Raw genomic sequence first — 72,089 nt, 5'->3', positions numbered from 1 at the left:
TTTTGTTGACTGTAATCTGTGAGAGGTCTGTGAATAATTGATATTTATGACCCTGGAAAATTAGGAGATCTTTATTTCTAGCTGTATTTAGCAGTAGTTCCTTAGTGCGGTAGAAATGCAATTTTGCGATAATGTCACGGGGAGGACCATCTATTTTCTTTGGTGCTAGGGCTCTATGAACCCGGTCCATTTCAAGACGCTCTAGTGGGATAGCTGGTTGTAATTCTTGAAAAAGTGCAGTAATAGCACCGTTTAAATCAGTCACAGATTCGGGTATTCCTCTAATACGTATATTGGAGCATCTTTCACGATTTTCGAAATCCTCCAATTTGGATTGTAATATGTAATTTTCCTCTTTAAGAAAATCAATTTCTGAGGCAATGTTAGATGTATAATTTTCCAGATCGTCTGCTCTAATTTCCAGTGCTGATGTACGCTGACCAAGTATTCTAATTTCTTTGGTAAGGTTTGTGGTGATGATATCTGCAGTGGTTTTTAGTGATTTTTGAAGCAGATTTTCTATTTGTTTCAGCGTTACAGAAGGGGATAAGTCTTTTTGTGTGGAAAGTTCTAAATTCTCCAGAACTGACATATTTTCCTCAGGTATTTGGTTAGAGAGACTATGTGCTTTTAATGAGAGAACATCTTTATGTAAAGCAGCAAAAGGGGCTGTCTGTTTGTTCTCCTCACTGTGTCTCCCCTCAGAGGGGGAGGGTTTCAGTGCCATACTGCTGTGTGTGTGAGGCGGCGCTTTCTTGTTAATTTTCTGCCTCATGAGTCTCCTCTGACCCCCCCAAATGTCACCAATGTAAGGTAGGGATATTTATCTACCGTTTGGTATGATATATATGCGGAGGGTCAAGTTACCTCCGCCGTTATATGGCTCTGTTGTCCTGCTGGGAATGGAGCTCTAAGCCAGCATTACCTCTCGGCTAGGCTCCACCTTCTCCCCCAGTGTTTCTCTCATTCTCCACTCCTTGTCAAGCACCTGGCTACAATTATGTGACATACATGTAACTGTCATAGGAATTTGGATACTTTCAACACATCAGATAATTGAGAGAGCCGAAAATAGGAGGATATAAAAAACAGCAGAGAAAATATCTCAACCATAAGCAGTGCTGGGTGCTGGTTTCCTATCCATGATTGTATATGGGAGGAGCCCAGGGAGTGTTGGGTGTTATTTATACCCCCACTGGGAGTTTTGTTCACATGCTGGCTTTTCTCTTCACACATGCACCTCATGTTTCAGAGAGTGTCTCTGTACAATATAACCAGGTAACTATTTCTGATTTCCTCTCCATCACATAGACTGCACATATTTTTGTTTCCTCTCACTCTTTTCTCTTTTGCATGGTTTTCATGCGATTTTTCACTTTTTTTTATTTCTTTTTATTTGGTTTATTTTCACACACCTTTTTCTATTCAGTGTATTTAATACTCATCACTCACCTTTATAATTCTATTTACTTTCTACAGCACCAATTTGGTTTTTGATCGAATCAAAATCGATTCGATTTCGAATAGATCATTTCATAGAAAGTTACTTAATGCCTTAGGACTGTTTAGATGTGTGACTAATAATGATAGCAGAGACAGACCTGTATATAAAAGAGGCGACCTGAAAATAGAGAGCAGGAGTCTGCCTGCTGAACAAAATAAATGTGACAACACGTAGGTGGGCCTTTTGAAATATAATAAGGTTTCTAAAACAGAGGGGTCTGTGGGACTTTATATGAGGAGATTATGTTGTCATCAGCCCCCATCCCTATTATTTTATACAAAAGAGAACAGGGAAGCAGAACTTTAAATTAAGTATGCAGATGGTCAAGTGTTGTGTGGCATTATAATTGACATATCCATAATATATGTAAAGGAGTGGGACATTTGTGTCATAATTCATATTCGATTGAAAATTGATATACTACACATATAATTAAATACCTGCATGGAGTAAGATATTAAATGAAAAACTGTATTTCATACAGCAATACATAAATACTCCAAAAAATAGATGACCCATGATACAAATAGAAAAGCCCAAAATTGGATAGCACATGATTAGAATATAGTCAAATACATAATGCATGAACAGAATCCACAATGGCGTGGTAGGATGAAGCATGCGATTTGAACAGGACATCTGTTGGCTCAACACGTTTCGCGACTTGATGTCACTCATCAGGAGAAAGCATATACACGTGCAAGATATCTCTATAATGATATATTGTGCATTTCTAGTTGGTCTATTATAGTCACAGGTGTGAAAAATATAAAAGGAAATGGGGGAGTAAAACACCCTAAATGATACTTACAGGGCATCCATGTGCAATTGGTATGGCATTGAGGGTCATGAATATCCCCACATGGGGAACATCTCCTCTGGGAGCTGAGATGGTATGTTAAGCAACAAATGATAACAAACAATGTAGCGCTATAATGTCAAAAAATGTAAAAAACCTAGATATAAATCACCAAATGATCTGGTAGTGAAATCAAACTTAAAAGGTCAGCGCACATATCACATGTTGTGCAGTCCAGTAAGGAATAAAGAAAATGTGCTACAGTGAACTAACAATATGAGCATAAAAAAGTCCAGCTATGACAAAATAATGTGAGACGTGAGTCCAGATATTCCGTTGGTATGAACTATGTATAGCCTTCCATTCACAGCCAGAAATTATTATAGAAAATGGTGGATACCCTTACCGAAAATGGTGGACACAAACTACTATATAGTAAATGTGTTATGCAGGCTTATGTGCGTCACACACCATTCGTATACATCAGGTCATGGATCACCATCCGAATAGTCGCTGCCCACTTCAGGATCGATACACCTCAGATCTCCAGGGTTTTCAACTCTCTCGAGAAGGTTTCCGGTCAGCTAGGAGCTCGGAGCGGGTTCACCATAAACATAAGGTAAGGACACAATGCCTCTCATAGTGAAATTCCACCATTAAAGGTTTTATTTGAAAAAAAATCCAAATGACATATAAAAAATGACATAAAAAATATCCAAAAAGAATCACGTGATCCAATAAAATGAACGATAAAAAAGAGCAATATGGGGAGCAGGAAACGCTATCCCGGCACGTTTCGACTAATAAGCCTTCTACTCGGGCATTACCTGTCCCCCCCCCCATATTGCTACCATATATATAAGTCTTTACAAATTAATCAATGTCTCCCACCTGTCAGAAAACACCTCCTCCAACACCTCTTCCATTAACCCCTGTGTGCACACAGCGCCGCACGCATTGACAGTACCAGCACCCAGCCAACATTATCTCACCTTACAATGAATGGTTAAACACTCCATCCCAAGAAAACAATTGAGGGCAGGTAACCATCGGATCCAAAATGGCGGCCGTGCGTGCATTCCACCGGGGTTAATACCAGAAACCGGAAATGATAATCAACTCCAATATATAAATAATCTATTATCAAAGATTATACCACAAAGCCAGATCTTGCCATCTATATGTAAGGGCAGCAAATCTAACCCTCCGAGTTTGCACAATACTGTCACATTTGTTTCCATGCAATCCACAAAGGAGGAAGCAAAACACTGTCTGCATTCCAAGCCTCTATCCGAAAACAGGAAGTGATCATACGTCACTTCCGGTTCCGGGTGATAGAGTACATTACATACATCGGAGAAGAGAAACCAATGTTTGCATTCCAAACCTCGTTGTGAAACCGGAAGTAGTCACACACCACTTCAGGTTCACACGTTCTCTACATACATTTCAATGGGGAGGAAGCAAACCTATTGTTTGCATTCCACACCTCAATGTGAAAATCAAAGGGTAAGAGGAATTGCGGCAGGAAGTGAGCCTAGACCACTTACCAAGCCTCATTCTCAAGCCAGAAAAGGTCAAAATGCCTGAATTAATTTAATAATGCAATCAGTAATCTACTAGTCAGATAAAAACAAATAAGGGTAAAAAGAATGTGTACCTGGTAGAGAAGGCTGCCCTCTTTCTAACCCAGTCATACTTATCTCACCTCTCTACATCTGATACAACAATTCCAGGAGTGGGGATCCATCCTAAGGCGGAACTCCAACTACCAGAATAATGTATACATTCTTAAGAGAGAAAAAATAGTAATAGAATAATCCTTCAATATTCCAGAGTCAAAAATAATCCAGAGTCAAAAATAATCGATAAATATAGCTAACATTATCAGCGAATGTAATCGTATGCTAGCAATAATAAAAAAACATTGCATGCGAACAACTTCAAGATATGAAATGATGTCATCATGCTAGAGCCATTATAGACAAAACTGTTGTATAACCTCGGAGTGAGTACACCCATCGGTCAAATAATCGAAAAAATAACCACTTAAAAAAAGGAAATTAGGAAAACTAAACCAAAGAAGAAAAAATAAAAAATAAAAATAAAAAATGAATAAATGAAAAAGGGGAAAAGAACAAAGGAATATGGGCCGAGGCGCCACTCACCCACGGTCTATGAAACAGTTGATGTCCCAATCAACATTCATGCCGTAGGGCGAGTAGCACCTCAGCTCATATATCCAATATGTTTCTAAGCACGAAATGCCCCTAATCTTAGGTTCACCCCGCCAGTGAGGGACAAATTTGTCTATCACTTGAAATAGGGTGCCATCAGGGTCTCTATCATGGCACTCTAAATAATGGCGGGGGACCGTATGCTTATCACAGCCTTTCTTAATTTTAGCAATATGTTCGTTGACATACACAGAGAAAGTCCGCTTCGTTTGGCCAACATATTGTTTATTACATGGGCATGTTATTAAATATACGACATACTTGGTCGCACACGTTGTGAGGTGTCTCATTTTGTATATCCGTGTTGTTACGCTGGATGCAAAGGTGTCAGTCTTGCGTCTCATAACGTTATGCGCACACACATTACACTTCTTACAAGGAAAAAAGCCTTTACAATTAAAGAAAAATGTTGGTTTAGTTGGAGGGTCCACTGTGTTGGGAGCAAACTCACCCCTCACTGAACGGGCGCCCCGAAAAATAATACCAGCCCTATCGGGCAACACAGGTCCCAGCACTCTGTCCTCGCTTAACACCTTCCAATGTCTATTCAGAATCTTTCCAACTTCCCTATGTTGAATAGAAAAGGTTGTGAAAAAAGACCATCTGAAGTGATCTCCATCCTTGGCTCGTGGTATATCAGCCAACAAAGAGCATCTGTCCATGCATTGTACTGCTCGAATATCATCATCCAATGTGTTAGATCTGTATCCCTTTTCCAAGAATCTTTGTTTCAAGACAGAAGCCTGAATAACAAAGTCCTCAGTACGCGAACAATTGCGTCTAAGACGCATAAATTGCCCCTTAGGGACAGATCATAACCATTGTTGATGATGACAGATATAGACCGGAATGGTTACATTCCGGTCGGTAGTCTTGAAGTAGGTCTGTAGAACTAATTGTTGATTAATGACTGAAATCTTCAGATCCAAAAAATGTATGGAACTAATACTTGCTTCAAAAGTGAGAATGATACCTCTATTGTTAGCATTTAATTCTGTCATAAATAACTGCAATGATGCATGGTCCCCTTTCCATAGGACTAATTCAGGTCGTTTGTAAGAATAAACGACATCCTCCTCCCATTGGGCCATAAACAAATTGGCTAGACTGGGGGCATATTTTGCCCCCATAGCCACTCCCTTGATTTGGGAATAAAACACGTTTTGAAACCAGAAGTAATTATGTTCTGTTGCAAATTTTAACAGATCCATAATATAATTCTTGTGTATGGGGGATAAAGAGGAACCCTTATTCAGGAAATACTCAACTGCAGCTAGACCCAAATCTAAAGGAATGGATGTATACAAAGCCGATACGTCAGCCGTTACTAAAAGCAAATCTTCTTGGTATTCCACACTCTCAAGTAACCTGATCGTATCACGAGTATCCTTAAAGTATGAGGGTACGGTCTTAACTAAGGGTTGTAGATAGAAATCAATATACCTCCCAATCCTTGCTGTGACGGAATCTATACCGCTTACTATCCGTCACCCTGGGGGATTGATTGGGTTTTTGTGTATCTTTGGAAGTTAGTATATCATGGGGATTCGTGGGGCCACCGGGATCAAAAAATCATGTTCTTTCTTATTCAAAATCTTTAACGAAAGGCCTTCATCAACTAAAGATTTAAGAGCTGTTTTATATTCAGTTGTGGGGTCACACAGAAGAACTTTGTAGGTAGTACGATCATCTAACAGATTTTTCATCTGGGTAATATAGTCAGTTTTGTCCAAAACAACTATACCCCCGCCTTTATCGGCTGGTCGAACAATAAGATCCTTTCTATCACACAAAGATTTTAAACCAGCTGCAATAGACAGATCATGATGAACTCGTTTTTTTGGTAATGCATTTAAATCACAAAATTTTTAAATACATTAATAGAATGACTGGAGGTGTTTTATAAAGTGACAGATTGGAGAGGCCTGAGTGTAAAATAGCTCCCTGTGGTCTCCCCTCCAATTCGTTTGATGGATTGGCAAGAAAATGTCTCTGTATGGTCAATTTACGTACATACTTCTGCACATCAATAAAATTGTGAAATTTATCTAATTGTCGAGGTGGGAGGAACTTAAGCCCTTTATCAAGGACAACCTTCTCATCATCAGAAAGTATGGCCTTGCTTAGGTTAAAGATCCCCTTCCCTACTGCGTTCTTTTTTGCTTTCCTCTATTGAAGGCGCCAGCCTCCTCTACTGCCTCTCTTGGGTTTGGACTTCGAGCGAAATTGGGACTGGGTTCGTGAAAACCCAAACGCTGGACGTGATCAGGGAATTCGTGATTATTGGGGGTCTGCATATACCTATCTTCTCTATTTGTGTAAGAACGATCGAATTGTATATTGCGGGGATCCTCGTCACGCAGGACCGCATAACGGTTCTGTGTATATATAGGCATATTATGTTGATAATTAACTTCCCTATTCATAGGTCTATCCATATAATTAGAGGCCAAATTATCGTTCCACACAGGCCCCTTTTTATGTAAATGAGGTGGGTTGTTCCCCTTCCTATTATGGTCCTGACCTCTATTTTTGAAGGGAGGTCCCTTTCTCTGTCTATCATCAGGGTACCGTCTAAAGGACCTATTTGCTTCCTGTTGGTAATTTTTCGGACGTGCCCCACGAGGGGAAGAAAAAGTAGTTGGAGGTGGGTAGGCGTTTTAGTTATTAACGCTATAGTTATAGGGAGCGCAGTGTTTTCTCCCTCTTTTTGATTTGTACACATTTTTTTGACTAATTATTCACTGAAGCACCTTATATCTGTCCAGATGGATATTTTTGAGTATAGAACCAATCAATTTAATCGATTTCGATCGAAGTAGATCAAACTACTACCCGGTGGCCCCACGAATCCCTGTGATATACTATCTTCCAAAGATACACAAAAACCCAATCAATCCCCCAGGGCGACGGATAGTAAGCGGTATAGATTCCGTCACAGCAAGGATTGGGAGGTATATTGATTTCTACCTACAACCCTTAGTTAAGACCGCACCCTCATACCTTAAGGATACTCGTGATACGATCAGGTTACTTAAGAGTGTGGAATACCAAGAAGATTTGCTTTTAGTAGCAGCTGACGTATCGGCTTTGTATAGATCCATTCCTCTAGATTTGGGTCTAGCTGCAGTTGAGTATTTCCTGAATAAGGGTTCCTCTTTATCCCCTATACACAAGAATTATATTATGGATCTGTTAAAATTTGCAACGGAACATAATTACTTCTGGTTTCAAAACGTGTTTTATTCCCAAATCAAGGGAGTGGCTATGGGGGCAAAATATGCCCCCAGTCTAGCCAATTTGTTTATGGCCCAATGGGTGGAGGATGTCATTTATGCTTACAAACGACCTGAATTAGTCCTATGGGCTAGGTACATAGACGACATCCTCCTCCTGTGGAAAGGGGACCATGCATCATTGCAGTTATGTATGACAGAATTAAATGTAACAATAGAGGTATCATTCTCACTTTTGAAGCAAGTGTTAGTTCCATTAATTTTTTGGATCTGAAGATTTCAGCCATTAATCAACAATTAGTTATACAGACCTACTTCAAGACTACCGACCGGAATGTAACCATTCCGGTCGATAGCTGTCATCATCAACAATGGTTACGATCTGTCCCTAAGGGGCAATTTATGCGTCTTAGATGCAATTGTTCGCGTACTGAGGACTTTGTTATTCAGGCTTCTGTCTTGAAACAAAGATTCTTGGAAAAGGGATACAGATCTAACACATTGGATGATGATATTCGAACAGTACAATGCATGGACAGATGCTCTTTGTTGGCTGATAAACCACGAGCCAAGGATGGAGATCACTTCAGATGGTCTTTTTTCACAACCTTTTCTATTCAACATAGGGAAGTTGTAAAGATTCTGAATAGACATTGGAAGGTGTTAAGCGAGGACAGAGTGCTGGGACCTGTGTTGCCCGATAGGGCTGGTATTATTTTTTGGGGCGCCTGTTCAGTGAGGGGTGAGATTGCTCCCAACACAGTGGACCCTCCAACTAAACCAACATTTTTCTTTAATTGTAAAGGCTTTTTTCCTTGTAAGAAGTGTAATGTGTGTGCGCATAACGTTATGAGACGCAAGACTGACACCTTTGCATCCAGCGTAACAACATGGATATACAAAATGAGACACTTCACAACGTGTGCGACCAAGTATGTCGTATATTTAATTACATGTCCATGTAATAAACAATATGTTGGCCAAACAAAGCAGACTTTCTCTGTGTGTGTCAACGAACATATTGCTAAAATTAAGCAAAGCTGTGATAAGCATACGGTCCCCCGCCATTATTTAGAGTGCCATGATAGAGACCCTAATGGCACCCTATTTCAAGTGATAGACAAATTTGTCCCTCACTGGCGGGGTGAACCTAAGATTAGGGGCGTTTCGTGCTTAGAAACATATTGGATATATGAGCTGAGGTGCTACTCGCCCTACGGCATGAATGTTGATTGGGACATCAACTGTTTCATAGACCGTGGGTGAGTGGCGCCTCAGCCCGTATTCCTTTGTTCTTTTCCCCTTTTTCATTTATTCATTTTTTTTTTTTTTCTTCTTTGGTTTAGTTTTCCTAATTTCCTTTTTTTGGATTTTTAAGTGGTTATTTTTTCGATTATTTGACCGATGGGTGTACTCACTCCGAGGTTATACGACAGTTTTGTCTATAATGGCTCTAGCATGATGACATCCTTTCATATCTTGAAGTTGTTCGCATGCAATGTTTTTTTATTATTGCTAGCATACGATTACATTCGCTGATAATGTTAGCTATATTTATCGATTGTTTTTGACTCTGGATTATTTTTGACTCTGGAATATTGAAGGATTATTCTATTACTATTTTTTCTCTCTTAAGAATGTATACATTATTCTGGTAGTTGGAGTTCCGCCTTAGGATGGATCCCCACTCCTGGAATTGTTGTATCAGATGTAGAGAGGTGAGATAAGTATGACTGGGTTAGAAAGAGGGCAGCCTTCTCTACCAGGTACACATTCTTTTAACCCTTATTTGTTTTTATCTGACTAGCAGATTACTGATTGCATTATTAAATTAATTCAGGCATTTTGACCTTTTCTGGCTTGAGAATGAGGCTTGGTAAGTGGTCCAGACTAACTTCATGCCGCAATTCCTCTTACCCTTTGATTTTCACATTGAGGTGTGGAATGCAAACAATAGGTTTGCTTCCTCCCCATTGAAATGTATGTAGAGAACGTGTGAACCTGAAGTGGTGTGTGACTACTTCCGGTTTCACAACGAGGTTTGGAATGCAAACATTGGTTCTCTTCTCTGATGTATGTAATGTACTCTATCACCCGGAACCGGAAGTGGTGTATGAACTCTTCCTGTTTTCGGATAGAGGCTTGGAATGCAGACAGTGTTTTGCTTCCTCCTTTGTGGATTGCATGGAAACAAATGTGACAGTATTGTGCAAACTTGGATGGTTAGATTTGCTGCCCTTACATATAGACTGCAAGATCTGGCTTTGTGGTATAATCTTTGATAATAGATTATTTATATATTGGAGTTGATTACCATTTTCGGTTTTCTGGTATTAACCCCGGAGGAATGCACGCGCGGCCGCCATTTTGGATCCGACGGTTACCTGCCCTCAATTATTTTCTTGCGATGGAGTGTTTAACCATTCATTGTAAGGTGAGATAATGTTGGCTGGGTGCTGGTACTGTCAATGCGTGCGGCGCTGTGTGCACACACATCAAGGGTTAATGGAAGAGGTGTTGAAGGAGGTGTTTTCTGACAGGTGGGAGACATTGATTAATTTGTAAAGACTTATATATATGGTAGCAATATGGGGGGACAGGTAATGCCCAAGTAGAAGGCTTATTAGTCGAAACGCGTCAGACTAGCGTTTCCTGCTCCTCATATTGCTCTTTTTATCGTTCATTTTTATTGGATCACGTGATTCTTTTTGGATATTTTTATGTCATTTTTTATATGTCATTTGGAATTTTTTTTTCAAATAAAACCTTTAATGGTGTAATTTCACTATGAGAGGCATTGTGTCCTTACCTCATGTTTATGGTGAACCCGCTCCGAGCTCCTAGCTGACCGGAACCTTCTCGAGAGAGTTGAAAACCCTGTAGATCTGAGGCGTATCGATCCTGAAGTGGGCAGCGACTATTCGGATGGTGATCCATGACCTGATGTATACGAATGGTGTGTGACGCACATAAGCCTGCATGACACATTTACTATATAGTAGTTTGTGTCCACCATTTTCGGTAAGGGTATCCACCATTTTTTATAATAATTTCTGGCTGTGAATGGAAGGCTCTACATAGTTCATACCTATGGAATATCTGGACTCACGTTTCACATTATTTTGTCATAGCTGGACTTTTTTATCCTCATATTGTTAGTTCACTGTAGCACATTTTCTGTATTCCTTACTGGACTGCACAACATGTGATATGTGCCTTGCCTTGATATGTACCTTTTAAGTTTGATTTCACTACCAGATCATTTGGTGATTTATATCTAGGTTTTTAAAAAATGTTGACATTATAGCGCTACATTGTTTGTTATCATTTGTTGCTTAACATACCATCTCAGCTCCCAGAGGAGATGTTCCCCATGTGGGGATATTCATGACCCTCAATGCCATACCAATTGCACATGGATGCCCTGTAAGTATCATTTAGGGTGTTTTACCCCCCCATTTCCTTTTATATTTTTCACACCTGTGACTATAATAGACCAACTAGAAATGCACAATATATCATTATAGAGATATCTTGCACGTGTATACGCTTTCTCCTGATGAGTGACATCAAGTCACGAAATGCGTTGAGCCAACAGATGTCCTGTTCAAATAGCATACTTCATCCTACCACGCCATTGTGGATTCTGTTCATGCATTATGTATTTGACTATATTCTAATCATGTGCTATCCAATTTTGGGCTTTTCTATTTGTATCATGTGTCATCTATTTTTTGGAGTATTTATGTATTATGTATTGCTGTATGAAATACAGTTTTTCATTTAATATCTTACTCCATGCAGGTATTTAATTATATGTGTAGTATATCAATTTTCAATCGAATATGAATTATGACACAAATGTCCCACTCCTTTACATATATTATGGATATGTCAATTATAATGCCACACAACACTTGACCATCTGCATACTTAATTTAAAGTCCTGCTACCCTGTTCTCTTTTGTATAAAATAATAGGGATGGGGGCTGATGACAACATAATCTCCTCATATAAAGTCCCACAGACCCCTCTGTTTTAGAAACCTTATTATATTTCATAAAAAGGCCCACCTACGTGTTGTCACATTTATTTTGTTCAGCAGGCAGACTCCTGCTCTCTATTTTCAGGTCGCCTCTTTTATATACAGGTCTGTCTCTGCTATCATTATTAGTCACACATCTAAACAGTCCTAAGGCACTAAGTAACTTTCTATGAAATGTGAAAAAGCAATTGAACCTCAACTGCGCAAACTCTGCGCCATGTGAAAATAAATAAAAGAAAAAAATATAATATAGAACAATATAATAAAGAAAAAAACATATAAAAGAGCTGCACCCTATACAAGTGAAGTGAAAGAAAAAACACTTTACTGAATAGTGACAATAATATTAATAATTAGGGGCGCTCTGGAGGTGTAAATAATTTAAAACATGTCAATACTCAACATCAGCAATAGAAAATGACATCAATAATAAATCTTCCAATCGTGACCTCATCACCATCAAAAAAAATAATAATATATAAATAACACCAAGGACTAGTTTAACGTTCAAAGAAAGTCCCAATAAAAGTGTCTTTGCAAATTCGTTAATGAGAATACTCAGATGACCCAAGTGCAAATAAAAGGAATATGAACTGTGGTATAACAGCAGATCCAAAGGGCTTGTGACTCCCTCCACCGAAAAAGCAGCACCACACCACTTATGAAGATAACAAGTCCAAACTGCTTACCAGATTTGTTTGACCACTTTCATTAAAAAGTAAGTCAACCAACGCCTTTACAGGTAAATGCCTGCTCATATAGATGTTGGTGGAAATAACACAGGATCGAACGTCCCCCTTCACAGACTCAGGCGGTGTGTATATAAAAGAGCACAGAAACATCCATAGCGTAATATTGATTTTAATAAAAAATGTAAAAAAAACAGACAGCCAAATGGCTCCTTACATCATCGTGTGCCTGACCCGACACTGGGGCTGCTCGCCTTGAGACCACTCTCCGATTGATCGGTGTATCCCTTTCACGATAGCGGGTATGGCGTGCGTTCCAGGCCGTCAGACCGACAACCAGAAAGCCGGAAATGGCGTCAGCAACGTGACCAAGGTACCACTCCGACGTACATTTAGTTGTTAACGTCTTCAGGAAGCGTACCTGGTCACTCAAGATCTAAGATTATATCGAATCTAGCACGGATTGAGCCAATAGAGGGGGCAGGTGATACGCAGCCTCAGTGCCGCTCAGACGGCAAAACAAGGAAATACACTCGCTGACAATTCTTTAAATAATACAAAAAATTAACAAATGTATTCTTGCAATTAATGTAAAATATAAAATTCATAAAAAATATATATATATATATATAAATAAATAACTAAAAAAAAGAACAACAGAGGTCCAGCAAACAACATTTGATGACGATGAAATTACTAAACAGTAGACATCAATTTCTAAATAAGGCATCATACATAAATGAGCTAAAAATACTCAAAAAAATTATGAATAAAAAAACCTCTCATTCAATTGATTGCATTAACCAACCATTGAATTCTAGAAATACTATATACCCCATACCTCTTAGTAAAAAAAAACAAGCGGTCAGCAAAAGGACAAAAGGGGAAAATTTATCAGTACCCCACCCCTAATGACCATCAAACAAAATACCAGAAAAAAATATATATATAGACCTCCATAAAGGAGCTAAATATAAAAAATATATATATCAAGAAGGAAAAAACTGGATAGTCCACCAGCAACTACTCCAGATCAAACCCTCTCAACAAATACATAAAAAAACGTTTTTTTCAAAATAATAAACATAAATATATATATATATATATATATATATATATATATATATATATATACCAAAAAGAGGGAGAAAGAGCATAAGGAGCTATGCATATATATCGTGCTGATGACGATGCACTGCGTCCACGACCAGCACTGTTGTCTCTAGACACAGAGCCTGCTTGCCCTCTTTTATTGGCTTGTGACTGTCTGCCTCTCCTTGTTGGCCTTCCAGACATGGTAATGGCCTGTAGGGAGATGGGAAAAACAGCAATTGGGTACTGTATATTGTGCTGGAGGCACACAACACCCACTAACTCCTGCAGATGGCTCTATTTGAGAACAGCAATAAAGGGTAGATACAGGTGTATACTGCGCTGGAGGCACACAACACCCACTAACTCCTGCAGATGGCTGTATTACAGAACACCAGCAATTAAGGGTAGATACAGGTGTATACTGTGCTGGAGGCACACAATACCCACTAATTTCTGCAGATGCTTGTATTAGAGCACACCAGCAAAAAAGGGAAGATACAAGTGGAGGCACACAACACTCACTTTAACTCCTGCAGATGTCTGTATTAGAGAATACATGCAAAAAAGGGTAGCTAAAGGTGTATACAGTGCTGGAGGCACACACCACCCACTTTAACTCCTGCAGATGCCTGTATTAGAGAACACCAGCAATAAAGTGTAGATACAGGTGTATACTGTGCTGGAGGCACACAACACCCACTAACTCATGCAGATGCCTGTATTAGAGAACACCTGCAATAAAGGGTAGATACAGGTGTATACTGTGCTGTAGGCACACAACACCCACTAACTCCTGCAGATGCCTGTATTAGAGAACACCAGCAATAAAGGGTAGATACAGGTGTATGCTGTGCTAGAGGCACACAACACCCCCTTTAACTCCTGCAAATGCCTGTATTAGAGAACACCAGCAATAAAGGGTAGATACAGGTGTATACTGTGCTAGAGGCACACAACACCCACTTTAACTCCTGCAAATGCCTGCATTAGAGACCACCAGCAATAAAGAGTAGATACGGGTGTATACTGTGCTGGAGGCACACAACACCCACTAACTCCTGCAGATGCCTGTATTAGAGAACACCAGAAATAAAGGGTAGATACAGGTGTATATTGTGCTGTAGGCACAAAACACCCACTAACTTCTGCAGATGCCTGTATTAGAGAACACCAGCAATAAAGCGTAGATACAGGTGTATACTGTGCTGTAGGCACACAACACCCACAAACTCCTGCAGATGCCCGTATTAGAGAACACCAGCAATAAAGGGTAGATACAGGTGTATACTGTGCTAGAGGCACACAACACCCACTTTAACTCCTGCAAATGTCTGTATTAGAGACCACCAGCAATAAAGGGTAGATACGGGTGTATACTGTGCTAGAGGCACACAACACCCACTTTAACTCCAGCAGATGCTTGTATTAGAGAATACCAGCAATAAAGGGTATATACAGGTGTATACTGTGCTGGAGGCACACTACACCCACTAACTCCTGCAGATGCCTGTATTAGAGAACACCAGCAATAAAGGATATCTACAGGTGTATACTGTGCTGGAGGCACAAAACACCCCCTAACTCCTGCAGATGCCTGTATTAGAGAACACCATCACTAAAGGGTAGATACAGGTTTATACTGTGCTGGAGGCACACAACACCCACTTTAACTCCTGCAGATGCCAGAGAAAAGAACACACTGTCCCTACCTATCTTGCTCTTTCCCTGCACACCGGAACACACTACACAAGGCCGCCTTGCTGGCAACTTTATATAGTGTGGGGCGTGTACTAAACCCCCTGAGCTATAATTGGCCACAGGCATCCTGCCTGTGGCCAATTATGGCTCTCCTCGTTGCCGGTGCTGTGATTGGCGGTGGCGATGGCAGTGCATTTTGGGCGAACGGCCCATAACATTCGGTATTCGCCGAACGTGCGAACAGCCAGTGTTTGAGTCGAAAATGCGTTCAACTCGAACACCAAGCTCATCCCTAATTTCAAACAGGTTTGAATTTGACTGGTGACTGTGAAAATAATTTAAGTTTTTAAAACAAATACTTCGGCACATAAGGCCCTGGTGGGTTTGTGATTTCACTACTGGCTAACATGTTTAATGGCTATAACCAAAAATACATTACAAATGACAATTTCTTTACTGAAAAACTTGCTAATGGCTTTAGTAAGTAAAGAAAAGGAAGGATGTCTTGCATAATTTTTATGACTTGTGGCCCCATTTAGCTTAGTCTATTTCCTGTATTTTTTTCCCATCATTTATTATGCGGGGTATGTGAACTAAGGTGCATTACAGTTTTACCCTGTAATAAAATATTTAATGTATTAAGCTTCATCTTTATAAAAGTAAACTGTAATACTTTTTCTCTTGGTGCATTAACTACTTCTTATCATTAGTCTACAATGGATCATAGTTGATGTTTTAAACATTTTATTAAAATAGCGTATCAGTATGGTACTGTCATAATCAACATATTTTACAATGCTGCAGTAACTGGTTATACTGAAAAATTAACATCAGTAACATTTAGTTACAAACAGGCATGAAAACCTGCATAAAAAGAAAGTTAGGTCATGTTTAATGATCAGATTCTTTATTCTGTAGTTATGAATCTTAAAGTGGACATTGCATTAAAAATCTAGGTCCACTTATCTTGTTGATTGTTGTGGAAACTTTAGATATGTATTGTCATAAGAGCCCCCCTGTGTTCCTTCTCCCCTAGCCCGCTCTGAAAGAGCTGACTGGGGCAGACTGACGCTGGATGAGATCCGTTAGGTACTGGATAACTTCCTGGGATTGGAAAGAGGTGTTTGCGGAGTGGGGGTATGTCAGCCAGCGAAAGGGCCCCTGTACATTGTACAGACGATCGTCTGGGGGTATATGTTTGCGCTGCAAGGATTGGTTGTGTGCGGATGTGCGCTCATTGTCTCTGCTGTGTCTGATCACCACATGGAGATAGGCAGTGCTCATCTGTGGATAACCTTCCATCCACAAGGGGGTGTAGAATAATCCAGATATACATTGTTCTCTGGAACAAAGTATATTAAGGATTTCTATCAACAGAATTGTAGTCATCGTTCATTGGCTTTTGTATGGTTTCCATCATTGAAAGTATTTAGTCAGTTTGCGTCACTGACTATTTGAATGTATACATGTCTGTGATTGGTTCTTTTGAAGGAATACAAATGTCTGGTTGTCTGCGAAAACACCACTTTCTTCTGTATTGTATTGCATTGTATTGTCCTTATATGGGCATTCACATCCTGTGTTGCTGCTGTGAGGTCACAAGCTTTGTAGGAGGTATTTAGCTGGTTGGAGGCAAACCCTCCAGGGCGTGGTTTCCTGTTGATATGTAAATAAAAGCAGATTGCTCAGGTCAGAGCACAGCGATGCTGACCGATTGGAGAATGTAAGAATGCTGGTGATGTCTCTTTAATGGGGAACCAGAGGGGCCTGGCTGAGAAGCAGCCAGGCTGAGCTGAGGATGTAGGAATGCGGGTGATGTCTGAATACTTGGATGAGTGGTTTGGAAGGTAAGCTAAAGTATTATATCACTAAGACGGAAATGTTATTATTATTGGAAACGAGATTTGGCTGTGTGCTTTGCGTACGGCCAAAATTTCCAGAACATGACCCCCCATCACCCATTTAAAAGGCACAGTTAAATTAAAGGAAAAAAATATTAGCATTCAAAATATTACCAACGTTACACCTTGGCTGTGTGTGTGTGTTTTTTAAAATTTTATTTAACTGTGCTTTTTACATGGTGTTAGAGATCTACCAGATAAGCAGACCCTACATTTCAATGCAAGCTCTGTTTCTAAGCTACTCTGTCACTAAATCAAAGTGCCCATAAAGCGGTCTCTGTAAAAGAAGACAGTATATACTTCTTGGCTGGGTCCCCAAATACCACTCTTATGCAGAGAAATCACCTGCTAATGTCTTTTCAAAAATTAACACTCACAAGAGTGTCAAATTCCTGGTTCCCTGCTGCACTCAGCAGTTCTTCTAACCAACCCCTACATCACTATTGTGCCCTGCATCAGAGCAGTGTTTAGTAATGTGAGAAGCAAGAGTGGTGAAATGTATTATCTTCTTTTCTAGAGACAGTTTTTTAGGCACTTTGATTTTAGCAAAATGTTCCATTTACCATTATAAAGCAAGCTGCAACCCATTCTTTTGCACATATGATGTGTTTATGTTTACCCTAATATGTACACAGCAAATGGATAAGAAGGGTTTTTCAATAGGGTAATAGCATAGGTATGGGCAGGCATGGACATGAATAGAATTAATCCATGGGTTGGTTATTGTTCCTAGTTCTCTATACCTGTTTTTTACAGATTTTGGTCTTTCTCTGAGCAATGGGAACCAATTAACCACTTGCCGACCAGCGCACAACGATGTACGTCGACAGAATGGCACGGGCAGGCAAATGGGCGTACATGTACGTCCCTTTAAATTTGCCGCCCTGCCATCGGGAGCGCGCCGCCGGCGGCACGCTCCCACGCTGGTCGGGACCCCTGTGAGTCCGGTCGCGGGACCCGCGGACTCGATCGTCGCGGGCATACCCGCGATCGTCTCACGGAGCGGCCAAATGAAGAAATGCCATGGTAAACAGCATTTCTCCATTCTGCCTAGCAACTAGTGACGCTGATCTCTGCTCCATATGATTGGAGCAGAGATCAGTGTTCACTAAATGAAAGCCCAACCCCCCCACAGTTAGTAACACACCCCTAGGAACACTTAACCCCTACACTGCCACCCACTGGTTAACCCCTTCACTGCCAGTGTCATTTACACAGGAATCACTGCATTTATATAGCAATTACTGTATAAATGACAATGGTCCCAAAAATGTGTCAAAAATGTCCGATGGGTCCCTCACAATGTCGCAGTCACAATAAAAATCGCTGATCGCTGCCATTACTAGTAAAAAAAATAATAGAAAATTATTAATAAAAATGCTATAAAACTATCCCTATTTTGTAAACGCTATAACTTTTGCGCAAACCAATCAATAATCGCTTATTGTGATTATTTTTACCAAAAATATGTAGAAGAATATGTATCGGCCTAAATTGAGGGAAAAAAATGTTTTTTTATATATTTTTGGGGGATATTTATTATAATAAAAAGTAAAAAATAATGCGTTTTTTTCAAAATTGTCGCTCTATTTTTGTTTATAGCGCAAAAAATAAAAACCGCAGGGGTGATCAAATACCACCAAAAGAAAGCTCTATTTGTGGGAAAAAAAGGACGTCAATTTTGTTTGGGAGCCACGTCGCATGACCGCGCAATTGTCAGTTAAAGCGACGCAGTGCCGAATCGCAAAAAGTGGTCTGGTCTTTGACCAGCAAATTGGTCCGGTCTGAAAGTGGTTAATGTGGTTGTTTTTTTTGTTAATCAGAAAAAAATAATTTTATTGTTGTTATAAGAAAGTAAACACATACACAGATATTTGGGTTACATACAACACAAGTAAAAACCTTGCCAACATAGTACAGTTTACAGTACATAACAGATGTCCCCAAACCTGTGTATTATATCATCAAATATAACTCCAGTACTCTAATGGAGAACTGGTATACAAAAACAAGCAAAAGAAAACAGACAACCATCAACCCAGAGAGCACCATACCTGGTGTGCTCTCTTCTTCCAAACAAGAGCAAATGTTCCACATATATGTCCCACCCCATGCAACACCTTTCTGATGAATAGTTTCATTATGTTACCAATAATCTGTTAATTACAAGCTGTGAGGGGGCCACCCGCGGTGACTGCAACCATTACTGACATATTTTTGTAAACTTGTTTGGCACCTTCCTCTGCTGATATGTGTGTTTCTCCCTAATAAGTATCTTATTAACCTCCTGAATCCATTGTTGGGATGTGGGGGCATAACAGGAAATCCAGAATTTTGTGATCAGTTTCCTGGCCAAATATAGCAGCCTCAGTATCACTTTGTATGTATGGGGGGTGTAGCGCCGGCTCCTGAAGAGCACGCGCTATGTGTATTTTTTCTATTTAAAATTCCTAAAACCACAGTTGGGTTTTAGAGTCAATTATACCAAATTATGGTTTCAGTACCAGTCTAGCTGGATTGCACTGGGTTCTGCTTGGCCACAAGTACCATTCTTTCATGGAACCAGCCCAGTGGGAGTGTCATCTTGCTGTGCATTCTGGGAGAGGGTACTTAAAGTGGTTGTAAACTCAATTTTTTAACTTTTACCTACAGGAAAGCCTATAATAAGGCTTACCTGTAGGTAAAAAAAATATCTCCTAAACCTGTATGGTTTAGGAGATATTCCCCTCGGTATGCACCGCTGACTGCAGCGGCGCATGCGCACAAGGGGATTCTCGGCCTGAAAATCCGGCAGTGGCCGACCGGCCAGAATGAAATCTCCCGCGCGCATGCGCGGGAGTGTTGATATCGCGGCTCCGGCCACTCACAGCGCCGGAGCCGCGATACCCGGAAGAAACGCAGAGGGAGCATGTCAGCTCCCTCGGCGTGGATCGGGCCAGATGTCGGGGCCTCGTTAGAAGGTAAGTATTTCATAATGAGCTAGTATGCGGTACATACTAGCTCATTATGCGTTTTGCTTTGCAGGTTTAAAAAATAAATAATAATTTGCGGGTTTACTACCGCTTTAAGGTACTGACATCATGTGCTTCTGGGTTCCAGTCCAGAAGATCTTTCTGTCTGTTTGGTTCTGGTCTTCCTGACCAGCCCCCATGGCCCTCATGGCCTGCGTGCGGATCCATCCAATTCTGAGTCTTGGGGCTGGCTAGCCTGAGGCAAAGTAGCTGGAAGGAGGATTCAAAGGTGGTCCGATGCTGCCTCAGCTGTGGAGAGGCCCAGCAACTGGAGAAGCAACCAGGGGTGGACTCTTCGGGAGAAGGCCACGCTGAAGGCTGGCTTCTCAGAAAGAGCCTGGAGTCTCAGTTGAAAGACACCAAGCGAATCTACACTACCGTATGATAGCTCTCTAAATTTGTCTACATCTTTCAGTTACATCCAAGTCTGTGGCAGAGACTACTTTGTTCACAAGTGTTCTACATCCAAGTCTGTGGCAGAGACTTTGTTCAAGTGTTCTACATCCAAGTCTGTGGCAGAGACTTTGTTCAAGTGTTCTATATGCAAGTCTGTGACAGAGGCTTCGCTTTACTCAAACACTCTATCGGTTGCTAGGCCTAGTGAGAGGAGGTCTTTTCAGTAGCTGTGAGAATACAGTTGTGAGCAGTAATTCTCTGGATTTCTATAGTGAGAGACTTCCTATCTTTTGCAGTTCCAAGAGTACCCGAACTTCCTACCTAACCCTCTACCCTTCATTGAGAGACTGTTCCGTCTACTTGTTGTCAAATAAATATACCAAAAGTAGATCCAGTGTCAGTTTCTGCAGTTCTTTGGGCCATCTACCTCGGGAAACCCCTAAACGTACACAAGGTCAAGAAGGTAACGGTAAGCCCAACAAAACCAGCCACTCCTTCAGGGGTCAGTGCTACAGGGGTATAGAGGTCCTCCTCCAGTCTGCTCAGTAGGCAAGTGACTGGATCAAGTTGCAATCACATGTTATAGGTAGGATTAATGACGGCTAGTACTGCCTGCCAATATCTAACCAGTCTGGGACATCTCCAAGGCATATGGATTAGTGTTCCTTGGTGTAACTGACATTTTGGACATAAAGGGGATTCTCTTCTACGCCCATCTGTGTAGTTACAGCGGTGTCCTATAGGAGTGATGCAAAATAAACATATGTGTCAACTTGTGGGCAGCTGATACAGAGACCAGTGGACTGGCTGTCAGTATTTGATCCCATCTATTTCCATCTATTGGGCCTATATCAGCTTCTCATTTTTCTCTACAGGGCAATATATCAGGAGCTTGGATATAGGTAAGTAAATAAGCATAGATGTGGAAAATAATACCTTTCTTGTCTGTAGCATCAAATATGGACGTAAGAAAATCCGAGTCATCCAGTCCTCGGTTTGAACCCCTATCCTGTGCCCAAATAGCATGCAGTAGTTGTAGGCACATCAAGTTTCGGCCAGCCTGGGAGGGATACTCTCCCCGTAGCTGATCAAAAGACTTCAGTGACACTCCATCATACACTTGTACAAGGTATTTGAGGTAAGAGCGTGCGGGATTGCTAGTCCTCCCTGGTTTTTAGGGTATTGAAGAGTGGTCAGTTTGACCCTAGCCACTCCATTTTTCCACAACAATGCTCTGTATAATGAATCCACCCGTTGAAACCAGTAGCGTTGTATCCACACATGAGCATTCAGGGGAGGGCTGGCAGCCTTAAGGCTGGGGGGCAAGTCCAGTTGAGTGGCCCATGGTACCACCGAATCAGCCCACCATCCATGCCCACCGGGTTTTATAACATGTATTGATGTTATGAAGCAAGACAAATATGACACAGCAATGACAGCATGACCCCGGTCTTGGTAAAGAGCCGATGACGCGGCTCTTTACCCATGTGATTGGCTGTGTCCAATAACAGTCAATCACATGTAAATGACAACATGTTAAGAGAGCCGATCAGCGGCAACTCCTCGCAGGGGAGACTCTAAAGACAATTAGGGCACTGATTACAGTGCTGCCCTAGTATTGCCCAGCAAGTGACGCCAGTCTGTGCCCATCAGTGACACCAATCAGTGCGGCCTTTCAGTGCCACCCATTAATACCCATCATTGCCACCCATCAGTGCCAAATTATACCACCCATAAGTTCCACCTATCGGTGCCGCCCATCAGTGCCACCACCTATCGGTGAACTTCATGAAGGAGAAAAATTACTTACAGTGCCTTGAAAAAGTATTCACACCCCTTCAAATGTTCCACATTTTGTCATGTTACAACCAAAAACATAAATGTATTTTATTGGGATTTTATGTGATAGACCAACACAAAGTGGCACATAATTGTGAAGTGGAAGGAAAATGATAAAGGATACAAATAAATCTGTGAAAAATGTGGGGGGAATTTGTATGCCCCCCCCCCCCCTTTCTCTACAAGTCTTTTGGGTATGTCTCTACCAGCTTTGCACATCTAGAGAGGGACATTTCTGCCCATTCTTCTTTGTAAAATATCTCAAGCTCTGTCAGATTGGGTGGAGAGCATCTGTGAACAGAAATTTTGTCTTGCCACAGATTCTCAATGGGATTTGGGTCTGGACTGTGACTGGGTCATTCTAACACATGAATATGCTTTGATCTAAACCATTCTATTGTAGTTCTGGCTGTATGTTTAGGGTGGTTGTCCTGCTGGAAGGTGAACCTCCGTCCCAGTCTCAAGTCTTTTGCCGACTCTAACAGGTTTTCTTCTAAGATTGCCCTGTATTTGTCCCCATCCATCTACCCATCAACTCTGACCAGCTTTCCTGTCCCTGCTGAAGAAAACCATCCCCACCACATGATGCTTGCACCACCATGTTTCACAGTGGGTATGGTGTGTTCAGGGTGATGTGCAGTGTTAGTTTTCCCCCCACACATAACGTTTTGCTTTTAGGCCAAAAAATAAAATTTTGGTCTCATCTGACCAGATCACCTTCTTCCACATGTTTGCTGTGTCCCCCACATGGCTTCTCACAAACTACAAACAGGACTATGGCCAATGTATTTCTTCTTGTCACTCTTCCATAAAGGGCAGATTTGTGGAGAGCACAACTAATAGTTGTCCTGTGGACAGATTCTCCTACCTGAGCTGCGGATCTCTGCAGCTCCTCCAGAGTTACCATGGACCTCTTGGCTGCTTCCCTAATGAATGCTCTCCTTGCCCGGGCCGGTCAGTTAAGGGGGGCGGCCATGTCTTGGTAGGTTTTCAGTTGTGCCATACTCTTTCCATTTTCTGATGATGGATTAAACAGAACTCTGTGAGATCTTCAAAGCTTGGGAGATTTTTTTTTATAACCTAACCCTGCTTTATACTTCTCCACAACTTTATCCCTGACCTGTCTGGTGTGTTCCTTGGGCTTCATGATGCTGTTTGTTCACTAAGGTTCTCTAAGGGCTTCACAGAACAGCTGTATTTATACTGAGATTACATTACACATAGGTGGACTCTATTTATTAGATGTAATATGTAATATGGGTACAGTGTTGCTTGACTGCGCTATTGTCATTCAGAGCCCAGATTCACACTAACATCGGGAATTAAATCAAGCGAGTACAGATAGATGAACTATTGAACAATTTCATCCTCGCCTGTCAGTCCCGACTTTGGGGTGTGATTTCAGAGACATCTGTGCGTGTTCCTGTACAAATGTCTATTGAAATCGCACTCCGAAGTTGCCAAAAGTAGTACAGAAACGACTTTTGGGAATCGGTTTGACACTGCAAGTGGAATTGTTGCGGCGTTGCACCGATTGCATACCAAATCACTCCAATGAGAACCTGGGTTTAATGTGAGAGCACTGAAAGCTGTGAATTGTCCTGAGCAGGAAGGGGGTGAAAGTGCCTGGCAGGCAAGAGGCTAAATAATAAGGCAGAGGGAGAGACAGAGTAGGATAGAAGAGAGGGAGGTCACAGCTCACTCAATTGCACAATGCACAGTCCCAGCAGGAGGCTCACTGGCTCAGGCAGTGGCTTCATGTTTAGGATGGGACTTTGTGGCTGCTGCTGACTTTAAAGTTTCCCGTCCGCATATCCCTTTTACACAGCAGACGGCTGCATTGAGTGTGGGCAGGCACAGGGAGAGAGGGGTGGGAAGAGGCAGAGCTGATCGTTCTCCCATTAGTGTAGACTAGAGGAGGGCTGTACTGTGTACTCTGCAAGACGGAACACACACACACACTCTCAGCCCTGTGACAGGTGCAGCCAACATCCCTGCCACAGGACACATCGCAGCTGCAGCATGGGATGGAGATCATGGAGGGATTGCTAATTCAGGATCCAGCCCTGTTCGCCCCCCGCTGGAGCTGCCCAAGCAGTAGCACTTGGCCGGGTCTAGAAACTGCACATGCGCATTTCTGAGCTGGTCCCATAGCGGCCCTTTTAAAGGGGATCAGAGCAGCCTGGGGGAAATTGCAACTCTGCCCCCCGGCCAGTAGTGTCCCCCAGGTATATCAGGGTGTAGTTGGCATAGAGGGAGAGCTTATCCTCCCTCCAACCCTGCCGAAACCCAACATCAGGGGATGCCCTCACCCTGGCTGCTAGAGGTGCCAGGGCGAACAGTAATGGTGACAGGGAGCATCCCTGTCTCCCCCCCATGTAGAGGGAAGGAGCCAGACAGGACTCCATTAATTTGAATCCATGCTTTAGGAGCAGAATACAGCAGCTGAGTCCATTTAATAAAGGTCTCTCTCAACTGAAATTCCTGCATGACAGCCCACAGGTATTTCCACTCAATGCTGTCAAAAACTTTGACAGCATCAAGGCAGAATACTGCCCCATTACCTTGTAGCTGTATGTTCAAGAATAGTCACCTGATGTTCAATGCAGTTGATCTAGCCGGTATAAATCCCAAATGATCAAGTGTACTGAGCCGAACACTACCTTTGCTAACTGGGTAGCCAGTACCCTAGCTAGCAATTTGATGGCTGTATTTATTGAAGATATAGGTCAATACAAGTCAGGCAATACTGGGTCTTTTCTGAGTTTGGGGATCACCACAATAACAGCTTCGTTCATAGAAGTTGGTAAGTGGCCCATTTTAACAGCATCATTTAGGTTCTCTAGTAGAGCAAGCAACAGAGGCTCACTATAACGCTTATAGATTTCTACTGGAAGCCCGTCCATGCCAGGGGATTTGTTATTGGCCATTCCCGCCACCGATGTGGCTAGTTCCTCGATTTTCAGAGGGGCATTGAGAAGTTTGCGAATGTCAGCAGTCAGTGACGGAAGAGGACAACAATCCAAGAATTGCATCAGCGCCACCTCTGTTTGGTCCACCTTAGAGGAGTAAACTTTGCAAAAATAGTCAGTGAATACCACCAGTATTTGTGTCAGGTCATGCACTCTGTCCCATGTTGGGCTCTGCATAGTGTCTCTGTGGGATAGTCCCTGTTGTGAATGGGAAATAACCGCCAGAAGATGGCCTCTACTTTTCCCCCTCCTCAAAGTACCGCTGCTGCAAGAAAAAATGTTTTTTCTCCACTGCAGTTAAGGCAACCTGTTGATACAGTTTTTGCTCTGCCACCCAGCTACGTTGAGTAGAAGGTGTGGGATCTGCAATATAGCTGTCCTCTGCCCTCTGTACCCCACTAGACACAAATGTCTCCTATTCTTTAGTTGTAGTTTTAATGTGAGATATTTACACAATAATGAGGCCATTTTCCTGTTGAGTTCAAGAAAACACTTTAGAGCCTTGGGAATAGGGTCATCTGCTGGAAAAGACTGGTGCTAAAAGGGGTTGGCTTTCCACAGTCTCACACCCCTCACCACAGGGACCGAAACCTATACCCAGAGGAGTGAGTTGCAATCTAGTGAAGGGGGTATGGCCACTAGGGCCAATAGAACAGCCAACAGGCGGGGTAAATTTGTCCATAGTCCAGCCAAGGAGATTATTAAAATCCCAGAGGACCCATAGGGGTAAATTAGAGTATGGGCCTATAAATTGAACTAGGCATTTCCAGGCTATCAGAAGAGAAGGGTGGAGGGACATACATGCTCACTCCAATACACAGTATCGCAGTCAATTTGCTATTTTTGCAATCAGTAAAAATATATATCTTCCCCGTTCATCTATTTGAGACTGTAATAGGTGAAAGGGAATGTCTTTGGAAATGAAAATACTGAGTCCCCTGGAGTAGGCTGTGTGTGGAGTGAAACTGAGTCTGATAGACTCTGGACCTTAACAATGGGACTGTGCCTTTTTGAAGGAGCATTTCCTATAAACACACTATAGCAGATTTGTAAGGTTTCAACGCTAAGAATAGTGCAGTATATTTCACTCCATCACTCCTAACATTCCACGAGATAATGGTAAAATCAGTTGCTATAGATATAATCCTGTCAAAGGTATGTGTGGAGCCTGGGCCCCAGAAGAGAAAAACATAGATAAACAATCCATATAGGTAACAATATAAGCTATAGATATGTTAGGAGAATCAGGAAGGTCCCAAAATATCAGTACAGAGGATATGTTTCTTGGAGGTGTTGCAAAGGGCCAACAGCAGGTTCTGAAAGGGAAGGAGTATACAGTTAGTGGAAAGGACTGACATGTACATTGTACAAGGTGTTCACTGGTGTTTCCATGACATTTGCTCTGGGTTGTCAAGGGTTAATTCCCTGAGGTATCCTGAGGGGAATTAGAAGGGTGTTCACACGGGACAGGTGCACTAAAAGAGGGCTCCTTCGTCACAAGATGAACAGGTTATACGATAAGATTTACAGATTTCACAGCAAGAAGGAGACTAACATGGATAAAAGAATACTCTCCATCTAGGGGTTCAAACAAATAGGAAAAGGTTACATGGAAGTAGTAGGTAAATTCCACTTAAGAGACACACAACCTGAGTTTATGCAAAGAATAGTGGTAAAGATCATCATATCCCAGTCCTCTGGTTGCCGCTGATTTTTGCAGGGTTCCACACGATCAAGTCACTCCAAGGCCACAATAGGATTCTCAAAGAAGTTAGTCTCTCCGTTGGCAGCCACTCTCAGCCGTGCAGGATAGAGCATTGCATAGTTGATATCAAGACGTCTCCTGTGCATTTTTACCTCCGTAAGCTTTGCTCCTTTGCGTTGCAGATCAGCAGAGAAGTCAGGGTAGCATCTCCCCTGGTGCGGGCTTGGTATAGGGTAGTATCAGTTCAGGAATTTGAAAAGGAAAGGCCTTGGTGGTACTCCTGGGTGTGACTGAAGGACAGAGACTGCACTTGTCGCAGTTCATGTTGTAATGGCGCCACCTCATCCTCCACTATGTTCATTCGGCCTTCCAGCTCTGATGTATGGTCCCTATGTTTCTGCATGTCCTGGTGGATCAGCGCTAGTTTAATTTTCACCCCCTTAAATTCAGAGGTTAAGGTTGCCAGAGTGGTATTGCAGGTGGTGGCTGCAGCAAAGATTTGTCCTAGGGTGGGCTCAGGATCCTGCGATTCAGTGCCAGAAGGGTCAGTGTTTGATACAGGGATGGAAGGGTTACTCGCTGTGTCCCACATGGGGGCATCCACCGGGTCTTCTGGCCAGTCCGGCCTGCTGTTCTCATTGGCTGGGTAGCTAAAAGCAGTATCTACAGGCAGTGGAGTCAGTTTAGCCGGAGTGTCTTAGAGAAGATGCTTGTTGAATAGCTTATGTGCGGCCATCTTCGCCGAGCGGGGCGCTCAGCTGCCATCTTGAGCCACATAGTCGGGTCTCGGGTAAAGATCTTTGCCTTTTTTAGACATGATGGCATTCGAGTAGCGCTGCTGGAAAGAGAGAGAGAGGAGATAGCAGGATTTCTTGCAGGAGTCTCGACGGAGATAGTCTTCAACGCATCTTACTCCATGTGCCGAAAAGCAACGCCCCCCGTTAATGTGGTTCTTGATCATGTGGCCACCACAATAGCCAATCATGGTGATCACATGCAGGCTGAAAGTTTTTACAAACAAACCCCTCTAGCCTGTAGATGTCGCTTTAGTCTGAGGATAGTAGCTTCCCTTTGTATGATTGGTTAATAATGTAATTTTGATGTTCATATACAGGGTATAAGAAAAAAACATACTTTTTATGCATTTTTTCAATATATTACAGAGTATACAAGTTGTAGAAAACAGGAATAGAAATAAAAAGCAAAAAAAGCATAGAAAACACAAATTATCTAAGAATGTTCCATTGTATAAATTAAAGATAACGAGAATAATCATCACAATTGTTTCAGAAAATAGCTATTAACATAATTTAATGGGTAGAATGAGCCAGTGTGAACAAACCCATAGATTCAGAAGGAAACAATGTAAAGAATACCTAAAACAGAAGGAGTCTCATGTAAAGTCCCTAAAAAGTTCATTCAGCAGGGAAAATGCAGAAACCTGGGACACTGATATCTATACAGATAGTCATTCATGAATCTCTAAAAAAAATGTTTCTATATTCCAACTAAGTTTACTGTCCCATATTAAGTGCTAGTTTGAATCAAATTGAAACTTCATGAATGGGACAAATATATCCACAGAGCTGAAGAGACTGCAGCTTATTAGCCTGTCAGTCTGTACACAATCTATTTTGAGACATAGAAAAGGGTGAAACAGATGTATGCATAGGGCCGCTAACACTATAGATTTTAACAGAGTTGGGCTAATGCAGTTTGAATAGATACACCAATGTAAAGTGTTCCAATAAAGTCCACAGATAATGTAGAGATGAATATTTTTAGTCCATAACCTCCTTCCACCACCTTGAAGTGTGAAATCTATAGAAAGACCCACCACCACTATGGATGAATTGCTTGCTTGCCAGCTCCCATAGACCTACTATCACAGAAGATCAAAAGCGCTTTTGGCTATAAACCCAGGCAGGGCCTCGCAGCATCGTCCGTCAATCCTCTTGTGGCATTCCAATCCGTCATCCAAGTACAGTTGTGCTCATAAGTTTACATACCTGAATTTATGATTTTTTTGGCCATTTTTTAAAGACTATGAATGATAACACAAATACTTTTTCTTTCACTCATTGTTTGTATTTGGCTGAAGCCATGTATTATCAATCAACTGTGTTTACTCTTTTTAAATCATAATGACAACAGAAAAAACCCAAATGACCCTGATCAAAAGTTTACATACCCCAGTTCTTAATACCATGTATTCCCCTCTTTAACATCAATGACATCTTGAAGACATTTGTGGTATTTGTGGATGAGGCTCTTTATCTTCTCAGATAGTAAAGCTGCCCATTCCTCTTGGCAAAAATCCTGTAAATTCTTTGGCTGTCTTGCATGAACTGCATGTTTGAGATCTCCCCAGAGTGGCTCAATGATATTGAGGTCAGGAGACTGAGATGGCCACTCTGAAATCTTCACTTTATTCTGCTGTAGCTTATGACAGGTCGACTTACCCTTGTGTCATTGCCATGTTTCAATGTCCAAGTACGTCCCATGCGCATCTTCCTGGCTGATGAATGCAAATGTTTCTCCAGTATCTTTTGATAGAATACTGCACTTATCTTTCCATCAATTTTGACCAAATTTCCTGTGCCCTGACCATTTTGGCTCCCTGCTAATTATTTTGAAGAACCAAATATAAACTAACCATGGTGACAAATTAAAACATATTTTTTTCACAATAACAGTACTTAACATAACAAAGAGAAAAAAAGGAACAATGGACCACACAGGGTCTCATAAAGCGTACAACATTGATACACACAAATCCAAAATAATGACTTCAGTTAGTTCACACTGGGGCGGCTTCAAAGTTGCATGACTCTGAAGCCACCCCATACAGCACGGCTTGCAAATTACTTATGTAATAGAAGTCAATGCAAGCCGATCCGCAGTCACATCCAAGTAGTACAGGAACCTTAAGTCACTCTGATTAAAACGGTTCCATTGCACTGCATGGATCGCGACTGGACTTGTCCGGCAACTATGTCGCCTGACAGGTTGCCTTAGTGTGAACCAGGACTAATAGGACAGTTCACCTTAGTACAAGAGAAAAGGAAAAAGTATTCTAATTACACATGCAGAATAAAAGAAGAAAAATCACTTTTTTTTTCCTTTCAAGAACCCTGATCCAGATAAGTGGGAGGACTAGAGAACCATCTACCCCACAATTTGTAAAATAATTTTGGGTACTTTTACAGTTCAAAAGTAAGCCTGTATTAAGGATCGGAGTCATTAGTAATCTCAAACCATTGGGACAATGCTGGTCAAATTTTATATTTTAAAATAATCTTTGCTAAAAGAAAATTGCCAAGTACTGTACATTGAAGAAAATGGGAGCATAAAACTCATATAGTAGGAAAAAAAACTCTGGAGGAAATTTTCCTAAAAAATTTTTGTGGGAATAGTAGGGACTATTGCGGTATCAGATAATATTCAAGATATAAGAGTTAGAATTAAAATGCAAAAATATTTTATTATAAATAGCTACACAGAGGTAGTAAAAAGAAAACAAATAAACATAGATCAAGACATACAACAATAAAGTCAATCCATTAGAAAGACAATATTAAACAAAGGGTGGTTGAAAAACCCCCAAATACAAAGGGGTTTTATTTCACGCAGACGTAGATTTGACGTATGGTTCGACCGGTTTCGCAGCACTGAGAACACCGCTTCTTCAGGAAACGTCACCTACAAGTCTACTGTATACAAAGAGAATTTTTTTTATTTTATATACCGTATATACTCGAGTATAGGCCGACCCGAGTATAAGCCGAGGCCCCCAATTTACCCCCAAAAAACTGGAAAACTTATTGACTCGTGTATAAGCCGAGGGTGAGACATGGCTGTCCATCCCTGTGTGTCCGTCCATCCCTGTGTGTGTGTCCGTCCATCCATCCCTGTGTGTGTGTCCATCCATCCATCCATCCCTGTGTGTGTATCCATCCATCCATCTATCCCTGTGTGTGTGTGTGTGTGTGTGTGTGTGTGTATCCATCCATCCATCCATCCATCCCTGTGTGTGTGTGTGTGTGTGTGTGTGTGTATCCATCCATCCATCCATCCATCCATCCCTGTGTGTGTGTGTGTGTGTGTGTGTGTGTGTGTGTGTATCCATCCATCCATCCATCCATCCCTGTGTGTGTGTGTGTGTGTGTGTGTGTGTGTGTGTGTGTGTGTGTCCGTGCAGCCTTGTGTGTGTGTCCAGCCTACCTGTGTCCCAAGCCTCCGTCCCGAGCCGCCGTCGTCCCGAGCCTCCTCCGTCCCGTGCCGTGCCTCCTCCGTCCCGTGCCTCCTCCGTCCCGTGCCGTGCCTCCTCCGTCCCGTGTCTCCTCCGTCCCGTGCCGTGCCTCCTCCGTCCCGTGCCTCCTCCGTCCCGTGCCGATGGATCGCCGCTCTTCTCGGCGGCCATTCTACAATTCAAAATTCCGCCTCCGCCTGTGATAGGCGGAACACTCAATTTCCCAGCAGCCTGTGTTCCGCCTATCACGGACATCCTCTCATACTCGTCCGTAGTATGAGAATGAGCGGATGTCCGTGATAGGCGGAACACTGACTGCTGGGAAATTCAGTGTTCCGCCTATCACAGGCGGAGGCGGAGAAGGAGGCGCGGCTTTTGAAAATTAATGTCCGCCGTCTGTCTGCTCGATACGCTGATCGAGCAGTCAGACAGCGGCGACTCGAGTATAAGCCGAGGGGGCACTTTCAGCCTCAAAAAAGAGGCTGAAAATCTCGGCTTATACTCGAGTATATACGGTAATATTCAAATAAGTATAATTTAATATAATAATCAAAGAGTTTGTTTTAAAAAAGAAAAAAAACATAAACACATACAGTGGTGTGAAAAAGTGTTTGCCCCCTTCCTCATTTCCTGTTCCTTTGCATGTTTGTCACACTTAAGTGTTTTGGAACATCAAACCAATTTAAACAATAGTCAAGGACAACACAAGTAAACACAAAATGCAATTTGTAAATGAAGGTGTTTATTATTAAAGGTGAAAAAAAATCCAAACCATCATGGCCCTGTGTGAAAAAGTGATTGCCCCCCCTTGTTAAAACATACTATAACTGTGGTTGTCCACACCTGAGTTCAATTTCTCTAGCCACACCCAGGCCTGATTATTGCCACACCTGTTCACAATCAAGGCATCACTTAAATAGGAGCTGCTTGACACAGTAAGGTCCACCAGAAGATCCTTAAAAGCTACACATCATGCCGAGACCCAAAGAAATTCAGGAACAATTGAGAAAGAAAGTAATTGAGATCTATCAGTCTGGAAAGGGTTATAAAGCCATTTCCAAAGCTTTGGGAATCCAGCGAACCACAGTGAGAGCCATTATCCACAAATGGCGAAGACATGGAACAGTGGTGAACCTTCCCAGGAGTGGCCGGCCGCCCAAAATTACCCCAAGAGCGCAGCGACGACTCATCCAAGAGGTCACAAAAGACCCCACAACAACGTCCAAGGAACTGCAGGCCTCACTTGCCTCAGTTAAGGTCAGCGTTCATGCCTCCACCATCAGGAAAAGACTGGGCAAAAATGGCCTGCATGGCAGAGTTCCAAGGAGAAAACCACTGCTGAGCAAAAAGAACATCAAAGCTCGTCTCAATTTCTCCACAACACATCTTGATGATCCCCAAGACTTTTGGGACAACATTCTGTGGACCGATGAGACAAAAGTGGAACTCTTTGGAAGGTGTGTGTCCAAGTATATCTGGCGTAGAAGGAACACTGCATTTCATAAAAAGAACATTATACCAACAGTAAAATATGGTGGTGGTAGTGTGATGGTCTGGGGCTGTTTTGCTGCTTCAGGACCTGGAAGACTTGCCGTGATAAAAGGAACTATGAATTCGGCTGTCTACCAAGAGATCCTGAAGGAGAATGTCCGACCATCTGTTCGTGTACTCAAGCTGAAACGAACTTGGGTTCTGCAGCAGGACAATGATCCTAAACACACCAGCAAGTCCACCACCGAATGGCTGAAGAAAAACAAAATTAAGACTTTGGAGTGGCCTAGCCAAAGTCCTGACCTGAATCCTATTGAGATGTTGTGGTATGACCTTAAAAAGGCCGTTCATGCTCGAAAACCCTCTAATGTAACTGAATTAGGACAATTCTGCAAAGATGAGTGGGCCAAAATTCCTCCAGGACGCTGTAAAAACCTCATTGCATGTTATCGCAAATGCTTGGTTGCAGTTGTTGCTGCTAAGGGTGGCCCAACCAGTTATTAGGTTTAGGGGGCAATCACTTTTTCACACAGGGCCATGATGGTTTGGATTTTTTTTCACCTTTAATAATAAACACCTTCATTTACAAATTGCATTTTGTGTTTACTTGTGTTGTCCTTGACTATTGTTTAAATTGGTTTGATGTTCCGAAACACTTAAGTGTGACAAACATGCAAAGGAACAGGAAATGAGGAAGGGGGCAAACACTTTTTCACACCACTGTAGATATAATACAACCAGAGATGATATTGATAAAGAAGTCATGACTCACCCTGGGACTTTTTATACCCCTCAACACAGGAGCGACCAACTTTGAGACACCCAAAATTTGGGTGCCCCCCCGGGGGCGGACACGGGGGATGAATGAAATGTGTGGAGAGACACACTTTACACTATGAATGGAGAAAATGAATAAAAAATATATAATAAGATGATCCATTTAAGATAATTTATCAGAAAGATTTTTATATATATATATATATATATATATATATATATATATATAGAGCCCATGGACAGAGTTGTTTAGTGTCCAAAGATTAGGATGTTAGAAAGTGACTGGGAATAGACAGATGGAATCAGTCATGCCAAGCAGAGCACCCAGTGGTCCATGGTCCATATAATTAGGTGATGAGTACTAAGGGCAGGAGGAGTGAGCTAATAAATATAACCTACCCCAACTTTGCCAAAGTAGCTGTAACGTTTGGTATAGATTATCACACTTTACTGCGTTTTATACAGTCAATATATCTTCAATACAGAGCCCCAGAAAGCTTCAAATGAGTTATTCTAATAGTAAGGTAAAAAGGTAATGAAGTGAGGTCATAAATATAACCAAAACAAGAGTTGGTATAGCAGGGGTTGAGAAAAAAGGGAGGGAAGACTTCAACAGCAGTCTTACCTTCAAACAATAGCCGGGTATGTGTATATCCTCCACCATAGATGCCGCTCTGAGAATAAAATTCAAACAGCGGCGCCTTATACACCCCCAACCCGGAAGTGATCAGAGCGTCATTGTGCGCTCCCCTTCGTCAGCCCCGGGTACTGCGCAGGCGCGAAGTCCGCGCGTGTGCAGGGATACGTTCCCCATAAGAAGATGACGAGAAGGGGGAACTAAAAGACACGGCAGGGCGGGCGCCTAGACACTCAGTCAGCGTTCGTCAGCCGTCACTTAGACCCGGGGTGAGATACTTCCGGGTCAGGTGACCAGCGCAACACACATCTTGGTGTGCGCTCCTCCTCCCTACCAGACTGGATATCCGGAGTGGAGTGAGGGGGGCGCAGCTTATGCAATTAGCCAAGCGAACGCCTTACCTATGGTCGCCATATGTCCACCCACAGCCCAAGTACTGTACATTAATGAATCTGTATGTTATGAGAAAAACATGGCACACGAGTACTTTCCTTAAATAATTGCCCTTACTGTTGTATTGTAAAGGTATTTGTCCTATAAATGCAATGGTCAAATTATTACAATTTCAGAAACACTTAGGCTCTAAGTGTTTACAGCGTGACTTTGCAAGGCAATTTGGAGGCGACTTCAGTGCGACTTTAAGCAACTTACAATGCAATTTTACTGTTGCCGACTTATGCTGTGGCCAATCACAGAATAATCAGCTCTCTGGGAGGGAGGGGTTTGCCTGAGTAAACTAATTTCTTTTCCTGTAAAGTCGCTTCAATATAGATGGAGATCTGACTTGGAGGTGACTTCCATTGAATTTGATTTGATGGGTACAAGTCACCTAGAACTCGGCTTGAAGTAGTACAGGAACCTTTTCTGAAGTCGGAGCAACTTCAGTAGTGCACATTAAGACGGCTCTCATTGATTATAATGTAATTCCCAATCTCAAACGACTTGGGGCAACTTGAGGGCTGACAAGTCGGATCCCAAGTCGCAGCAGTGTTAACCTACACTTAGAATTATTCTGTTTTCATTGCTCCTCTACATTGTAAGGTGAGATTCAGATTCCAAGTGCTAGAATACACTTGTGGTGGATCTATTCATTGGAATAGGTTTGTGGTATAATGAATGACGTGTATTCTACTTGTATTAGATTGAAAAAGGATGTATAACTTTCATCTATTGTATATTTTGCTATAAATGTCTTTTGGTTTTCCTTTTAGAGCCAGAGTTCTGTAATACTCAGATTGGTTGTACTCAAACCGTAAATACAAAAGCAAGAACAAAAGCAATGCACTTCTAACTGCGCAGAACAATGTAAATCAATAAGCAACTTCATTCACTGCAGTAACTGAGACAAATGTTTATTTTATTAGTATCATGTCACTCTTTCTTTTTCTAAAAAAACTGATAGTAGCAGAGTTCCAAACTGGCTGTCTGTAAAGATATTTTCCAGTTCCCAATATTTCTACTTTGCAGTTTAGGAAATCTAATACTCTAATTTCCTTTTTCGCTTAAAGTGTTTGTAAAGTAATTTTTTATTTTTATTTTTCAAATAACAAGCATGTTATACTTACCTGCTCTTTGCAATGATATTGCATAGACTGGCCCCAATCCTCTTCTTCTCAGGTCCCCCCGCTGGCGCTCCTGGCTCTTCCTCGTCATGGTGTGCCAGCATTGAAAGCCACTTCCTATGTTGGCAGAACTCCGGCCTTGATCCTGATCTGCACTGCTTGCATCTATAGACAGGCAGCGAGGCTCTGCCCCATCCCCTGCTCCCTTGTCACAGAATTTGACTCACAGTGGCAGGAGCCATTAGCTCCTGGAGGTAAGCACTGGAGGCAAGTATAAGTCCCCTTTCACACTGGGGTGTTTCTCAGGCATTTTTTAAGGGGCTTTAGCGTTAAAAAAGCACCTGTAAAGCGCTTGAAAGAAGCCTCATCTGCAATCCCAATGTGAAAACCTTAGTGCTTTCACACTGAGATCTCTATCACACTGGGGCATTTTTCAGGCGCTTTAGCTTTAAAAAAAGTGCCTGTAAAGCACCTGGAAGAAGCCGCAACTGCAATCCCAATGTGAAAGCCTGAGTGCTTTTAAACTGAGGCTCTGCACTGGCAGGGCATCAAAAAAAGTCCTGAAAGCAGCTTCTTTGCAGCGCTTTTGGAGCGGTGAATACACTGCACTTAAAGCGTCCTTTCCCATTGAAATCAATGGAAAGCGCCCGCAAAACTCCTGAAAAGTGCCAGAAAAGCTCCTGCAAAGCATGTTTTGGCAGCTGCACTTTGTGGGCACTTTTAACCCTTTATTTGGCCACTAGCAGGAGTTAAAAGCGCCCCACTAGTGCTCGGAAAATGCTGGTAAAGTGCCGCTAGTTTAAGCAGGGCTTTACGGGCGTTTTTCGGACGCTGGCAGTGTGAAAGGGCTCTTAAAGCACTTGGGCTTTCACATTGGGATTGCAGATGAGGCTTCTTTCAGGCGCTTTACGGGCATTTTTTTTAATGCTAAAGCGCCTGGAAAATTCCCCAGTGTGAAAAGGGTCTTAGGGATAGTGAAGTGGCGATAGACATATTGACATTAATGCAAGAAATGCATTAAGGTAAAAAATTTTGAGGCTTCACAACCACTTTAATGTGTTTTTAACCACTTAAGGACCGCCTCTTGCACATATACGTCGGCAGAATGGCATGGCTGGGCACAAGCACGTACCTGTACGTTGCTCTGTAAGTGCCCAGTCATGGATCGGGAGCGCGCCGCCGGCAGCGTGCTCCCGACCCGGTCCTGAGCTCTGTGACTGTGGCCACAGGACCAGCGGACCCGATCGCCACTGGTGTCCTGCGATCGGGTCACAGAGCTGAAGAACGAGGAGAGGTCTGTGTAAACAAACCTCTCCCTATGCTTCCTACTGTGGCTGTCATCGATCGTCTGTTCCCTGATATAGGGAAAGACGATCAGTGACGTAAAATGCCAGGCCACGCCCCCTACAATAAAAAAACCACATAACGTCATACATAACACCTACACTGCCCCCTAGTGGTTAACACCTTCACTGCCAGTGTCATTTATACAGGAATCAGTGCATTTGCTGTATAAATGACAATGGTCCCAAAAATGTGTCAAAAATGTCTGATGTGTCCACCATAATGTCACAGTCACAATAAAAATCGCTGATCACCGCCATTACTAGTAAAAAATAAATATTAATAAAAATGCTATAAAACTATCCCCTATTTTGTAAACGCTATAACTTTTGCGCAAACCAATCAATAATCGCTAATTGTGATTTTTTTTTTTTTTTACGAAAAATATGTAGAATAATACGTATCAGCCTAAACTGAGGAAAAAAAGTTTTTTATATATTTTTTGGGGATATTTATTATAGCAAAAAGTAAAAAATATTGATTTTTTTTCAAAATTGTTGCTCTATTTTTGTTTATAGCGCAAAAAGTAAAAACCGCTGACGTGATCAAATACCACCAAAAGAAAGCTCTATTTGTGGGAAAAAAAGGACGCCAATTTTGTTTGGGAGCCAGGTTGCATAACCGCGCAATTGTCAGTTAAAGCAACGCAGTGCCAAATCGCAAAAAGGGGCTTGGTCCTTTGGCTGCAAATTGGTCCGGGGCTTAAGTGGTTAACTCACAAATTTTGCAACTATGTTAACTTCAGTTAGCAAACAGTTACAGTAAATGTTTTGTGCTAATTAATTTGTTTTTAAATCTCCACACTAGGATTCCTGCAGGTATGAACTATCGGTATGATGTGGAAATTATACTATCATTTAGTCTAGTGTATTGTTAGTGTTTTGAATCGATTATTTATCCTATGCTACTAATTGTGTGTGTGTTTTTTGTTTGTTTTGTTTTGTTTTTGTGGACATGCATTGGGGCCACATATTTTCACAAAGGTTATTGCCTTATGTGCTAATATATGTATTTATTTTTCCATTGATTTTTCATTTGTTTGGTTTGCTTGTAAATTCCATTGTTTTTTTTTTGTCTTAATATTTTGTTCATGCCCATAAGCTTTCTCAGTGTCATGCCTTTTTACCAATTAAGGAATTTGTATTTTTAACTAGCATATTTGTGTGATTTCTTGTTGGGTAGGTGGAGTTTGTTGCACTATATATACTCTGTATCTCACTTCATTAGTGTGCTGTGATCAAGATGGTTTGCCGAAACATGTCAGCCTTTTTGTATACTCTTGTATACTATTTTCATGTAACAAATAAATTGTTTATACAGATTTGGAGTTGCAAGCTCACTTACTGGAGTTGTTAATATGTTTTTTTTATTCTACCTTCAAATTGACATAACACAATTAAATGTCTTCACAGCTTAGTGACAAGTCTGACCTTTTTTACTAAGGTTGACAACGTCAAATCTGGTTCAGTTTATTGTGGCTAAGTAAGCTCTTTGTACAGTGTTTTTGCGCTCTGCACTTTAGTAATAAACAGGCCTGTTTATGGCAAATTCACACTACCGTATATACTCGAGTATAAGCCGAGATTTTCAGCCTCTTTTTTGAGGCTGAAAGTGCCCCCCTCGGCTTATACTCGAGTCATCGCCGTCTGCCTGCCCGATCAGCGCGTCGAGCAGACAGACGGCGGCCATTCTACTATTCAAAAGCCGCGCCTCCGTCTGTGATAGGCGGAACACTCAATTTCCCAGCAGTCAGTGGTCCGCCTATCACGGACATCCGCTCATCCTCATACTACGGACGAGGATGAGAGGATGTCTGTGATAGGCGGAACACAGACTGCTGGGAAATTGAGTGTTCCGCCTATCACAGACGGAGGTGCGGCTTTTGAACAGTGGAATGGCCGCCGAGGCGCCGACGAAGAGCGGAGATCCTGGCATGGCAGAAGGACGGAGGCTCGGGACGGGACGGAGGCTCGGGATGGGACGGAGGCTCGGGACACAGGTAGGCTGGACACACAAGGCTGCACGGACACACACACAGGGATGGATGGACACACACACAGGGATGGATGGACACACACACAGGCATGGATGGACACACACACAGGCATGGATGGACACACACACAGGCATGGATGGACACACACACAGGCATGGATGGACACACACACAGGCATGGATGGACACACACAGGGATGGATGGACACACACAGGCATGGATGGACACACACACAGGCATGGATGGACACACACACAGGGATGGATGGACACACACAGGGATGGATGGACACACACACAGGGATGGATGGACACACACACAGGGATGGATGGACACACACACAGGGATGGATGGACACACACACAGGGATGGATGGACACACACACAGGCATGGATGGACACACACACAGGCATGGGTGGACACACACACAGGGATGGATGGACACACACAGGGATGGATGGACACACACACAGGGATGGATGGACACACACACAGGGATGGATGGACACACACACAGGGATGGACGGACACACACACAGGGATGGACGGACACACAGGGATGGACGGACACACAGGGATGGACAGGCATGTCTCACCCTCGGCTTATACACGAGTCAATAAGTTTCCCAGTTTTTTGGGGGTACATTGGGGGCCTCGGCTTATATTCGGGTCGGCCTATACTCGAGTATATACGGTATATATTAGCCAGCACAAAAGCCAAATACACCCTTGCCTGTAAAAATATAGGCCAAGTGCTTGGGGGAATTTGAGCTGGGAGGCAGTATGTATGGGCAAAGATTTGTGCTGTGAGGGGGAATTTGGACTGGGAGGAAGGGAGATTTTTTTGCATTTTTGTTTGGGGATAATTTTGGTTTGCAGAGGAAATGTATGATTAGGAGGTGAGCATGCTGATTAGTGCTATTTTTTTTTGGGGGGGGGGGGGTTCAGTGCAGTTTGTCATCTTTGCCCTGGATACTAGATGACCTTGTCCCAGCACTGCCCACACTGAACACAGGGCACTTCCACAGCTTTCCTTAGGCTACATTCATACTGGCAATTAAAACCAGTGTAAAATTTAGTAGCAGAAATCTCCTATTTATCACGACTAGGTGCAGCTGCCAGTCCAATAAACTTTAATGACATGTCACTGAAGACTTCTGTTTTATGCCATACTGCACTGTCCTCTGCACTGCTGACCCCTGTCCTCCATCCTGCTGACCCCTGTATTCTGCCCTTCTGACAACCTTTTCTCTGCCTTTGTGATCCCTGCCCCCCTGATGACTCTGCGACCTTTGCCTAGTGGCCCCTGTTTTCTGCCTTGATAACCCCTGTCCCCCGCCCTGCTGACCCCTGTCCTCTACTCTGCTGACCCTCTAACCTCAGCGTACCGACCCTTGTCCTGTGCTCTGCTAACTCCTGTACACTGCCTTGATAACCTACTGTACATTGCCCTTCAAGCGAATGACCTCTGTACACTGCCCTGCAAACTTCTGACCCTAGCCTCTGCCTTGCTGACTCCTTGTACACTGCCCTACTGATGCCTATATATTGCACCCTCATATCAGATAGGCTAGATCCGGCCCTGATAATAACTGTAGGGATGCATTTCCTAATAGCCATGCTGTGTTTTGTTTTGCTTTTACTTTTGCAGGTTAGCTTGCAGGGTGTTGCTTAGAGGTGGTACAAAGACTCATGTCTGTTCTGTCATCCAGCCAATGCCTAATGAACCTGGTATCAGTTTGTTGGACCAAAGTTTGACAAAACAAGGTAGCAATGTTGTAGAAGGGTGTTTTTGTAGCTCTCCCCTTCTGGGAACCGGAGGTCCTTTTTCCTATTTACCTTCTTGGGAATGGAATTCCTCTGTTAGTTATCTCTCCTTAAAATGTTTGTAAATATATATTTTCTATTATTAAAATAATAAACATGTGGGAGGCGTGGCCTGACGTGGATGCCGGATGGTCACTTAATCCCAGATCTCTGGCATAACAGGGACACAGCAGCTAATAGCAACACCATCTGAAACATCAAACACCCCAAAACCATGGCGGTTTAGCCTGGGACACCACTGGGAGCATGCATAACAAACAGTGAGGTGATAGGAAACCCCAGTGCCTCACGGACTTCTTCACCACAGCCACTAACGGAGGTAGGCAAAATGGTGCCGAGGCCTGTTCACCACCGGCCACCTCCCCACTCGCAAATGCCTGAAAGAAAGGCAATCACCCAAAAGCTACTCCCCAGATAGCCAGATCTCATACCCTCCCTCCTCATCTACCAACAACCCTGTCAAGTCTAAGCCCAGGCTGGATGGCAATGGATTGGGCCCGGCAGGGAGCCCTCCCTCAGATTCAGGGGAGCATACAAGGGAGATGCCAGAATCCATAGAGTCCTTCCCCACAAAGAACCAGCCTGTGCTGGATACTGTGCTGTTTGCATCCTTCTGTCTTTGCAGAGCACGAGTCAATCAGATATGGCTACCTACATGCACAGATTTAACCAAGAAATACAATGTGAGGGGGTTCGCTCGGTAGCGGGTGTGTGTGACCCCCTGGATGGGTTCACAACACAAAGTCAGGCACAGCAGACAGCGGTGTAGGTGCAAAAAACAAAAGATCCAGTTTATTTAGGCTACATGCAGTGATACATATAACAGCCAAACAAAATAAAACAAGAAAATAAATCCTGGTCAGCTTGACCTCTAACTACACACGTAGACTCCCTGTCTAATAACTGGGTGCATCCTTGTGCTGCCCCAGTCCCTTTCTCTATTGTAGGGGTTTGCCACACAGGCGTTAACTCACCGCACAGAACAGATCTCAGACTCCCCAGTCTACACACACAAAACTGGTTCCAGGATGGAGCATCTCCCTATGCATGCTGGGTTTTTTTGTAGAGGTCTTAATGAGCCCACTTACTACAGCTGGGCTCATTAACTCTTCCCCTCTAATTGTAAAAGTCTGCATAAAGCCTGAATCTAGGACACACATATTTCCCATCCTGAATACAACCAGGTGATTTTACCTGCGTGCTGCCACATACCCCCCCCCCCCTCTTGTTTCAACCTTGGGGTTGTAACACAAGCAGCCAGACATGCATGTATCCGAGACAAAGCATCCACATTCCCCATTTTAACACCAGGGCGATGCTTAACTGTAAAGTTAAATTCCTGTAGGGCCAGGAACCACCTATTTACCCTTCTATTGGTCTCCTTGTTCTGAGCCATCCACTTTAAAGGAGCGTGATCAGTCACCAGGTCAAAGTGCCTACCTAGCAGATAGTACCGAAGGGAATCTAGAGCCCACTTCACTGCTAAACATTCCTTCTCAATCGTGGAGTAATTTACCTCATGGGACTTTAACTTCCTGCTGAGGTAAATGACTGGGTGCTCTTCCCCGTTCCAGACCTGGGATAACACTGCTCCTAACCCAACGTCTGATGCATCAGTTTGTACAACAAAGTCCTTAGAGAAGTCTGGTGAGTACAACACTGGCTGGCTACATAAGGCTGTTTTTAAGGACTGAAATGCTTCCTCAGCCTCTGGGGACCATTTAACCATGACCGACTCTTTCCCTTTTGTCAGGTTGGTGAGGGGCACAGCCTGAGAAGCAAAATGGGGAATGAATCGTCGATAATAGCCAGCGATTCCCAGAAAGGCTCGTACCTGTTTCTTGCTGTTGGGACGTGGCCAACTCTGTATGGCCTCGACTTTATTGACTTGGGGTTTTATCACCCCCCTCCCAATAGTGTACCCAAGATATTTGGCCTCCTCCTGTCCAATGGTACACTTCTTTGGATTGGCCGTAAACCCAGCTTCCCGGATAGAGTCTAGGACTGCTTGTACTTTTGGCAAATGAATGAATGAATGAATGAAATACTTATATAGCGCACAATGCGAACTGAATCGCCTCTAGGCGCTGTGGCGAGCTTTGATCATCTGCTAAAAGAGGAAGGTCTTGAGTTTTTTCCTAAAAGCCAGGTGATTTTCTTCCAGGCGGATGTTTATTGGTAGAGCATTCCATAGCCGAGGCCCTTGGACAGCGAATCTCCGATCCCCCTTGGATTTATACCGGGCTTTGGGCACGAGGAGGAGGTTTTTGTTGGCTGATCGAAGACTGCGGTTTGGTGTGTAATGATTTATTTTCTCCATTAGGTATTGCGGAGCTTCTCTATGCACGCATTTGTGGGTGAGGCAAAGGGTCTTGAACGTGATCCGATTTTTTACGGTTAGCCAATGTAAGCTCCTCAGTGAAGGAGAAATGGATTCCCAGGGTTTTTTTCCTGTTATCAGCCTTGCCGCCGTGTTTTGGATCAGTTGTAATCGCGCAAGTTGATATTGTGGTAATCCTATGTAAAGCGAGTTTGCGTAGTCCAGTCGTGAATTAATGATTGTTCCAACTACCACTGCTTTGTCATTCTTTGGGATAAAAGGGATGAGTCTGCGAAGCATGCGCAGCAGATGGTGAGATCCACTGACTACTGCTCCTATTTGCGCATCCATTGACATTTGTGCGTCTAAAATAACCCCGAGACTCTTCGCTTTGGTCTTTGGGGAGATAGTCTGCCCAAAGACGGTTGGTGGAGACCAGGAGGTTTTGGTTGCGGGCTTATGATTTGGGTGTAAGATAAGAAGCTCTGTCTTTGATTGGTTCAGCTGGAGGGAGTTGGTGGTCATCCAGTCCTCTATTGATTTGAGGCAGTTTTCAAGTTGTTGTTGGTGATCTTTTTTTCCATTGATCCGGAAATAAAGTTGCGTGTCGTCAGCGTAAGAGTGGAAGCAGAGATCTGAGCATCTGATGATTTGAAGGAGTGGGCGAATGTAAATGTTGAAGAGAACGGGTGACAATGGAGAGCCTTGAGGGACTCCGCAGGTGACTGCCCGAGTTTCGGAGAGGAATTTTCCTAGTTTCACTGTCTGTGACCGATTTCCTAGGAAGGACGCGAACCAATGGAGATCTATGTCTTGGACTCCGGCTACTTCTGTGAGGCGGACGAGTAGAGTATTGTGATCTACTGTATCAAACGCTGCACTTAGGTCTAGCAGTACGAGGAGACACGGCTCTCCGTCATCTGCCGCTTCGAGGGCGTCATCCCAAATCTTGAGGAGAGCTGTTTCTGTTCCATGACCCGGGCGGAAGCCTGATTGCAGCGGGTCCAGGAGTTTGTGAGTATCCAGGTGAAGTTGTAGCTGATGTACTACAGATTTCTCCATGATCTTAGAAATGGTGTTGAGGCTTGTAATTGGCCTACGGTTGTTTGGATCCTGAGGGTCCAGGTTTGGTTTCTTGAGTAGAGGTTTGACGAATGTGAGACCCAGTCTGTGCTATGGATAATCACATCATCCAGGTAAGCTGCAGCATATTTATGATGGGGCCTCAGAATCTTATCCATTTTCCGCTGGAATGTTGCCGGTGCATTCTGTAACCCAAACGGCATTCTCTTATATTGGAATGCCCCATCTGGGGGTTACAAACGCAGTTTTCTCCTTGGCCGACTCGGCCAGGGGAATTTGCCAATACCCTTTGGTGAGATCAACAGTTGTCATATATCGGGCTGTTCCCAGCCGGTCAACCAACTCATCTATACGTGGCATGGGGTAGGTGTCAAATTTTGTAACTTTATTTAATTGTCTAAAATCGTTACAAAACCGCCAGCTCCCATCAGGTTTGGGCACTAGTACAATAGGACTGGACCAGTCACTCTGGGACTCCTCTATCACACCCAATTCCAGCATCCTTTGAACCTCCCCACGTATTGCCTCCCGTCGGGCCTCTGGTATTCTATAAGGTTTTAGTTTTACCCTTTCTCCTGGCGGGGTGATAATGTCATACTCTACGCCAGATGTTTGTCCCGGAAGCTCAGAGAAAATCTCTTTGTTATGAAGTACAAACTCTTTAACCTCCTGTTGTTGGGGTTTCGATAAGGTGTCTGCTATTCCAACCTCAGGAACTAAGCAATCAGGCTGTACTTGTGACAAAGTCTCTGCGACTAGGGATTCCCTATCCCTCCAGGCTTTCAGCAGATTGACATGATAGATCTGCTCCGGCTTTCGCCTTCCTGGCTGTCTAACCCTGTAGTTCACCTCACGAATTTTTTCAATTACTTCATATGGACCTTGCCATTTGGCCAGAAATTTGCTTTCAACCGTAGGGACTAGCACCCAGACCCTATCCCCCGGGGAAAAAGTACGTGTCTTGGCCCCACGGTTGTACACTCTCTGCTGTGCTAACTGCGCTTGGGTTAAATGTTCCTTTACAATTGGCATTACCTGTGCAATTCTATCTTGCATCAGGGCGACATGCTCAATCACACTCCTGTGAGGAGAACTCTCATTTTCCCAAGTTTCCTTGGCGATATCCAGCAGCCCTCTTGGGTGTCTCCCATAGAGCAACTCGAAGGGTGAGAAACCCGTAGAGGATTGGGGTACCTCCCTAATGGCAAACATCAGATAGGGTATTAGACAATCCCAATTCTTTCCATCTCTATCCACCACCTTCTTTAACATTTGTTTTAGGGTTTTGTTGAATCTTTCAACCAACCCATCTGTTTGGGGGTGATACACAGATGTACGCAATTGCTTCACTTTGCACAACTTGCATAATTCTTTCATAACCCGGGACATAAAGGGTGTACCTTGGTCCGTAAGCAGTTCCTTACAAATACCCACGCGGCTAAAAACAAGGGATAGCTCTTTGGCTATGGTTTTGGCCGAGGTATTTCGGAGAGGAATTGCTTCCGGATAACGGGTGGCATAGTCCAATATAACCAAAATGTACTGATGCCCCCTAGCAGACTTCATTATCGGACCTACCAAATCCATTGCGATCCTCTCAAAGGGGACCTCAATGATAGGAAGAGGTACCAGTGGGTTACGGAAATGTGGCATAGGTGCCGACTTCTGACACACAGGGCAGGAGGAACAATACTTTTCTATTTCCTTCATGACCCCAGGCCAATAGAATCTCTGCAATACCCTCTCTCTGGTTTTCTCTGTCCCCAGATGACCTCCCAGAATGTGTCCATGAGCCAATTCTAACACCAACTTCCTGTAAGGTTTGGGCACTACAAGTTGCTCAATGGTTTCTTCTGCCCTTTGAGCCACTCGATATAGCAGGTCCCCGCTCCATAGTGAAGTAAGGATAAGGGCAAGTCTTATCTGGGTTCACTAACTCGCCATCTATTTTCACCACATTTTCCCGTGCCTTTATTAGGGCAGGGTCTTTTAACTGTTCTGTGGCAAAATTTTCCCTGTGAACCTCAAGATCCGAAAACTCCACAGACGGCATGTTTTCATCTGAGGATGTTGGCTCCTCCCCAGTTTCTCGAGTTTCCCCCGCCAATACCGACAAGGGAAATTCAGGAGAGTCCTCACCACTCCCAGAGGAATTCTGGTCATCTTCCTGGTTTATAGGGGCACCAATGGGGGCCTCAGGACAATCCCAGAGTTCCCAGAATTTTGGAAAATCCCTTCCCACAATAGCATCATGTGGTAACTGAGACACTAACCCCACCTGATGAGAGAGGTTACCTTTGGGGGTCTCAAAAAACACTGAAGTTACAGGATACTCTCGGGTGTCCCCATGCACACAAATAACAGCCACCCTGTTCTTCCCAGAGACCTCTGTAGTAACTAATTCAGCTTTTATCAATGTTACCAGGCTACCTGAATCTAGCAACACATCAACATGTCTACCATTAATACACATTTTACATAAATGTTTCTCAGGTCCCCGAATGGCAGTGCATGCAGCTGTCGCAAACAGCGACTGACGTCTCTCCCTTATAAAGTCACATTGCATAGGCTCATCCACAACTGGGCAATTGGCTGCAATATGTCCCTCTTGCCGGCAGCGGTAGCAAATAATTTTTTTCGCTGCCTCTTGCAGCATGGGCTTCCTGGGCTGCTCCCGCCAGACCTTAGGTAGAACTCCCACCCTCTCACTCTCTCCACCCTCACCCCTTGGAGTCATCTTACCCGCCACTGGGGATGATCTGGTCTTAGGGGGGAAAGTCCGTGAGTCCCTGGAAGAGGTGGTCAAGTTCTCTGTAGCAAAGTACCTCTCAACCAGATCCACAAGTTTATCTGCATTTTCTGGGTCTCCATGGCTTACCCATTTTTGGATGGCAGTAGGAAGAGCTCTCAGGAAACGATCCATAACCACACGTTCCACAATGTTTGGTGCGGTCAAAATCTCTGGCTGCAGCCACTTCCTGCTCAGGTGAATGAGATCATACATTTGAGACCTGGGGGGTTTTCCAACCTGAAAAGTCCAGTTATGCACACGCTGAGCCCGGACTGCCAGGGTGACACCCAGCCGTGCCAATATTTCTGCTTTTAGCACCACATAGTCTTTTGCTTGGTCAGGCTCTAGGTCATAATAAGCTTTCTGTGATTCCCCAGTTAACAGAGGGGCCACCAGTCCAGCCCATTGCTCCTTAGGCCACTTTTCCCTTTCAGCAGTCCTTTCAAATGTGGTCAAAAACACCTCCGGATCATCCTCTCCAGTCATTTTTGTCAGTAAACGGCTCACACCAAAGGTTGCGGTATTATTGTAACCACTTGCTTCATTGGTCTGCGGACGTTGCTGTATCAATGTCTCTATTTGCTGTTGAAATTTCTGCTCTTGCTTCTGCAACAGGTCTATGAAGCGGGCTTCAGATCACTGCTGGGCTTGTTGCTGAGCTTCCAAACTCTGCTGCAAAGTTGCATTTGTCTGCTGCTGATTTGCATTTGCCTGCTGCTGGGCTTCCAAACTCTGCTGCAAAGTTGCATTTGTCTGCTGCTGATTTGCATTTGCCTGCTGCTGGGCTTGTTGTTGAGCTGCAAGGCTCTTTTGTAAAGCTGCATTTGTTTGCTGCTGGTTTGCATTTGCTAGAGCCAGCTGTCTCAGTATCTCCTCCATGCTGGCCTTAACAACAACAAAAAAAAAAAAACTGCCAAAATTCTCCACCAACTGTGAGGGGGTTCGCTCGGTAGCGGGTGTGTGTGACCCCCTGGATGGGTTCACAACACAAAGTCAGGCACAGCAGACAGCGGTGTAGGTGCAAAAAACAAAAGATCCGGTTTATTTAGGCTACATGCAGTGATACATATAACAGCCAAACAAAATAAAACAAGAAAATAAATCCTGGTCAGCTTGACCTCTAACTACACACGTAGACTCCCTGTCTAATAACTGGGTGCATCCTTGTGCTGCCCCAGTCCCTTTCTCTATTGTAGGGGTTTGCCACACAGGCGTTAACTCACCGCACAGAACAGATCTCAGACTCCCCAGTCTACACACACAAAACTGGTTCCAGGATGGAGCATCTCCCTATGCATGCTGGTTTTTTTTTGTAGAGGTCTTAATGAGCCCACTTACTGCAGCTGGGCTCATTAACTCTTCCCCTCTAATTGTAAAAGTCTGCATAAAGCCTGAATCTAGGACACACATATTTCCCATCCTGAATACAACCAGGTGATTTTACCTGCGTGCTGCCACAACAAGCAGTGGGAAATAGAGTGGATCACATTGAATCCATGATGGAGGAATATGCAGAAACCATCAATGATCTGGTGGACGCTCATGATAACAGGGAGGGTGAAAACTAATGGATCAAAGCTAAATTAGCTAACATGGGGGACTAGAAGAAACAATTTAATAGTAAGGGGGGTCCCTGATTCTGTGCAACAATCTGAATTGAACCTCTATGCAGTGACATTATGTAAAAACCTCCTACCCAGTCTCACTGACTTAGATGTCACCGTCGACAGAATTCACTGTCTCCCCAAGCCATCCCATCTGTCGGATCACATTTCCAGGGATGTACTCATTCGCTTAAATTTGTTTCCATGTGAAGGAACTCCTTATGGGAACTACAAGGAAGCAAGATCAAATCCCCTCACAATACCAGAGCCTACAATTCTTTGCTGATTTGTCACAATATACAAATCATTCTGTCAGGCGGCTCCTACGGAGGAGGCCATATCGTTCATGGATCGTAGAAGGATTACTGGAATTTTTTTGTTTTGTTTTTATTAAAGGACTTGTGCCAAGCTGTGTGTGTGTGTGTGTGTGTGTGTGTGTGTGTGTTTTTTACCTTTTTTGTCACTTTTTTGGATGAAATGGTAGGAGTACAACGTACCACATTACCATTTCACACGGGGGTGCAGGATCCAGACCCCCATAACCACCCGGCATGGGTTGTAGAGATGAGGCCCTTCTTCCCATCGACATGGGGACAAGGTGCTTTGGGGGGCTACCTCAAAGCACCTTCCCAATGTTGAATGTTGAGAGCATGTGGCCTGGTACAGTTTAGGAGGGGGGGCGCTCTCTTGTCCCCCCTCTTTTCCTGTTGCCTGCCAGGTTGCATGCTCGGATAAGGGTCTGGTATGGATTTTTGGGGGGAACCCCACTCCATTTTTTTTTCTTTTGGCACGGGGTTCCCCTTAAAATCCATACCAGACCTGAAGGGTATGTATTTTGAGGGGGACCCCAATGCCATTTTTTTTAATGTGGTGCTGGGTTCCCCTTCATATTCATACCAGACATGAAAGGTCTGGTAATGGAATTTGGGGGGACCCCACACAATTTTTTTTTTTTAATTTTGGTTTGGGGTTCCCCTTAATATTCATAGGTCCTGGTAATGGACTGGGGGGGATCCCCATGCTGTTTTTTCCAATGACTTTCATCTGTATTGCCAAGACCCGACAATTCATTATAGCCGTCTTTTAAATGACTTTTTTTTTCCATTAGAAATGACATTTTGTGCAGGGACTTTTCTAAACACGAGAAACATGTGCCCCTTTACAGGCATACTATAGACACCCCCCAGGTATGAAATTTAAAGAAATATTACACTTTTATTGTTTCACTTTAAGCATTATTAAAATCACTGCTCCCGAAAAAAAATGCAGTTTTTAAAACTTTTTTTGCATTGATACATGTCCCCTGGGGCAGGACCCAGGTCCCCAAACACTTTTTATGACATTAACTTTCATATTAGCCTTTAAAATTAGCAATTTTGATTTTTAATGTTTGAGTCCCATAGACTTTAAAGGTGTTTGCGTGTTCAAACAATTTTTTTGCCTGTTTGCATGTTCTGGATGCAAACCGAACAGAGGGGTGTTCGGATCATCCCTATTTGTAATATTTTTTCCAGATTGGATGAACTGAGTCACCGCTTGGATCAGTTTGCCATGGCGTTACTAACGCTCTTGGGTCTCATCCTCAGACGTACATGTCCCTGTCCTCCGTGATTTCCATAGAATACTCTGCACTTTATAATATATACTACACAGACTGCACTATATACTCTAAACTGTATTTTATATATATATATATATATATATATATATATATATATATATATATATATATATATATATATATATATATATACATATACACACAACAATGACTGCACTATATTCTCTGCACTGTATTATATATGTTACACGGACTGCTCTGTATACTCTGAACTGTATTATATATGCTACACTATATACTCTGCACTGTATTATATATACTACACGGACTATACTATATACTCTGAACTGTATTATATATACTACACTGCACTTTATACTCTGAACTGTATTATATATATACTACATGGACTGCACTATACACTAACTACCTGCCTAGTCTCTATTCATTCACTATATTCAACTGCCATGTAAGCAGCAGCCTTATATAGTGTGGGGCATGGACTTAGCCCCTGAGCCATGATTGGCCAAAGGCACCCTGCTTTTGGCCAATCATGGCTCTCACAGCACATTGCGCAGTGATTGGCCAAAGCATGTAGGTCAGGTTCATGCTTTGGCCAATCAGCAGCTGTAAATGCACTGCAATCTCGCATTGCATTATGGGATGCTCGGCAGCAGGCAAACTTACCACAAGTGTGCCATATGTTTGTTTGTTCTACAAACAAATGAACAGCTGATGTACAAGCCAATCCCTACTTGGATGTATGACATCCCAAAAAAAAACAACATATTTTGAACTTTATTGGTACCAGAGAGTACAGATACATAAATATATAAAGAATTTAAAAAAGAAAGCTTAAAAATATATATATTAAAACAACATTTTAGATTTTAAAGCAATATAGGTAATATATAACATCAATTCAAGTCATAATAAAAATAGATGAGGTACACCAAAAATAGCCAATTTTCTTATCTATATTTTGGGATATATGATATAATTTGCCTGGAAACCAGGAAATAATGAAGAAATTAGATCTGTGTTAATACCATATTTTACTCCAATCTGATCTGGTCACGTGGTGCAGAATGGTCAATTGAAGCCAGTGGAGGATGTCATGGCTTCCGGAATTCAGCCCTGTTGTCGAGCACTCCATGACAAAGGGGAGCTGGAGCTTCTGTGACCAGACTGGAGCAGATTGAAATGAAGCACTTACACAGATCTTTTTTTTTTACCAGAAATATGCAGCATAGGTAGGAGGAGAGGGACGCAGTAGTTTTAAGCATGTTTTTTGTAGCCTTTACTTCCACTTTAAGCAAGTTCTTTTACCTACACAGTGAAGATCCTGGTAAATATATAATAATTGTGACAGTCTAATTTCCTTGATATTATAGATCATAACATATTGGTCTGCACTAAACAGTATTCCAATATTTAAAATAAGTGAAATAATTAGCAACTTATAAAATAAAGATTTCATTCAGTAAATATATACAATTTTTTTTTTATAGATGCATACGAATCCGCGTGAATAAAAAGTCTCATTTGACCATTTGGTCAATGGGATGAGCTGGAAGTTCAAGTTGAACATGAGTTTGACTCAAACATCAGGCGTTCGCCTATTCGCAGAACAGCGAACATTATGGGGCGTTTGTGGGAAATCCTAGTGCCGCGGAATGCCCCATAATGCAATGCGAGTTCGCAGTGCATTGCTGTATGATGATTGGCCAAAGCATGCACCTGACCTACATGGTTTGGCCAATCACAGCACGTTTTGCTGAAAGAACCATAATAATGGCTCAGGGGGACTAAGTCCACGCACTATATAAGGCTGCTTCCATAGCAGCCGCTAGTAGTGTTGTTGATGTGGACAGTTAGATTAAGCAGGCAGGATATTTAGTTAGTGGCAGTGTATTTCATATATATACTTTGCATTCAGCATAGACTATATATTCAGTGTTTATGCTATATTCAGTCAGTGCAGGCAGTGTATTAATATATATGTATATATTCAGTGTAGCCTATATATACAGTGCATTCGGTGGTGTATGGTTTCTAATACACCTCAGGCGGTGTACACAGTATCTAATACAGTGTGTACAGTTTCTAATACATTTTTGGTGGTGTACACAGTATATAATACAGCGCAGCCATTGTACAGTTGCTAATACAGTGCAGGTGGTGTGTATACTGCTAATACGGTGTGTACAGCCCAACAAGAGTAACTGTGAGGGGTTACAGTGTTGTTGCAACACCACCACCACCCAAGGCCCATTTTTTTTAACAGAGGCATGTAATTACAATTTTTTATATAATATTTCACAGCAGGGCCCGTTTCTGCGCCCAACAAGAGTATCTGTGAGGGGTTACAGTGTTGTGTCACCACCACCACCACCCAAGGTCCAATTTTTCTGCCCCTGTTTAACAGGGGCATGTAATTACAATTTTTTAAATACCGTATTTATCCGTGTATAACACACACATTTTTCCCCTGAAAATCAGGGGCAAAGCAGGGGTGTGTGTTATACGCCGACAGCGTACCTCACCGAGCCCTCATCTCCTCTCCACTCTGCTCCTCGGCTTTCACTCGGCTCTCACGTCACACACACACAGTCCCGCCTCCGCCATTGGCATTGGACCAGTGTTCTGCCTATCACAGGAGCTGGTCCAATGCCGATGGCAGAGGCAGGACTCTGTGTGTGTAACGTGAGAGCCGAGTGGAGAGGAGATGACGACTCAGTGATTTCCTAATTCAGGCTGCTGTTGAGGGAGATGGTGGGGCTGCAAATGACAAAGGATTTTTAATACAGAAATGTGGGCTTACTGAATAGTATTTATAATAGTAATCGTATTGCATTAATTACTGCATCAATGCGGCATGGCATGGAGGCAATCAGCCTGTGGCACTGCTGAGGTGTTATGGAAGCCCAGGTTTCTTTGATAGCGGCCTTCAGCTTGTCTGCATTGTTGGGTCTGGTGTCTCTCATATTCCTCTTGACAATACCCCACAGATTCTCTATGGGGTTTAGGTCAGGTAAGTTTGCTGGTCAATCAAGCACAGTGATACCATGATCATTAAACCAGGTATTGGTATTTTTGGCAGTGTGGGCAGGTGCCAAGTTCTGCTGGAGTACAAAATCGGAATCTCCATAAAGCTGGTCAGCAGAGGGAAGCATGGAGTGCTCTAGAGTTTCCTACTAGAGGGCTGACCTGACTTTGGACTTGATAAAAGACAGTGGACCAACACCAGCAGATGATTTGCAGCACAGTGGTATAGTGGGTAACGGGTTCTAAAACTCTCAGCTCAGAATTACAGTTTATGACATTGGTATGACATTGGTGACTGATAACACAAGGACAGGTTAGGGGCAGCACAGTGGTGTAGTGGTTAGCACTCTCACCTAGCAGTAACAAGGGTCGCTGGTTTAAATCCCAACCATGACACTACCTGCCTGGAGTTTGCATGTTCTTCCTGTGCCTGCGTGAGTTTTATCCATGTATTCTGGTTTCCTCCCACACTCCAAAGACATTCTGGTAGATTAATTGGCTTCTGTCTAAAATTGGCCCTAGTATATGAATGTGAGCTGGGGACCTTGGATTGTGGGCTCCTTGAGGGTAGGGCCTGATATGAGTGTGTGATGTATGTGTGGAGCGCTGCATAAATTGTATGGGTACCTTAAATAAATAATAATATAATAGATGAGCATCTTAATGAGACACAATGTACAGGGATAGGGACAAATGTAGACATGCACCCACACTCACTTGGGTTGAACTGGATGGACTGGTGTCTTTATTCAAATTTGCTAACTATTTAACTATGTAACTAAAGGCCCGTACACACGATCAGACTTTTTGACAACAAACATGCAAATAAGCTGTTTTGGAGCAACATCCGACCGTGTCTCCATAGGACAAACTTTTTCGGTTTTCATCGGACTTATGTTGGCTGTGCGAACGGTCAAACGTTTTGACAACATAAGTCCAATGGAGCAAAGTCCGATCGTGTGTACACAAAACCATTGGACTTTTGTACAAAGTACAAACACGCATGCACAGAACCAATGCAAAAGATCAGACAACAATACAGAAGTTGACCAAAGGTGGTGCTGGAGTAATTGAACGTCCTCTTTTGAAGTGTCGTCAGTACGTTGAAACGTCACTACATTTGTGTTTGTTGCCTAAAAAGTCAGATCGTGTGTATGCAATACAAACTTACGGCCAACGCCCTTTGTACAAAAGTCCACGGGAAAGTTTGTACAAAGTCCGATTGTGTGTATGAGGCTTAAGACGTGGAAAATCATCACTGACTGTGGAAACTTTTTCATTTGAAAATCAAGGCCACGGAGTCTGGAGGAAGAGGAGAGGCATAGAATCCAAGTTGCATGAGGTCCAATGAAGTTTTCACAGACAGTGATGATTTGGCGGCAAGTCCAAGTTGGAGTCCATCCATACCAAAATCGATATAAATTTTTACTTCTTTTCACTTGGTTTTTCACATATGCATTTAATAATCATAACTCAATATATGGATTATTTAGTGCAGCATTTTCGTTTATGATGTTATACACAATATTTGTCAATTGGAATGCTAGCAGCTCTGCACAAGTTCACTTCCACAGTAATTCTTTCTATCCAATATATTTCAACTTCGTCTACATTTATTAACAGTCTTTTTGTGTGTCTTCTAAGCCTAAAAAACACTGTATTATTATCTCAGCTCCAGTATTTCTATGTAGACTCTTTCTGCTCTGTTGGGATCACAGACAAATTGAATGGATTGAATGGATAGAGAAAAATCATTCTTCTAGAAAATTTCTTGGCTAACCAATCGCATTTGGCTAAACATAGGTGAATCTTTTAGCTATTGATTTTTCATGAGCATTTTGTGTTTCTGTGCAGGCATGAAACTACAGCAATTTGGAGAATAGTTACAATCACTGGCACCTCTGTGCTTACCACATTTCACTCTGAGTTCTAATAATGCCTGTCTTCTTAGTACAGGCATATCTTTTTTTGTAAAAATATAAAAGTAGCTTTCTGGCATTTCACCTTTGTTTCTAATTATGTACGTCTTTTATGAAGTAGCTCCTGTTGAGAGATTTATTTAAGTGTCAGAGCATCTTTAATTTTTCGATTTACCTACAGACTCTTCAACAGTTACATCTACAGTATCTCACAAAAGTGAGTACACCCCTCACATTTTTGTAAATATTTTATTATATCTTTTCATTTGACAAAACTAAAAAAATTACAGTTTGCTACAATATAAAGTAGTGATTGTACAGTTTGAATAACGATGTAAATTTGCTGTCCCTTCAAAATAAATCAACACACAATCATTAATGTCTAAATCGCTGACAACAGAAGTGAGTACGCCCCTAAGTGAAAATGTCCAAATTAGACCCAATTAGCCATTTTCCCTCCCCTGGTATCATGTGACTCACTAGAATTGCAAGGTCTCAGGTGTGATTGAGGAGCAGGTGTGTTAAATTTGGTGTTATCACTCTCACTCTCTCATACTGATCACTGGAAGTGCAACATGGCACATCATGGCAAAGAACTCTCTGAGGATCTGAAAAAACAAATTGTTGCCATACATAAAGATGGCCTATGCTATAAGAAGATAGCAAAGACACTGAAACTGAGCTGCACCATGGTGGCCAAGACCATACAGCAGTTTAACAGGACAGGTTCCACTCAGAACAGGCCTCGCCATGGCCAGCCAAAGAAGTTGAGTGCACATGCCCAGCGTTATAGCCAGAGGTTGTCTTTGGGAAATAGGTGTATGAGTACTGCCATCATTGCTGCAGAGGTTGAAGGGGTGGGGGTCAGCCTGTCAGTGCTCAGACCATACGCCACACACTGCATCAAATTTGTCTGCATGGCTGTCATCCCAGAAGGAAGCCTCTTCTAAAGATGATGCACAAGAAAGCCCACAAACAGTTTGTTGAAGACAAGAAGACTAAGGACATGCATTACTGGAACCATGCCCTGTGGTCTGAGGAGACCAAGATAAACTTATTTGGTTCAGATGGTGTCAAGTGTGTGTGGCGTCAACCAGGTGAGGAGTACAAAGACAAGTGTGTCTTGCCTACAGTCAAACATGGTGGTGGGAGTGTCATGGTCTGGGGCTGCATGAGTGCTGCTGGCACTGGGGAGCTACAGTTCATTGAGGGAACCACAAATGCCAACATACACTGTGAAATACCGAAGCAGAGCATGATCCCCTCCCTTTGGAGACTGGGCCACAGGGCAGTATTCCAACATGATAACAACCCCAAACAAACCTCCATGACGACCACTGCCTTGTTAAAGAAGCTGGAGGAAATGGTGATGGACTGGCCAAAAATGTCTGCAGACCTAATCCCTATTGAGCATCTGTGGGGCATCCTCAAATGGATGGTGGCGAAGGTCTCATCCACCAGCTCCGTGATGTCATCATGGAGGAGTAGAAGAGGATTCCAGTGGCAACCTGTGAAGCTCTGGTGATCTCCATGCCCAAGAGGGTTAAGGCAATGCTGGAAAATAATGGTGGCCACACAAAATATTGACACTTTGGGCCCTACTTGGACATTTTCACTTAGGGGTGTACTCACTGTTGTTGCCAGCGGTTTAGACATTAATGGCTGTGTGTTGAGTTCTTTTGAGATGACAGAAAATTTACACTTTTATACAAGGTGTACACCCGCTACTCTACATTGTAGCAAAGTATAATTTATTCAGTGTTGTCACATCAAAAGATATAATAAAATATTTAAAAAAATGTGAAGGGTGTACTCACTTTTGTGAGATACTGTATATAACATGCATTTTCGGGATGCTGTCACTCTCTATCTCTCTCTATTCTTCTGTTTGCTTCAGAACACAGAGCAACAGAGAGTCTACTACCCTAGACTGCTATTCATTAAATCTGATTCTGCAACACTGTAAAATTATTATTTTTATCATAAAAAGAGTGTTTATATGGCTTCTCTATTCTTTCATGTTGTTTGAAGCTACTTACTTGTGCAGGGGTTGTCTGGAAGTCTTTAGATCAGACTCATCAAGTTCCAATACCAATTAAGAAACTGAAAGCATGCTTAACCACTTCAGCCCCGAAGGATTAGGCTGCTCAATGACCAGAGCACTTTTTACAATTTGGCACTGCACTGCTTTAACTGGCAATTGCGTGGTCATGCAATGTTGTACCCAAACAAAATGTGCATTCTTTTTTTTTATTACAAATAGAGCTTTCTATTGATGGTATTTGATTGCCTCTGCAATTTAAATTTTTTGTGATATAAACAGAAAGCCAGACAATTCTGAAAAGAAATCATATGTTCTTCTTTTTGTTAGAAGAAAAAACCAATAAACTCAATTTTAGTCATACATTTAGGCCAAAATGTATTCAGCCACATGTCTTTAGTAAAAAAAAAATGTCAAGCGTATTTTTCTTGGTTTGCGCAAAAGTTGTAGCGTCTACAAACTATGGTACATTTTCTGGAATCTACGCAGCTTTTAGTTTATGACTCTCATTTCTTGAGGTGCTAAAATGGCAGGGCAGTACAACCCCCCCCCCCAAATGAACTCATTTTGGAAAGTAGACACCCCAAGGAAATTGCTGAGAGGCATGCTGAGCCCTTTGAATATTTTATTTTTTTGTCACAAGTGATTGAAAAATGGAAAAAAAAAAAATTACACAAAGTTGTCACTAAATGATATATTGCTCACATGTGCCATGGTTATATGTGAAATTACACCCCAAAAACATTCTGACACTTCTCTTGAGTATGGGGATACCACATGTGTGAGACTTTTTGAGAGCCTTGCCGTGTACGGGACCCGGAAAACCAAATACTGCCTTCAGGCTCTTCATTTTCAGAAACAAATGAAAGCTGCAAAATACTCACCATGCCTCTTAGCAAATACCTAATTTTGGGGGGGTTGTGCTATCTGGACATTTCAGGACCTCTGTACGCGTGATGAGTAGCGATGAGTAAAATCACCATTTTACACCCTTAGAAAACCTGAAGGCGGTGATTGGTTTTCGGGGTCCTGTACATGGCTAGGCTCCCAAAAAGTCTCACACATGTGGTTTCCCCGTACTCAGGAGAAGAAAGAAAATGTATTTTGGGGTGTAATTTTACATATGCCCATGGCATGTTTGAGCAATATATCATTTAGTGATGATTTTGTGCAAAAAATATAAAAAAAAGTTATTTTCCCGCAACTTGTGGCAGAATATAAATGTAGCGCTTACCCCCGAAGGAGCTTACCGATTACCTCCTCCAGTTCGTACTCGTTGTCCTTGTCTAGGGGTTCCCAGGGTTGATAACCCAGTAATTGTAGAGACCAACACTTGAAATCCTTGTTAGGATTTTTATTTTGCATAAAACAGTTGAACACACTCAGTCTCTAAGTTGGGAATAGAAGGTATCAGGATAAAGTTTAGCTCAGGTGCTTGGAACTGCTGACTTCAATAAAAGTCTCTCTCTATGTACACAGCCCAGGGAACAGCCGCTTGCAACTGGACTCTTTAACTGTTGGATAAACCCTTAGGTTCTGGGTTTAGCAGCCAACAGGTAATTCTAGCATTCAAAGTCTCTCACGCAGACTTGGTTGAAAACATGGAAACTTAGTTACAACTGGAAGGTAGAAGTAGGAACTTTTCTTACTGTACCAGAATCTTTCAGCCAGTCCGGCGATACCATAAGAATTGTGGATTCAATCAATGTCTATGGCAGCTCAGCTTCCAGGCTCTTACTGAGCAGCCAGCCTTGTGTATGGCTCTCTCTCTCTGAAGAGTCCTCCCCTGGTCGCATGTAGGGTTGCTGGGCCTCTCCAAAACCCGAGACGGCACCAGAACACCTTAGAATCCTCCTTCCAATTACTGTGCCTCGAACTAGCCAGTTTCAAGGGTCGGAAATGGATGGATCTGCACCCCAGGCCATGAGGGCCCCCGGGGGCTGGTCAGGAGGACCAGGACCACAGAGTCAGCAATAACGTCTGGACCGGAACCTCAAACCATCTGACTTCGGCACCTTAAGTACCCCTTCCCGGATTACGCAGCAAGACAAACACTGATTGGTTCCAATCAGAGATTGGTACCCAATGCGTCCAACCAGACTGTATTCTAAAGCCTCTAAAGCCTATGTACAACCCCACCTATGAACAGGCAGAACTTCTAGCCCAGACAAATTGATGCCAAAGTACAATTTAGCACAATTAGTCCCAAAACTCATTACAGTTTTGGGCATAAACTAAATTGAACAAATAGCGCGTACTCGTTAGGAGTACTGGCGCTACATAAAATATTCCATTGACTCGACGTGCCTATCAGAAAATAGCTTGGGGTGTCTACTTTCCAAAAAGGGGTCATGGGGGGGGGGGGTTTGAACTGTCCTGGCATTTTATGTACAACATTTAGAAGCTTTTGTCATACATCACCCACTCTTCTAACCACTTGAAAACAAAGGTGGTCATTTACGAAAGGCAAATCCACTTTGCACTAAAGTGCAAACTACAAGTGCAAAGTGCACTTGAAATTGCACTGAAAGTGCACCTGGAAGTGCAATCGCTGTAAATCTTAAGGGGTAGATCTGAAATGAGGAGAAGCTCTGCTGATTTTATTATCCAATCATGTGTAAGCTAAAATGCTGTTTTTTGTTTTTCTTTGGAATGCCCTCCTTGGATCTACAGCGACTGAACTTCCAAGTTCAATTTCAGTGCAATTTCAAGTGCACTTTGCACTTGTAGTTTGCACTTGTAGTGCAAAGTGGATTTGCCTTTACTAAATAAGCCAAAAAGCCCTTTCTGACACTTTTTATTTACATGAAAAAATATTTTTTTTTTTTTTTTGCAAAAAAAAATAATTTGCAAAGGTCCTACAGATTAAAATGGTGGGTGTTGCAATTTTATTTCACATAGTATTTTTTATTTTTTTTCAATTTTATTAAAAAAAAAAACAATTATATTTCCCAAATGTTTGATGAAATAAAAAATATGATCTTATGCCGAGTACATGGATACCAAATACGACATGCTTTAAAATTGCACATAAACGTGCAGCAGCGACAAACTACATAGATTTTCAAAAGCCTTTAAAAGCCTTTACAGATATTACTACTATAGATTTACAGGAGAGATCTACTGTTAAAATGACTGTCCTCAATCTGACCTTCACGATAATACTTCACATGCATGGTGCAATTATTTTAATTTGCTTTTTTATTTTATTTTTAAGCTGTTCTTTTCATTTTTTTTTTATATATAAATGTTATTGTTATCTCAGGGAATGTAAATATTCCCTATGATAGCAATAGTTAGTGACAGGTACTCTTTTTTGAAAACATTGGGGTCTATTAGACCCTTAATCTCTCCTCTGCTTTCAAAGCATCTGATCACACCAAGATCGGTGTGATAAAATGCTTTGCCAATTTCCCAATGGTGCTGTTTATATCCAGCAAAAATCTAAGTCATGAAATGCTCATAGCTTCCAGTTTCTTAGGCCATAGAGATGATTGGAGCCATTCCAGTCTCTGCCAGTTCACCAGAAGGATGAGCGGCACTAGTACTGACTCTCTGCTCCATACGAGAGCCCAGAGGTTCTTGCACCTCAATGACAGCAGAAGAACGGGGTCAGGTACGTCTGACCTTGGCAGGGACCACAACTCCATCGTCAGAGCTATCTGTCAGGGTGCCGCTGCTGTCTACAGGTTCGTATTCTGAGCCTGAATCTGACAGATAAGTGACTTCCTCTTCACTATCTGTCATGCTCAGAAACTTGTAGGCCTTTTCACTACTGTACCTTCCATTTTTACATTTTGGTCTCTAAATTTACTGGTACATTAGTGAGACTCACAGGAAAAAAAGCTCCTGACTGTCAGGGACTGCTTCAAACGCTGCAAAAAAAACTGTTAGCATTCGCTAGGATCAGGCCTGTCTCTGCGAATGCTGCAGTTATGTGTGTTGTGTTTTGTAAGTGACAGCGATCGATTGATAATGCACTTGAGTGGGCTGGGCTGGGTGTAGCGGAGGGGCTAAACGCAGGTGCTAGCAGGTATCTGGGCTGATCCCGCTAACACTGTGTTTTTCGGAACCCTAAACTGTTGGGCACGCTAGTATAGATCTCATCAGATCAGATATTGATCTGTTCAGACACTATAGTACTAAGGGAGGTGTATGGTGCGTGCATTGGTGTCAGCACTACTGGCACTAATCTGACGCTGCCTGGGGTGAAGTAGACCCTAACTGATGCTAAAACCTAACTGATCTCACCCGCCGAGTGATCAGGTGGTTAAACCTTTATTTCATTTAATACGGTGGGTGCGCTGACGCTATAAAAAGTAAACAAGCTAACCAGCGTCACTCGTGACAATTATACAGTGATCACTGGTGACAGGGGGTGATCAAGGGGTTAAACTTTTATTAGGGGGGGTTCCCTAGACCTATCTGGGTCTACACTAACTGATTGTTGTCACTAATGACACCAGTACAGCGATTAAAAAAAAATCGGAACACTGCACTGGGTGACACGGTGACAGGGGGTGAAAGGGTTAACTGGGGGGGGGGATCAGGGGGTGGCAAGTGTAGCTACGTGGACTGGCGTCAGTGTAGTGTTGGTGCACTTACTCTGGGATGTCTTCTCTCCTCGGTCTAGAACGAAAAGTCTTACAGGAGGAGAGATGACATCACTTCCCCAGCTGTGTTTACATTTACACATGCGGGGAAGGATCTCATTCACCAAGAATGCTCAGCGGGTCCAGGCCGGATACCATTGGCCTGGGCCTGGGGATGGATTGGTTCTGGATTGAATCCAATGGTCGCAGCTGCTGAGGGGGCACATGCAGGCATCCCCTTGCTGGCCACGTGTGTGAGGGAGCTACGTTGTATAGCTACGACGCTTCATGCAGCCGGGCCACCTTCCGCAGTTTATCTGCGGTGGCTGGTCCGGAACCAGTTAAAACATGCTAAGCTGTGCCTTTAATAAAAAATATGTGCTGCAGCATTTTTTGTTAGGTTGTTTGCACCATTTACCCTTAGGCTCAACATACATTGTTCCAATCTCGACCGGTTTAGCAGGAACCAGATTTGAACCGTTAATGGCCAGGCTGAATGTACCCAGTTGATCAATCGATCAACTTTGGTAAAACCAGCCTGCCGGATTCTCTTGAGATTATCACTAGGGCCTATTATGGTCACTAGAGGATTTGAAAAAAGACTTGAAAGGGTAATTGATCCTGAAAGCTACAGAGCCTGGCAATCGTCCTTTCAGAATGCAATTAGAGGCTTGTATTTGTTGTGCAGTAAAAAGATAGACCACTTGATCAAATAGCTTGGAAACTAGTCTGCAGAGCAAAGCCAGATAAATCGGGACAGTAAACATACATTACCAAGAGACTGGCCTTAAAATGGTCTGAGACACATTTGATGAGTGTATCACTTTTCAAAAATACTTGATAGCTTTCCCAAAATACCTAACAAGGTTTATTAGTTGATAGAAGCCTTAGCATAACTCCACCCAGGCCATGCCTCCTAACATGTGTTGCCCCACCCACAGGGCTTAGTCATTGAGGTCCTTGATGACTAAGCCCTGTGGGTGTATGGAAACATGTTGATGGGTGTGGCCTAGATGGAGTTAGGCTGAGGCTGCTATCACCTATTACACGCCGGGCTTGTATAGTGTACGATGACTGAGCATGCCTGCACCTTCAGTGGAACACACCGAATGAGGGACATAGATGCTGGAGTGGAGACCCTAAAGTCGGCTTTGTTCCACAATCTTGATCAAAATAGCACATCTTTAGCCAGCTCAACCTTCCTTAATATCTTTAGCTTTACAAACCTCAACATTACATGAATTGTGTAGTCAACAGGGAGAAGACCATCTATAGACTGAAAGATTCCTGCCCTTACCAATTCTTATTGCATGCAACCAGATCATCAATGAAAGATTTGAAATCCCTATACCATATGCATTGATTCATCACTCATGTTTGAAATGCATAGCTCATCTGATAGCAGAACTTGAACATCAGTCTCAGATTATCCTACTCCTAGGAACACATTTGCTATTGAGTTCACAAAGTGGGGGCCCAAAATAATATTCTCTTTAATGCATCTGATGCCCAGAAGTTAGACCTAAGGTGAGACATTATATGAGATGTCTGTCTAGGTAGCATGGACAAATCAACCTATGTTAACATTCTGTTAACAAGCACACTAGAAATTGACACCCCTTTATTTTCCAGCCACACCACAATTATTTCCTCATAAAGGAATTGTCATGCACATCTGTTTTGTCTTTTCATAAGTCCATCTAATAACAGCCTTGCCTGTAACAGAGAGAATTTACAGAGCAGTCAAAAAACAAAGCATGATGACCAAGTGTCAATGCCATTTGAAGAAAAACTTTTCTTAGAAATCGGGAACTAGTGAGAGATAACACAAACAGCTGAGTAACACTTTGTACCTTTAGACCACCATGTTGATGCCTACCTAATAACTGAGAACAAGCAATGAAGAGGTTTCTTCCCTTATATGCAATCTCTAAAGCATGGCAGAAATGAGAGAGCACTTATTTTCTTTAATGGAGAGATCGATAATTCTGACATGCCTCCACATGACAAATGACAGTGCTTGTGACAGATTTAAGCACCTGTTAAAAACAGGTATAGGCATTTTTTGCAGGAGGCATGGTGGGTTCTGGTACTGAGGCTGGAGTGTCCATATTAGACCATTCGCCCCCAGTGCAGGTGAGTATCAGTGGCTCAGCTTTGCTTCCTACCCGAGAACTGTGCCTGTCACAAAGACAAGTGCAGTGTCTGAGGAGTTGAGCGGTTTGGTGGATGAAGCCTGATGGAAAGGCAGAGAGGCTAGTTCCCCATCATGTTTGCCTCATTTATGGTTGAGGTGGACCTGATGTGGAACTCCAAGAGAACAGTTCCCCATCTGCCTTCTTTAGAAAAACACTTTGTCAAATGGTAAATCATAATACTAGATTTGCTTTTATTTCAGGGTTGCTAATGCTGGATGCAGGTTTAACGTTGACTAGAGGGTCACCAGTCTCTTTAAATTCCGAGCATTTAGCTTTTAGCACCTAACAATGTTCCTGGGCAGACTCTTTTTTATTTTTTTGGGGGTTTCCATGGCTAATGAAAGATATACAATTCTAATGTAATTTCTAATAATATAATTATTCTAATATAAAATAATTTTATACCAGTGCTATGCAGCAAAATGATTGTAGTTACATAGATAATCATTCTGAAGAAATACACACCAACAAGTCCATCGTGTTCAACAAATAGTAAATAAATAAAAAAACGATATTTACAGAACTCTAAACCCACAGTTGATCCAGAGGGAAGCATAAAAACATAGAAAACAATAGTCCAATTTGATTCAACAGGACCAAATTACTTTAATTCAGTACAGCAGTGGTATCTAAACTGTGGCCCAGGGACCAGATACAGACCTTTGCTTGCCTTTATTTGAGCCTTGGGACACTATTTCTCCGGCTGATATGGGACACTATTTCTCCAGCTGATATGAGACACTATTTTGCCCACTGATACCAATGATAGGGCCATATTCCTCCCCCTAATACCAAACATGGGGCACTATTCCATGTGCTGATGTCAAAGTTTTGAGACCCCGCCCTAAAGCAAATATTGGGTGGATCAACAGTCTGAGTCTGAGGTGTCATTTGTAGCCTGAACATTTAGTGCTCATGCACACAAACGTTTTAAAAAACTGGCTGCAAAGCTAGCTCCGGCGCCTGAAAAAATCAGCGTTAAAAACGTAATTTTTACCGCATTTTGCATTTGCGTTTTTGCGCGTTTTTTAGCGTTAGCGTTAAGTAGCGTTTTTAAAGAAACACATCTCTTGGCTATGGCACTCAGAAAACAAAGAAAATATGTTGCGCGTTTATGCGCGTTTGTGCGCGTTTTCCCGCGATCCGCGTTTTTACAGCTCTAGCTCCGCGCCACGGAACGCACTGGTCCTGGGTTTTTTTTACAGCTTAAAAACGCCTATGCCATTTGCAGCTCAAAAACGCCTAGGTGGGCATGAAGCCATAGACTAACATGGACAGGCCTTTTTAAGCTGCAAAAAACGCTCAAAAAAGCGGCTGTAAAAACGTCCGTGTGCATGAGGCCTTAGAAACACATCCAGATTTTTATAAACCATCTACTGAGCTGGCTACAACTATCACCTGAGGAAATCTATTCAATATTTTCACAACTTTTAATGTAGAGCAGAGAAGAATAAACCTTTAAAAAGGCTATTATCCTCTGAGTATTCATAAGCACCAGTTGCAGTCGTACAGTATATACAATACTGTGTAAAAGTTTTAGGCAGATGTGAAAATAATGCGGTGATTAGGAATGCTTTCACAAACAAAAGTGTCAAAAGTTTATTTGTATCAATTAACAAAATAGAAAGTAAACAAACAGTAGAGAAGACTCCCCCACGAGACTTACTGACTGCCCACATTGTGGTCATTCCCAAACCGGACAGGGATGTGACAAAAGTAGAGAACTATCGTCCGATTTCCCTACTTAATGTTGATTTAAAATGGTTCGCAAAAATTTTGGCCAATAGATTACTCCCCTTGCTTCCTCAATCTATTAATTTAGACCAGGTTGGCTTCATTCCCGGCAGGGAAGCGAGGGATAACACAATCAAGGCTCTCAATATTCACCATTGGCTGCACTCCCAGGGTCTCCCAGGGTTTTTCCTATCCCTCGATGCGGAGAAGGCGTTTGACAGGGTGGCCTGGGATTTCATGTTTCAAACGTTGGAATCCCTGGGCTTACCACCATCGATGTTAAACTTGATCAAGACCCTTTACTCTAACCCCACAGCTAAAGTAAGAGTAAATGGCCACCTGTCAGACGCCTTCCCCATCACCAATGGTACCCGCCAGGGCTGTCCGCTCTCCCCACTAATTTTTATTCTTACACTTGAACCCCTCCTCAACTGCATTAGAGCGGACCAAGCAATTAAAGGGATCCAAATACACCATCGTCAGTTTAACACAGCGGCATTTGCAGACGATATCCTCTTATTTTTAACAGACCCCCTGTCAACTATCCCTGCCCTGCTTTCCACACTGCAACATTATCATACCCTGTCCAACCTTCAAATTAATTATTCGAAGTCCACTGCTCTCAACCTGACCCTTTCCAAAGAGACCTGTAACCAATGCAAGGCTAAATTCCCATTCATTTGGAGTACACATGACATCAAATACCTGGGAATTCACCTTACCACGTCTATCCAAGATTGGTATGCTTCTAACTTTCTACCGCTACTCTGAGCAATTACGAAAGATCTTTCCAAGTGGTCGGGAGGGTTGTTTTCTTGGTTCGGGAGAGTGGCTATAATCAAGATGAATATTCTTCCTAGGGTGCTATACATCTTACAGGCTCTACCCGTCACAGTCCCGAACATGTTCTTCGCCTCTCTACGTAGACTTTGCACTTCGTTTATTTGGGGACAGGCATCTCCTCGACTTAGTTTCCTGAAACTTACCGCCCCTAAGCATGTGGGGGGTCTGGGTCTTCCAGACATTTATAAATACTACCTCTCTAGTCATCTCACCAGGGTCCTCGATTGGAACTTACACGCTCGGGGGAAGGATTGGGTGCAACTTGAGCAATCCCTAATCCCATCGACACTAGGGTCACTTCCTTGGATACCTACGAAACACATTCCGCTCGCCATACGAAACCATCCCCTAATTAGTCCCACGTTAATCGCAACCACAGAAAGCTTCACAAAATATGCGGTGTCCTCCCTTCACAGCCCCTTAACACCCGTCAGAGGTAACCCCGACTTTGTCCCAGGTTTGGAGACAAACTTCTTGAAAGACGCTTGCCCTCAGGATCCTCTGCAAGTTCGACACTTTTATGTGGGGGATAAAATGAAATCATACGAATCTTTATTGGAAATGACACAGACGACTTCTGTCCCCTTTTGGTCTTACGTTCAATTGCGACACTTTCTCCAGAAGGCTCCATCCCCTTCTCAATGGTCTCGCCCCTTAACTCCTTTCGAACAACTATGCATACTAACAGAACCACAACGACACCTCATTTCACAGACCTATGCGCTACTAATATCGCCTCTTACGTCGGCTTTCGTTAAACTGAAACAAAAGTGGGAAGATGACTTGTCCCAGTCCTTTTCTGTAGAAGACTGGGAAAATATATTCAAGATTGCTCACAAAGGGACCCTGAACGCTCACACACAGGAGAACGCATTTAAAATAATCTCACGTTGGTACAGAACACCTCTCCAGATACAACGTTTTGTCCCACACCTATCCCCACAGTGCTGGCGTTGCTCAGACGGAATAGGATCTTTCTTACATATCTGGTGGTCCTGCCCCAAATTGCAACCGTTTTGGAAAGAAGTCCACAGAGTGATTAAACAAGTTACCACCTTTGACTTGGCCTTTCAACCTTCACAATTTCTATTGGGCTTGCCCTCTATCCCCAAAAAACAATATTTTCGCTCATTACCAATGCACATGTTAAATGCTGCCAAATTATGTGTACCGACCAAATGGCGCAACTCCGATCCACCCACGGTCGTAGATTGGCTGGCGAGAGTCCGCAAAACAGCGGAAATGGAAGACTTAATTCATCAAGCCCATGACAAACCTGAAAAATTCACTTCTACCTGGGCTTGCTGGTTCCACTTCCTTTCTACCCCTGAATATAAATTGCTCACACATCATAGTGGGTAGAAGGTACGGAGTCGACGGACAGAATTCTTATATCTTTCTTATATTTCCTTTCCTTGCTTCTTTTCCCTTATGTCTCTACTGCTACTCCCTCTTGCGATGGAACCCTAGCCTTAGAAATCTAGGGAGCCTCTTTACTCCCAGAGGAGAGATTTAGTTGCCCTTTTCACAAAAATTTTTTTTGCCTCTGAAGAGATTTTCTCTATACTTGCAGACGACTGTATCCTGGTTATACACCACCCATTAAGCTACAAGATAAACTGTGGAGATAACTCCCGGTGGCCTTCGGCTGTTGTTACACTTCCATATCTCATGGTTCACATTAATGGGCCTCACAGGTTGTTAGATTTTTTTTTTTTTTTTTTAGGCTATCCAGTTCTTCTAGCTTGGTTGAGGCTGTTTGTTTATATGTCTTCGGATCCAAGGGTGCTGCCTTTGACCCATGTGTTGGTTCACCAGAAGTAATAAGTCTAACTGGAATTTATGGTGGGGGGTTGGGTCTGCCTCCGCACGGACACAGTCCAGCTCCCTTTCGGGGTGTCTGTGTGGAGTCACCCCCTTCCCTCCACCCATTTGAAAAACGACATATGTACATACACCACATATGGTATTTGACCCTCTACTATTCAAGATGTTTAGTGAAGTCTTGACCTTAGTATAAATACCACACGGTTGTTACTTTATGTTTTCAAAAGTTGTATTATCAAACTTTGTCAAAAGAAATCCAAATCAATATTTGGTGTGACCACCTTTTGCTTATAAAACAGCATCAATTCTTCTAGGTACACTTGCATATAGTTTTTGAAGGAACACGGCAGGTAGATTGTTCCAAACATCTTGGAGAACTAACTAAAGATCTTCTGTAGATGTGGGCTGCCTCAAATCCTTCTGTCTCTTCATGTAATCCCTGATAGACTCAATGACATTGAGATCAGGGTTCTGTGGGGGTCAAACCATCACTTCCAGGATTCCTAGTTCTTCTTTACACTGAATACACAGTGGAGTTGATTTACTAAAGGGAAATCCACTCTGCACTACAAGTGCACTTGAAAGTGCAGTCGCTGCAGATCGCTGTAGATCTGAGGGGAATCTCTGAAATTAGGGGAAGCTCGGCTGATTTTATCATCCAATCATGTACAAGCAAAAATGCTGTTATTTTATTTTTCTTGCATGCCCCCCTCAGATCTACAGCGACTGCACTTTCAGTGCACTTGTAGTGCAATGTGGATTAGCCTTTTGTTAAAAAGCCTCTGTATGTCTTTATGACATTGGCTGTATGTTTGGGGTCATTGTCCTGCTGCAGAAATTAAATTAGGGACAATCACATGCCTCCCTGATGGTAAGGCATGATGGATAAGTATCTACCTGTATTTCTCAGTATTGAAGACACCATTGATCCTGACTAGGGATGAGCCGAACACCCCCCGGTTCGGTTCGTACCAGAACTTTCGAACGGACCCCACGTTCGTTACGAACGTTAGAACCCCATTGAAGTCTATGGGACTCGAACGTTCGAAATGGAAAGTGCTAATTTTAACGGCTAATATGCAAGATACTGTCCTAAAAAGGGTTTGGGGACCTGCCTCCTGCCCCAGGGGACATGGGTCAGTGCCTGGGGGGTGTCTGTAGTATGCCTGTGAAGTGCCACGTGTTTCCCGTGTTTAGAACAGTCCCTGCACAAAATGACATTAAACGGAAATAACACCATTTAAAACTGCTTGCGGTTTTAATGTTATATCTGGTTCCTGCAATATGGTTGAAAATCATTGAGAAAAATGGCATGGGTAGCTCTCCCTGCCCATTACCAGCCTATTTGGGTCTTGTACGCATATTAAGGGGAACCCTGTACCCATATTAAAAAAAGGAAATGCGTGTGGCCCCCAGGCCCTATATACTCAGAACAGCAGTATACAGGCGGTGCAAACAAGACAGGGACTGTGTAGGTTTGTTGTGTTAAGTTGAATCTGTTTGTAATTTTCAACTGGTACATTTTTAAAGTGTAGTTCCAGTCAAAAAAACTATTTTTAAGCTTTTTGGAAAACATTGGGAAGGGTTATCACCCCTGTATAATTTGTTTTGTCGTCCATCTTTTTTCATCTCACTTGCTGCTGTCTCCTTGCATTTGCAAGTAGGAGATGTTTGTAAGTTGGATGTTTGAAAGTAGGGGCCTGCCCTATATGCTCTGCAGAAATGGCGGAACAAGGTGTTGGTTTTGCCACAACATTGTAAGCCCTCAAAGTGACTCTTGGTGGGCGCTGGAGCGCCCTGCTGTGAACGATTATATCAAGAATTGTAATTACATGCCATTGTTGAACAGTGGTAGAAAAATTTACCTTTGGTGGTTGTGGTGCTGGTGCCACAACACTATAAGTCCTCACAGTTACTCTGGGTGGGCACAGGAAGGGGCCCTCCTGTGAAATATTATATCAAGAATTGTAATTACATGTCCCTGTTAAACAGGGGCAGAAAAATGTGGCCTTAGGCACTGCTGCTGGTGCCACCACACTGCAACCTCTTCCATATACTCTAGTTTTTTTGCTGGAATTAGCCCTGCTGCAAAGCATTGCATCAAAAATTGTACTTAAACGCCCCTGTTAAACAGGGGCAGAAAAATTGGGCCTTAGGCTGAGGTGAATATCGCGGTGTATACTGCGGTCAGGGCACGCAGACAATAACCAGAAAACAGCAGAGATAAAGGGGTATATACAGATGTATACTGTGCTGTGCTGGAGGCACACACAACTTCCAATAACTCCTGCAGATGGCAATTGGGCTCAAATAGAGAAGAGCTATGTAGGTGGATTATAGCGGTATGTACTGGGTACAGAGCACGCAGACAGCACACACTATCTCCTAACACTACTGACTGCAAGCTCTATTATTAAAGATAGATCACTAGCTATATAGGTGAGGTGAATATTGCGGTGTATACTGCGGTCAGGGCACGCAGACAATAACCAGAAAACAGCAGAGATAAGGGGGTATATACAGATGTATATTGTGCTGTGCTGGAGGCACACACAACTTCCAATAACTCCTGCAGATGGCAATTGGGCTCAAATAGAGAAGAGCTATGTAGGTGGATTATAGCGGTATGTACTGGGTACAGAGCACGCAGACAGCACGCACTATCTCCTAACACTACTGACTGCAAGCTCTATTATTAAAGATAGATCACTAGCTATATAGGTGAGGTGAATATAGTGGTGTATACTGCGGTCAGGGCACAGACAATAACCACTACACAAGAGCAAGATAGGAAATCAGCCAAAAACGATCGGTGTGTACTGTGTTGAAGGTACACAGAACACCCACTGCTTCCGATGCCAACACACTACAGGAGGCCGCCTCAATGGCGGCCTTATATAGTGTGGGGCGTGCACTACACAGCCTGAGCTATGATTGGCCACAGGCATCCTGGCTCTCCTCGCTGCTGGCGCTGCGATTGGCCAAGCATGCGGGGTCACAGTGCATGCTTGGCCAATCATGAACCAGCAATGCACTGCGCCATCGCAGTGCATTGTGGGTCGTGAGCGCCACACGAATTTTGACGCGAACGGACCAAGAGTTCGGATTTCGCCGAACGGACGAACAGCCACGAAGCTCATCCCTAATCCTGACCAAATCTTCAAAGCAATTTGCAGAAATGCAGCACTAAACTTGCAAAGAACCGGAATTCCCCCAAAGTGAGAGCACTAGATAATTTTACTCATATAATGACACGTAACACATTTAATATATGGGATAAAGTATATAAAAAATATAATTCGCCACTGATAGGATTATTTGAAAATGACTACTTTGCACCAGGGAAAAAATCGATAGGTGGAGGGTGGTTAAAAGAGGAGAAGGCACAATTGAGGGATGTGATGAGAGGGGGTCAAGTTTTACTACTAGATGAAATAATAAAAAAAGGGAATTTAGGAAAATGAATGAATGGTGGTATTTACAGTTATGCCATTTTGTAAAAAATGTACCTCTA

The sequence above is a fragment of the Lithobates pipiens genome, unplaced genomic scaffold (genome assembly GCF_037356315.1).
Source record: "Lithobates pipiens isolate NorthernLeopardFrog02 unplaced genomic scaffold, aLitPip1_a1.2 Scaffold_16, whole genome shotgun sequence".
NCBI lineage: Eukaryota > Metazoa > Chordata > Amphibia > Anura > Ranidae > Lithobates > Lithobates pipiens.
Note: the sequence above shows the minus strand (reverse complement) of the source record.